This window comes from Cebidichthys violaceus, unplaced genomic scaffold (genome assembly GCF_023349555.1).
Source record: "Cebidichthys violaceus isolate CVI_PGR_0920_01 unplaced genomic scaffold, fCebVio1.0.p SCAF_24, whole genome shotgun sequence".
Taxonomy (NCBI): Eukaryota; Metazoa; Chordata; class Actinopteri; order Perciformes; family Stichaeidae; genus Cebidichthys; species Cebidichthys violaceus.
Window position 1 is genome coordinate 3,904,294 of NW_027176417.1, and position 71,784 is coordinate 3,976,077.

General features: G+C 42.5%; 1 protein-coding gene across 2 annotated transcripts; it reads right to left on the reverse strand.

The window, feature by feature from the left end:
• Positions 1 to 14,218: 14,218 nt before the first annotated feature.
• LOC137878852 (prospero homeobox protein 1-like) lies at positions 14,219 to 48,374 on the reverse strand. Of its 2 annotated transcripts, none has more exons than XM_068719293.1 (7): positions 47,898 to 48,374; positions 44,133 to 44,564; positions 43,413 to 44,027; positions 41,780 to 43,000; positions 36,846 to 36,953; positions 29,691 to 29,885; positions 14,219 to 16,121 (listed from the first exon to the last, which is right to left on the reverse strand). In XM_068719293.1, the coding sequence occupies exons 2-7, from the start codon at positions 44,499 to 44,501 to the stop codon at positions 15,936 to 15,938; spliced, it is 2,694 nt and encodes an 897-aa protein (XP_068575394.1). In that variant the 5' UTR covers positions 44,502 to 44,564; positions 47,898 to 48,374; the 3' UTR covers positions 14,219 to 15,935. The 2 variants fall into 2 exon arrangements, with proteins under 2 accessions (XP_068575394.1, XP_068575395.1); XM_068719294.1 differs by having other exon boundaries at positions 44,151 to 44,564; positions 47,898 to 48,373.
• Between the last annotated feature and the right edge of the window lie 23,410 nt (positions 48,375 to 71,784).

Below are 71,784 nucleotides of genomic sequence, written 5' to 3' on the forward strand. Positions count from 1 at the left end.
TAAACGAATGAATAAAGAGAATGAATGAAAAGCTGGTGGAAATAGCCAGGCTGTGTTTTTGGAGCTGTCATGCTTTATTAAATGATGTAATGTATCATTTGTTTCTTTCATTTTGCTGTCAATCAACAAGCCTCAGGAGTCAGAATGCATCAATCAGCTGCGTGATGATTTCAGCAGACACTGGCTCCTGGAAATGGCGTCTGCGGCTTCCCAAACAGCCACAGAACATAGCTGCTGGGATTGCGTGACAAAATACAGAAATAGCTTTTGCATCCGCTCACAGCTGATTGTGAATAACAGGACTGAGCTGCTTGCTGGCAGCTCCAGAGATGGATCTCTGCAGATCACCGAGGGCCCCTGGTGGTTCATAGCTTTAATCCTCTCTCTCTGTCTCATCAGCTGTAACGGCAGCACTGTAATCTGATTACAAAGAACAGTAACTGTACACCTTTCTGAAAAATACACAAACGATACAAACGGATAGATGATAGATAGTGAGATCTGTGAGTTTAGAGAATGAATGGTAATGCTGTAGAGTGACCATGATCATCACAGTCCCAGATTGCCTGGAGTAAATAGTTTAGGGGTAACTGTGTCAAAAGGTAACGCAGTAATTGTGTTACGTAATGACAAATGAAAGCAATGTAGCTCAGGGCATCGTAACAAACACTGCAACTGGGCTGCTCTTATAAGGACAAATAATAGTTGGACTGTGAGGACACCTGGTGGACGCTACCGGGACCTGCAAGCAGAGATAAATATATACATTTAGAATATAACAATAAGAGATTTAGCTTTTTTAAGATTATACTTATAGTGCATGATTCAAATTGTTTAACTTACTTTGCAGTCTTAGGGAAAAGGATCCAAATAGCAGTCTGACAAAAGACTTCAATTCTAGATATTTTTTTTTTTTTTGGATCAAGATGGATTGATAAGAAACATATTAAAATGTTTCTGACATTTAACTTAAAATCCCAGCTATGTTGATGGGGTTTCTATTGTTATGTATTGTGTCATGCACATGCAAGTGCACAGCCCACATGGACTTATTCAGCGCCAACATAACTCCTCACATCACATCGTCTTCGGTGCCAGAGATACAGTCAGCCACACTAAAGGTTTCCTTCCTAAAAAACAGTCAAGTCTCTTTGTTCTTTATTTCCTCTCATTCATCCAGAAGAACGCATCAGAAATGAAGCACATCTTACCAAAAACAGTATCTCTTCAATCATCACACAATGAGCAATAATGCATGAAACGGACTTCGTCTTGAGTCTCACCCAAAACACACAACAAAGCCTTTCTCTGAGCACAACTGATCTTTGACTTGTTGCTTCACTCTAGTTGTCTTTCTATCACACAATATGTTCATATTCAGGATTGTCTCAATCATCATCACACCATGTTTGCTTGTCATGAACAATTTGTGCTGAGTTTCATGATGAGTATTACGCTGCAATCTGCTTTGAAAAATAAATCAGACAAAGAAAGAAAATAATCTTTGCGGTCTTTCTGGTGAGCCGCTGTTCTGGCATCTGTTCCAGAGTGGATCCGTCTCACATGTTAAGTCATTCTACATTCATATTGTTGTTCATCCTTTTGATTTAATGTTTCGGCTTTCCTCTCAGCGGTGACTTGATATTCTCTGTTTTTTTTTTAGGGAGGTCTTGTACTTGGGTCGTTGAAATATCTCATCGTTAGCATATATGACGTATGTTTGAGCCCTCGTGCATCACTCTGTTGTACCTCTAGAGGGCGCCGGTGTTCTTAAAACAGGAGTTGGTTTAAAGCAGCGGGACAGACATGTGAGGTCAAGGATGAGGTCCTTCTCGTCTCTGCTATTCAATTGGAATGGAATTGTTAAGACACATCACTTTGAATAGATGTCTTCAAGCCTTTTGCTTGCAAAATATTAAGTGTTGTTTTGCTGAATCTCTCCGTAAAGAGATTTGTGTCTAAGGACACGTTTCTATTCATTTCAGTCCTTTCTGATTTGATTAGAAACATTGTCTGAAATGAGTAATATGTGTGTGAGCTGAAGTATATTCATCCTTGGATTGGCTTGTTGTTCTCTTCATTGGTCATTTTTTATGCACTCCAATACATATTTTATTATAAAAAATATTAAAAACTAGCCGGCATATTAAAAATAGAAACATTCAAATATACAAATTCCATTGCTCCTTGTCATTCTTCATATGAACATGATATATTTCTTTGTAATGAACTCTTCAGTATACAAACACCTCCAGCGATACACTCATGGGTAACTACGACACAACATTTTTGTAGATCATTTTCATTCGATTAGTTTATGAAAGATTGAAATGAAGTCTTCAGAAGTCTTGTGATATTTGGTTTAAAATGATAAACGACAATCAAAGCAGCAAATCCTCACATTTTAGAAGATTGAACCAGAGAATAAAAGCATTTCTTTTGCTTGAAAAAGTACTGAAACAACCAAACCGTTTATTGTTCCGTCAGTCAGTCGACTAATCGTGTCACCTCCACATTTGTGCGTCACGCTTGCTGTTTCCTGGATGTACATGTCTTCATGTAGAGAGAGATGTGAAGCCTGTGGTGTTAACACAGTGCTGAGTCTCACCGCTATCTTCAGACACGCTAAATCGACTCTGTGTGGTGCCGTGTGCTAGAAGCTTAAACTGATTGTTGGATTTGGGGATTGAAAGAAAAGCAGGCCGAATCACTCAGGTGATGACCCTGACTTCTTATCTCTCCTCCCTCCCTCCCTCCCTCCCTCCGTCCATTCAGCTCCCCCTCCAGATACACCCTATTTCATTTTTCATCATTTTCACCCCCCCCCCCCGCTCCGTCCGAGATGAAGATTTGGCTCTCGCTCATCCACCCGGCCCCCGCGTGACCGCGTAATTCAATTTTTCCAATCTTTCTAATCTAAAGATTTTGTTTTCATTTTTCTAATACCATCAAGGCAAAAGAGAAGGGGTGGGGGGACAGGATGTGGTGGAGGCTACACAGCTTGGGCACCATTTGTGAATATTACAACCTCGTTCTATTCCTTGTCTTGATTAATAAGAGACTTCTTTGAACCCGTCCCTCCCCCTCTCTTCATCTCTGGCTCTCTTCTCTCTTTGACATTTCTGCTATTCTCTTATTTATCCTTCCCTCTTTACTTTTCTCTTTCATCCGTCTTTCTTTTCTATCCCCCTTGAGTCAGGTCCCAAGTCCTAAATCATTACGATTATTTGTCTCTGGGAGGGGCAGCGGAGCGTATGGGGAAATGCTAAATCCATGATGGATTAGGACGTCCAGATTGTCGTTTTGAATTAAAGAAAATGATAAGGAAAGACATGTAAAAACAATCATAAGTAGATTTAGTTCTCAAGGAGAAACTGTTATAATGACAAGAGAGTGGGTGGGGGTGGAGCTGCATTCAATCAGTGAGCATCAGCTCGGCGTGTCCCCTTAAAACCTTCCCCTGGTAAAACGCAGCCGGGCTTAACCGGGACCTGCATCCATTCAATTTAGGCTCTCATCAGCGGCCATCTTGTTTGTCAGTTTGTGTTATTGCTCTCCTCCTTCAACCATCTGAAGAGCAGAGGAGCTTAAAAGCGGATTCTGCTGTGTGTCTACTGTATGGATGCGTGTTATGGTTGCAGACTTCATCTTCATGTTCTGTTAGTTTCATCTCTCATATATTGATTTACTAGTTCTCAAAATGAAATGGTTAAAGTTGTAAGACAATTGTTGGACAACACCGTGGTAGAGACCTGTCAATCACAAGGTAGCCCCGCCCTAAAGCACACCCTGCTTCATGGTCTGTTTGACTCTAAATGGACCATAATGTACTAAATGAACATCATGCTGTATTGAAGAAGACTTGAAACTAGAGATTGAGACCATAAACTCATGTTTACAATGTTTACTGAGGGAATAAATCAAGAGAGAAGTAGAGTCATCTTCTCATAGACTTCTATACAACCAGAGGAGTCGCCCCCTGATGGGCACTAGAGAGAATGCAGCTTTAATACTTCAGCTTTGACTGGAGGTTGCCGCCTGGTTTGGATCATTAACAGCTGGTGCCTTCGCTTCTTTAATCAGGTGCCATAAAGGGTGGGTACAAAATCACTTTATTAAAAGATTGACAGTCAGACCTTAAATGGCGGAAAACTCATTTGTGGTGATCAATGTAATAACCATAAAGTTAATATGGTACTCCAGGCCATCACTGAGAAGACTGATGAAGCTCATCCTCTTATTGTTCTTTTTTAAAGGGCAAAGAAGCGAGCGATGTTCTTCAAAAACACAAAATGACATAAAGCTGATAGAGATGACACTGCTACACTTCTACTTTTATTCCGACATTGTGCATCTACAGTTTCTGCTTTTATGAGGACTGTATTTGTCAACAACTTGATCCAGTCTAGCATTTCATTTCACTCTCTTTCCACTAGTCTACTGGAGTAATCTGAAGCGATCCTTAAAGCCATAGCAATATAATCTTCCAAATATGTTCATAACATTTCATTATCATCATATGTTTGGCTCCATTATCCTTATTTGGAGGCTTAGATTCTGCATTTATTTTGTCCGTCTATTCTGTCTCCCTCCCCGACCTTTCTCTCCATCTCATATGGACTTGTGCAAGAAGAGGCAGGGGGCAGTAAAAGAGTGTTCCATGTTAATATGCAGCACCGTGCGCCGCTGTATGACACAGTACAGCGATGCCCTGGCAGTGTAAGAGGCTTTGAGTAGACAAACCCTGCAGCGTATTGTTATGGATAAACAATGTCTAATTTATTAATTTGTGCTTTCATTTCAATAGACATCCTTGTTTTTTGTTCTCTGATTTTGTGACAAACTTGCTGGAAAGTGATAGAAATAAGATCCAGCAGTACGTAATGTAATGTGGGACATTTTACGGGGAACTTTCTGACATTTTAGAGCCCAAACAACTCGTTGCGAATGACTCATTTGCTTACCTTGCTGCTTCCATTATTGTCTTCTTTCTCCCGCTGAAGCCTGCAGCGTCTTTTGCTCAGAGACAGAGAATTCCTCAGTGTCTCACAACGTTGGCAGTAACTGTAAAAAGAATTGGTGCTAGAGGATGTTTGTGTATTATAAACTCACATGAGATACTTGGCATGCTGATTTCACATGCCACCCTGAGAGCTTAACCTTGTTTTAACCCCAATAAAACTCTGCTGTTCTCCTTCAGCCCCATTGTTTCAACTCAGACCTGCTTAGCTGCCAATTGACAGCTGTCCACAAGTGTCTTTGTGTGTGTGTGTGTGTGTGTGTGTGTGTGTGCGCGCTTCATTTTCCATATTCGGTACACCAGTAACATTCAGTCCCCCAGCTGACCTGCCGGTGAACCTTGACCGCTGCATGTTCAAAGGCACCGCACAAGCTTATTTGTAGTCTGTGTGTGTGTGTGTGTGTGTGTGTGTGTGTGGACAGACGAGCATGGGAGGCCTGAGATTCTTCCCCTCTGTTACTTCTTTAATGTCACTTATGAAGCGCTTCATATTTCTTTCTCCAAACGTCATGTCTTTCCTCCATGCTTACACACCGACATGTTTCCCTTTTCTTCCTCCAGTAAGCAACACTCTTTACTGTGTGCTCAGTGTGTCATGTAGTTATTTATAGTATGTGTTTGTGTTTCTGAAGAGGGCTCTTCTAGGAGCCCTATCCATTTCTTGATAAATGAAATTCCTTGTCCCACTCTGGGGTCTTAACAATAGGACGACGCAGACACTGAGCTTAGTCTCAGAACATTCAGACACACACACTCACACACCTGCTCCTCATGCCACCGTTTTGTCTTCAGTCACAAACATATTTCATGTTTAAGCAGTCTAAAGATGTCCTCTCCGCTAAACGTTGCTGTCAGTCCAACTGATGCAGAGGTATGAAGTAGAACGGAGCTGCCACCTGCATGGCTTTGAGTCCTTGTAGTTTCCTCTTGGAAATTCTGATGTTGTGATTATGAAATGTCACTATTTTCACAGATTCAGCCTGTCATAACTACTTTTGTTTCTATTGCAATAAAGACCATTTTATGAATAGATAATAAATAATAATAAATAGAGCTAAACCACACAACCAGAACAATAAATAGAATGGACTCGGGTCGTATAGTGGGAACACCCTGCTGTTTATTTGAATCAAACAAAACAAAATTGATTGAAATAGAATGGAGAGATTCATGATGATATGTTTTAAATGTTTCAACCCAAAGTCAGACAGAAGTTGAGACTGTGGGCTTTCACCTCATTTGAAACTGCATTTCTACAAATGCAAAACTACTCAAAGTGGCTCAATGCTCGTTACAAGTCGCTGTCCTGCATTCAAACGTTATTACATGAGAAGTTTTAGATTATTTGGGGGTTTACTGGATTTATTGCTTGTGCATTGTTAGCATTGCTAGCTGTGTGCTTGGTTGTGTTGCTACTTGCTTTGTCTAACTTGGTATTGTCTATTGTTACCTCGCTTATTGAGGAGCGGCAGTGTAGCTTTTGAAGTTGTTTGACCCAGAATACCTCAGAATTTCTGACACATAAATGGGTTCATATTTTACAACAATGCTTTGCTTTTGATTGGATTTCTTTTTTCTTCTATTGAAATATTGTTTTACCGTCCCCCAACACATGAACTGCTCCTGTTGTGATGCTTTCTTCACCCATGAAGGGAGGTGCTCCTTTTCTCTTGGTTCGTTCAGGGCCGTCGTAGAGGAGCTCTGATCTGGATTGGGTGGCTCGCTCAAGGACTCTGGATATTCAGTCAGTCTTTGTATCCAAGGACAGATCTTGCTGTTCTTTTCAGGTTCAAATACATCAGGCTTTTAGATTTAGGTGGAAGTTTACACACTTTTTCGCACTATACTTTTCAGGCATTTAAGCTCAATTATCTTTTATTTGATGAAATCCCTTAAATCCTTTTTGAAATACAGTTTCTTAATAAGCTAAACATATTCAACAAATATAGAAATGAATAAAATCAGACCTATCAACAAAACTCCTCCGTGGAATCTGACACTTTTTATGAAGTTCATGTCTATAAAGCATTACAGACTCATGTATAAATGTGTTATAATATGCTTATGGTCCTGTATAATTAAAGATATAAGCACTCATACATATTCATAATGCTTGATAACTATAATCATAACACAGAGCATTTTCTAATTAATTGCAAGATCTAATATAAAAAGAATTGCTGGTCACTCACTGACATATTTGCCGTTATTATACATTATAATGTTTTTATAATGGATTATAATCACTGTTATGTATAATTTGATTGTTACTCTAAGTGGTTAATATTTCAGTGAAATCACCAAATCTGCAAAAAACACAAAATGTGGTAATTTTACTGATCTTATAATCACGTTATAATGCATTATAACAGTGATTATAATGCAATCAAAAAAGACTTATAAAACACAATGATCCTCACTCAGTGAGTGAACAGAGATTATGAAGTATTATGCTACTTGAAGTCATTATGAAATGCTTTATAATGTGCTTATAACTATAATTACAGTTCTATAAACAGTTTAACTATGTTTATAATGCATTATATTAAACACAAAAGACAGTAACACATGAAAAGTGGAGAGGATGAAATACAAAGTAAGAAAGATGAGAGACAAAGAGAGGAGGAAACGTGTGAGTCGGAGCGGTGTCAGGAGGGGTAGGTGATGTGGATTAAAATGGAACGGCCCCGGGCTGCACTCCATTTTTGTCTGGTTAAAGGACAAAGTGAGAGGGGAAGTTAGTCCGTGTGTGTGTGTGTGTGTGTGTGTGTGTGTGTGTGTGTGTGTGTGTGTGCGCACAGATGAGTGTACGGTCTGTGTGTCACTTGATAGAACCCCTGTTATTCTTAAAAGGCTCTTATTGACGGACTAAATGCCCTTATCGGACATGAGACACGTGGCCGACACACTCCCCCAAGTGTATGTGTGTCCAAGCAAATGTTGAAAGTGTGTACATCTACAAGCATGCATGAATGTGTGTGTGAGCCCCCTGTATCCGCCCTGTGTGAGGCTGTATTGATCTCCACACCAGAAGTCTCCTCTCTCCGCTGGTTGAGTTCTACCATCACAGGGTGTCCTTTTGATGAATGCAAGTTTGAAAGCTTTGATTTTAGTCGTTAATGCACGGGCTACCAAAGTTTTATGACACCAGATACTGTCTAAAATCTACATCCGTGCCTATAATTGCATCTTTGTAGCCTCTCACTAAAGAGTCATCTTAAACTGGCGAGTAATATTTCAGCTATTGTCACTGCTTTGGTGTTTGACATTGTTTTAATGACTTTGTACGCCTATTGAGCAAAGCTTCTCAGGTAGCATTAATTGAAAAGCATTGACTGCAACAAAAGATGCCGGTGTCCTCAAAACATAATTTTTCAATGAATGAGCTCTTTGTAGGAAAGAGAAACAGGAAGCTTTGAATAAAACCATTCTCATCTCTTTTTTTGTAGTTGGCAGGGACTTTTGTTCATTAAATTAAACCAGGATTCATTGGTAATGTCTGACCAATTTTCTTCAGCTAATATAAACTGAATTTCTTTGGTAATTCAGTTTATATTCTGTAAATGCAAAAGTGTGAGTTTGGAGAATCAAGTTGAACGACATACTCTCTACAAATGGATATCGTCGTGTCTACATTGTCTACAGAGGGTGGAGCTAAGTGAACTGAAAACTGTGAAAGGGTTAAAACACAGATGACTCCCACACCGGACGGCGTGGCAGCGACCTGTCAATCACAAGGTAGCCTCGCCCTTCATATCCTTATTCATGGTCTGTTTGACTCTAAATGGATCATAATTTGCTAAATAAACATCATGCTGTATTGAAGAAGACTTGAAACTAGAGATTGAGACCATAAACTCATGTTTACAATGTTTACTGAGGGAATAAATTAAGAGAGAAGTAGAGTCATCTTCTCACAGACTTCTATAGAACCAGAGGAGTCGCCCCCTGATGGACACTAGAGAGAATGCAGCTTTAAGGAACTTCAGCATTGGCTTCACTTTTCAGAACTGGAGGTTGCCGCTCGATTCTAACAAAAGCACCTTCTGTATGTCACCGACTCTGCATCATGTGACAAGCATGTAGGGACATCTTTTTATCTGCTGCAACAAACTAATTCAAAACAGAACAGAGAAGGAGATGCTTTACAGCCATTAACACACTTCAAGCTGGATGTAAACTCTCCCACTAGGTGGCATGGTGAGGCACTTGGATGCTCCACTGCCGCTGCTTTTACTAATTATGTGATGTTAGGCCATTTGTCTCTATCACATGCAGTCTCTTTCTTTTCTGCTCTAGTGCCATTGGCCTCTTGGCTCCTGTGTTGCCGTCTTTTACCTCCACTCTTTTCCATTTTGTCTCTGGCTTCTCTATTCTTTCGTTGCCTCCTTTATTTCTTTCTCCCCTTCTCACCCCTTGTCCTTCCCCTTTGTGTGATGAAAAAGTGCAGTCTTGGCGTTTCAGTCTCATATCAAATGCTCATATGCGTAAAGGGAGAGAGAGACAAAGATGCCAGCCAGTGTTGCACTGTGTGTGTGTGTGTGTGTGTGTGTGTGTGTGTGTGTGTGTGTGTGTGTGTGTGTGTGTGTGTGTGTGTTTGCCAGGAGAACATTGCATTGAAGCACCAGTGAACATCTGGCCCATGTGCCAATGATTGGTTGGGGAAGTTCCTCAGGATATAACACTTGAAAATGTCTTGGCATGTTCGCGACAACAGCAGTGCAGTTTGCGCAGCGACTCTGTGCGTGTGTGTGTGTGTGTGTGTGTGTGTGTGTGTGTGTGTGTGATGACTGTATTTAATATGTGTGTGTGAACGTGCACTGGTAAGTGATTATATTTGTGATGCGTGTCTGTGAGGGATGATTGTATTAAATGTGTGAGGAATCTCTCATGTGTGAGTGAGTTTAAGGTGATTGTATTCTTCTGATTGTGTGTGTGTGTGTGTGTGTGTGTGTGTGTGTGTGTGTGTGTGTGTGTGTGTGTTGATTGTACAGTACTTGTGTGTTTGTGTTGGGAGCTTTTACTCTCCACCATTAGCTCTAAACCCTTTTTTTGAGCAGGCGGCTGATTCTTCCCTTGATTACTATTTAGACTTCTACTCGTTTACCGAGCGCCATCTCTCCTTTGTTTTATCTCTTGGTTTATACCTTCTGCTAGCTCGTTATTCCTCTTTCTCTGGAATGATTTCATTTTCTTTGTTGGTTCCTGACGGTGCTACTTCGGTTCAACCCGAGGCCAGCAGAAGTTTTTTTTTTTAACTTTTACCTGTTTTCTTGCTGTCTTCCAAAACCACCTTTCCTTTTGTTCTCTTCTGTTCTCCTGCACAGTGTCTCCTCTCCTTTGCGACTCTCACACCCTGCTCACCTCGTCCGCTCTGATAGGCCACGCATGCATGCTTCTGTACGCCGCTGATCACACATGTGTCTGTCGTGTGGGCGTGTGCCCGTAAAGGAGGCGGCGGCCCTCATCGGAGACGTCCGCCCGGTGGTGGCGGCGGGCGGCGGGCCGGGGAAGATGCGGCAGGGTTGTTAAAAGTGTTGTTAAGAGAGCGGCTGGCAGCTGTTCCTGACAGGTTGGGGATGGAAGGACAGATGGTGTTTGATTAGCGAACAGACCGCTGATGGAAGGAGGGATGGAGGGAGGAGGAAATTGATATCAGTTAGGAGGCAGGGAGAAAAGAAGATGAAAGGATGGATACTTTGACTTAAGGATAGATGGATGGATGATACATGCATTATAAAGAGGAAAAATAGTATGACTGAATGGATGGATAGATGATTGTTAAAACTGAAGAACAGATGCATAACTTTATGACACATAGAGATTGATGGAAGGATAGATAGTTGTCTTTATGGCTGAGAAATGAAGGATTTACTGTATAAGAGAATGAAATAGGTGGAATGGGAGCATGACCTGATGGAGAAACGAAGGGATGCAGAGCGTGCTGTGAGAAGGAAGTGAAAACGCTGTCGGGGCAGCTGCTCCAAACAACAATTAGCTTCATCCACCTGGGTGCCATCTTAAAGAACTGATGCAAATAAACCTGCAGCGCTGGCTGATTAAAGTCTGTTCAACAAGCTAGCAGTGATCGTTGCAGCCAGCGATGGTCCGATTCAATCAGTCGTTTATTTGAATGATGTGTAAAAGTTGATGTGTTAAAATTAGTGATAATTAGACCCGAGTTCAGGTCAGTCTGAGGTTCTACTGACACAGCTGGAAAACACAATGAAACTGATATCAAACAGCGATGAGAGACAGAATTATGAATTGTGCTATCGTGCAGCAGAAAGAAAGTCTAGACAAAGAAATGCACTTATCTCCTGGAAGTTTCAACTGCATACCTTTATTTACAGCTATTTGATGATGATGCACATCCTACATGTTTTCCATGCTTATAATTCACTCTCAAAGTCCAGTAGCCAGCAAACTGCAGCTAACAATCAGCTTCAGTAGCGATTCATCCAGTTGTTTCTGTAAAGTAGTGGAAAATTACATTAATTAAGTTAATGATACTGAAATGCTTGTTTTGCCACCAGTCCAGAACCAGCAGACTTTTCATGAACTATCACTAAAGGTAAAAGAACATTTGGCTCAAAAACTGTTTTAAAAGATGAATCCAAATGAAACGTTTCTGTTGATGGTAGTTTGAGCTCCACTAGACGGTACCGAAACCTTTGCTTCTATAAAATAAGTCTAATGTCAAGTTGCTAATGAGTTTACATTACATTACATTACCGTCATTTGGCAGACACTTTTATCCAAAGCGACTTACAATTCAGATTCTATCACACCGTAGGCACAGCTACGGGAGCAATCTGGGGTTAAGCGTCTTGCTCAAGGACACGTTGTCATGTGACTGGAGCCGGGGATTGAACCTGCTCTCCACTGAGCCACAGTCGCCCCCAGTTTACAACCGCCAAACAACACGACATAATTAAGATGTGCGAAACAAGAGAAACATCGTGTCAATAATGAAATATGTGCTTCCAGTAGTTTTGGATTTCAATTTTTGGACTTTATTTGTTTTGTCGTGATGTAAAACAGACAGAGGAAGAATTCAAACATGCAGATCGAAGTAGTAGATTTCACACAAGACGAAGCAAGAGAGGAATGTTGTCTCACACGGGAACAGACGCGTTCTCTCGACCCTCATGATCAATAATGCTTCTCTTCTTTTCACTGTCGTCAGTCGTTTGTTGAGTTGTTTGCCTGTCTCTGTTTTCTTCTTCATGCACTCTCAAACTCTTAATCTATTATATGTGAAGTTGCAAAGGCGAGGGTCATCTTCATCAACATAATGTATGCTTGGTTGTAGTGCATCTTGCACACAAAAATACCAGGAGAACAACAGCAAAAAGACATAAACATTATGAAAACCAATCAGCCAAGTAATATTTTTAAAATGTAGTCTTCGGTAATGAGGTAGCAATTACGACAGTGAAGTCGGGCTGTTTTTGCGATTATTGTCATTGTTGTAGCTACAGACATAAACTTCTGCCTCATCCTGGGCCATTGCCTTTTTCTACCAATATGGCAGTGGATGTGAATACCTCCACTGCCATCTCCCTCTCTCACACACACATTCACACGCGCCACAGTCCAATTTAGCAGCAGTCGACGCGGAGAAGACAGTTACAGCTATTAGGATTATGTCGAGGAGAGATTCTCCTCTATAATAAACTCTCTCCCTACTCCATAATAATAGCGGCCATTACCCAAGATGTATCACTGTCAATGCCATCTCGGCGGACAATAAGTGTGTTTGTGTCTGCGTAAGTGTGTTTGTGCATATGACGAGGTGATTGAGAATGAAACAATCAGCAGGCCAACACAAACACAGCTGTTTTATTGTTGCGCTGCTCAGATGTGCTTTCACAGGCAGACGGCGTGTGTGTGTGTGTGTGTGTGTGTGTGTGTGTGTGTGTGTGATCATATAGAGCAACGAGTGACCCCACCTCCTGTTCAGCCCCTCCTGTTCTAGTGAAAAGCTTTGGCAGTGTAAGCTAGCTGCACTAGATGATCATGATTCTCCCTTTTGTTTTCCTCAAAGCATTTAGAGAGTAACTTTATAGACCGTTAGCGTTTGATTGTTATTCTCTACCTGCAGTATTAGAGACTTCCTAAATGACTTAAAGAGGCACTCCAGCGATGTAGCGTCTCACTTGCAAGAGACAGAAAATGTTCAGAATCCAACTTACTCGATACCAATTTCAAAACTTCCTCTCAGTGTATCGGAGACCCTAATCCATCGTTTTGGTGGATTTTGTCCACAACAAAATTGCTGTGGACTCTTTTTTTCAATGCTTTTTGTAAACTGGATAATTACAGGGGCCGTGACTTTACATAGTTGTGCTTTTATCGTGCATTATTACATATCAATGCTGTGTAGAGATGTCTAATACACACATTGCTGCCATCTCCTGTATGTGAGAGAGAGAGAGAGAGAGAGAGAGAGAGAGAGAGAGAGAGAGAGAGAGAGAGAGAGAGAGAGAGAGAGAGAGAGAGAGAGAGGGGAGAAAAAAGAGAGACATTGAGTGCTGGCACTTTATCTCATGCTGGTGATGGTGGTTGGCATTGTGTGATGCCAGTTAGCATTGGGCGCCAACACACAGAGGGCATGGTGTGTGTGTGTGTGTTTGTGAGTGTTAGAGAGGTAAGTGGTGTGAGAGGAGGACAGAAATAAAACCTACGAGAAAGGAGGCGAGGTGGAGAGGAGACAGGAGAGGAAAAAAGTTGAGGACGGGGTGAGAGAGATGAGCAGAGGACATGTAGAGGAGGGAGAAGGATGGTAGGGCAACGAGGGCAGACGGGCCTTGTCCCTGTGCCTTTGTGTGTGTGTGTGTGTGTGTGTACGAGTGTGAGTCTGCACCTATGTCTTTTTGTGTGTGTGTGTGTGTCCCTGCATCTTTGTACTGGCTAATCTAGGCGTCAGCAGCTTTTTGAGGCTTTTGTGCTGACAATAATCACACAGCGCTCCTCTTTTCAATTCATCAGCAACAACAAGGGATCACATGTCCCCTATACACAACCCAGAGAGAGGGAGACCGAGCGAGGGAGTTAAAGTGGCCATCATGTTGCCTAGTTACCGCTCGGGTTGAAGGCGATTTTGTGTGTGTGTGGGCAGGTCAGCGGCCTCCACACCTCCGCTGAGCGCACGGCGAACAGAAACGCACAATCACACACTTCTTTTTTTTTTTTTTTCAAAGAATAATTTATTTCATGTTGCAGTGTGATGGATAAACAATAAGTAAAACCACTGGTCAAATCTGTAGCAAGCATTAATAATAATCATCATCAGAATAACATTAATAGGAATAATTATTTCAATTATAAATAATAACAATATCAGAGTAATTGTTACATCTATACAAGCTACAAATATCAGCATTTTGTCCTATGTCTTTTTTTCTGCTGTTAAAACCTTAAACACTTCACACATGACCCGGCCGGTGCAGCTGCTCCTCCTGGCCCCCCAGAGCAAAGAGGAAAATCTGTTTTTATAATGACATTTTGACGTCTCTGATTTTATGAACTCAATTTGAAGAACGGCTGATTGTACCACCGTGAGTCGCCTGTGTTTAAGTGTTAAAATCCTCAGTCAGCATGCAAAAGAGCGGTTAGCACCGCGGAGAATGATTTTTGTGTTTGCATCGTGTGGGAATGATGTGCAGCACACGAAACTGGAATTAATAGTTTGGTTCCTATTATTCATGATTCATTCCAACAAAGATTTACAAAACAGTAAATCCACTTTGCAGCAACACTGAAATCACAAATTGATGTAAATGTGATTTTTAGATTAGATGTTCTGAGAAACAAAATGGACAAATGAAGCATCCAACACAAAATATATAAAAAAAATGCCAAACTTGTTATAACAGTAACATGTCATCAGTGCTGTGTCCTAAATGTATCCAGCATCAGGGCTATATATTGAAAACACTATAAATAATAGTTTAATTGGACAAGATATAGTTTGTCGTGGACTGAAAAAATAATGAAATGCATGTTTTCGATGCTCTGGGTGCCTGAATGCAACATGAGCCAAGAGGGGCGGCCAGGGAAGGGTGGGGCAGGGAGAGCCACACAGTCAAAACAAACACCCAGTAAGTCTCAGTACAGGAAGAAGAGGTGGAGTAAAAAGAGGAGGGGACAAAAGAAGGGAAATAAACAACAACTAAGTTTATTTATGTCCAGTTTGTCTGGGTTCAGGTGAGGATTTGGGAATGCTACTGTGCTTTCCTACTCAAGACGTGTGTAAGTGTGTGTTTGTGTTTGTGTGTGCATGTGTGTCTATGCGAGTGACTGAGGGTTCATAGAAGAGTAAGCTTATACAAAGGAGAAAAAATACAGAAACATCACTTTTTTTTTTTCTTCAAAAAATGTCCATGTAACTTAAAAACATCCACAATAAAAAGATTTTATATATATTATCATCTTTATTTTTAGTTCGCTCCCGACCCCAAGTCACGGGCTGAGGATTGATCCATCATCTTCCTCATCTCTGCTCTCCTCCAAAGAAGGATGAAGAGCGAGCTTGGACGAGGCGGAGGAGAAAGAGAAGACGGAGGAGCTTTTCTGTAAGTGCAAGGACGTTCAATTCTCATTGTTTTTGCTTTAATTTATAAAAGTCTCACCATTTGACTCTGAGTTGGAGCCCTCTGCCTCATTCAGGAGGGATTTTTTTTTCTTTATAAAACATTTTGAGGGCAGTTTTGTCTTTTAAAAGTTGTGCTGACCAAAAACAACCATCAACAAACCTCTCCAGAAGCCTCCAAGTAGAACCACTTCAAGTCTCTGCATCGCGTTCTGAACGTCTTTATTTCTGAAGACCGGTCTAAGTCGCTCTCTCTTCCGGTCTTCTCTCGGCCCTTGGAGGTTTGTCCTGCTCGCCGTGTTTCCTTCCTCGCCCCAGTCAGTCGTGGAGGAGTTCTTGTAGACAGTTGGGGGATTTGAACACATCAGGGACGTCGCTGTCCAGTTTGCAGATCACCTTGTAGATGGCCTTCTTCCAGGACGGGTCTGCGTCCTTTCCAGCCACGATGGCGTTGAAGAATTCGCGAAGAGTCACCTGGGAAATCTCCAGAAATCGTTCAGGGACCTGAGGGGTGAAAAGGGAAAGGAGATAAAGAGGAAATCATGAGTTAAATATCCACTTTGATTGTCTGAACTGAAGAGCAACTTCCCTTCAATCACCTTCCTCTTTCTTGTCCTGAATTTAAAGCTACAATATCGTATTTATGCAAAAAAAATCTGAACTGTTACTTCTCTATGAGGTTGTATATGTTTGTTGATTGTAGAGCGTCTCATTCCAAAAGCATGCACAGTAATCTGCAGCTATTTATTAAGACACAATGACGCTCAACACTATAAGTACATTAACCTTTGTGGACAGGGGCTCTTAGGCCTTTTCATGTGTGCCACAACCATTCAAAGACAAAAGTCGATCAGTCGACTAAATGGTGGTTTTGATCTTGTCGATTAAGTTTCTTTAGTCATTTTTTAATGCTTTTTCATGCTGAATGACTTGTGATGACATATCTGATCTGATTTTAAAGTGGTGCTTCTTTGTTTCTTCACAATCGATTAAATCAAATGATGGTCACCAAAATCGTTTGAATAGTCAACAGCCCTAATTCTGTCAAAATACGTCCTCGTGTGTAAAATCACAGTTGACATCTTCAAATATAGACGGATTGCTTTTAGAAAAGTCATTCTGTGACTGAAACCGATCAAGGCTTTGGTTAAGTGTGTGTGTGTGTGTGTGTGTGTGTGTGTGTGTGTGTGTGTGTGTTTCAGGTGTCCATACGGTGTATTCCTATTCCTGTACCAAGTTCTTCCTCAGCTGTCAACTTCCTCTAAAAGTACTTCCCCTTTCTTAAAAGCCCCCAGCTGTGTGTGTGTGTGTGTGTGTGTGTGTGTGTGTGTGTGTGTGTGTGTGTGTGTGTGTGTGTGTGTGTGTGTGTGTGTGTGTGTGTGTGTGTGTGTGTGTGGTGTGTGTGGTGTCAAGAGTTCCTTATGCACATGCAGGCTCACGCATGTAATGACATATGACACACTCAGTCCTTGACAATGGCAGGTGAACAGTTGTCTGTGATCTGTCACTGTGTGTGTGTGTGTGTGTGTGTGTGTGTGTGTGTGTGTGTGTGTGTGTGTGTGTGTGTGTGTGTGTGGGGGGGGGGGGGGGGGGGGTTACTGAGTTTAAACAAGAACGAAGGGATTGCAGGGATCCAATTGTCCTTTCCACATGCAGGCATAAATATACTGTCATCACAAGGCTTTTTGTGTGTTTGTGTGTGTGGGTTTTAATGCTGTGTGTTTGACAGCTGAACAATGGCGCACACACATTTTTCATTCTTTTTTCTGCCCTTTCTCCCGGGGGCAAGATCATACAAAGACACTAAACAACCTCGCTCTCCCCCTCTCTCTCTTTTTTCTTCTTCTTTGTCTCTTTTTCTTGCATGCAGATGCACACACACACACACACACACACACACACAGAGGAGGCTGACTCTTCCAGACGAGGTGCATGCTCCTATAAACCCCAACAAACTCTCTCACACACACACACACACACACACACACACACACACACACACACACACACACACACACACACAGAGGAGGCTGACTCTTCCAGACGAGGTGCATGCTCCTATAAACCCCAACAAACTCTCTCTCACACACACACACACACACACACACACACACACACACACACACACACACACCTAGAGGACGACAGAGTGCCGTCTGGGTGTAACCCCGTCACGCGTGGCAGGACAAGCCAAGGTTAGCCGCCACCAGAACGGATGAATCACCCCTCACACACACACGCACACACACACACACACACACACACACACACACACACACACACAGCCTAAATGATTCCCTGGACTCTCATATACTCTGTCTCCCCTCACCTACCCTCTCTCTCTTTTTAGCCGGCCCCTTGAGACCACAGTTATTTCAATGAGGCCCTCTGTCACTGTCTTGCTATAGACACTACTGTACACACACACACACACACACACACACACACACACACACACACACACTTTCTTAAACACACACACACACCAAAGATTTAACTTTACAGGAGATACATGGTAGATTTTACACTGAAAAGTGCTGCTCATATTTTAGTATTTTCGGCTGTTATTCCACCGGAGTAATCGCTATAAAAAGCCAAAGAGGGGCGAGACGGTTGTAAACATGCCCGATCATCGAATCCGCTTTATTTGGAGTTGAAACTAAACTTGAGTGCTTTTAAATGTCAGTGATGATCCCTTGTTGCAAGTACGATAGGTCGAAGTCGAAGCAGGGATTCGGTCCACAAACTGTGATGAATGTTTTCAACAAACAAGATCGTCTGACTGCTTGTTTTTCTTCTTTTTAGTGATGCTGCTGCTGCGTTTGAGATCTCAGCCATTAACTTGGTGAGTACAATCTTATTATTAGAGATGGGAATGTTGGATCATTAAACCTCAGCAAGTGCCGTAACATTTTAAACCTTCTTGTTTTACCTCTGAACAAAAATACAGAAAGCCCCAAAGTCAAGCTGCTGTTGTTAATCGTTTCTGTGAATTTTCCCACTGGGACAAATAACAGTTCAAACCTGTGTTTGATCCTGAAGATGAATGTGCCTTTGAGGCGTCCTCTCCCTCCTGAATTACTTCCCTTCATCCTTTAGTTGTTCAAATGTGCTCTCATCTTAAAGAAATACTTTACCCATAAAACGATCATTTCTTTATCAATCGCTCACTTCCTGTTACCTTGAATTCTTGAAGAAAACTTGATTTTTCTCACATGCCTCAACGACTAGAGAAGAATCTGGAAAAAAAAAGTCTTGATGAATTGAAGTAAATTTGCAGCAAAACTATTTTAAAACCTCTGTTTACAAACTCTCACACACCTCGTGCAGCATAACCCAAAGTCGTGCTCACTACTTCCCAAACATGCATCTTCACTGATACCTGACGATTTAAAACGCTTAAAACTTAAATTTATCAAGACTTTTCTCCTTTTTTTCATTCTCTGGGGGAATGAGAGAAAAACTAAACTTTTTTCAAGAATTCAAAGAAACTCGGGGGTGAGTAATTGATAAGCAAATGGAATGTTTTCAGGCTTTGAAATAGAAGACAAATCCACTCCTTTTCTTATTTTTTCCATTGCTGATGTGAGTGTTCTTCACTTCGTAGTGTAAACTCGGTGAAACACTAACATCCAAGGCCTTAGCGACATCCCCTCGACTGCTTTTGCTATATGCTCGTCTCTCTGTTTTTTTGCTATTAAGATATCAATCGCGAGAGCTGTGAAACGAAAACCTCCACGCACAGTAGGACAGTAAGAGATTCAGTGACCTTGTCCTAGAGGATCCCCGGAGTGTTTTTGTGTTGCAGCGCTGGCACTGCCTTGTTCAGCGTGATGATCGCCGTGTTTTTCCAATGTTTCAGGAGGCCGTGCGTCATATCGCTGCAGCAGCGTAAAGGACTCAGAGTGCTGAAACGAGACCGCTGATCCACAAAGAGGTAGGGAAAACACAAACGAAATGAAGCAGGGAGGATATTGTGTGTCCGGTTGGGTATCAGCTCGACTGGACAAAGACACAAACACACATACAGACACACACTTGGGTCCAGATGCCCAGATTTGTCTGGCTATCGTAAATCAGTCCAATAAAGAGATCTAAATTAGGCCATCATCAATACAGATGGGCCTGTTTCCCCCGTGTGTGTGTGTGTGTGTGTGTGTGTGTGTGTGTGTGTGTGTGTGTGTGTGTGTGTGTGTGTGTGTGTGTGTGTGTGTGTGTGTGTGTGTGTGTGTCATTTTCTCCTGGCTTGGATCTTGATATGGTGTCTAGTTGCCAGGAGAGAGAGAGAGAGAGCGAGGAATGGGGAAAGTGGGAAAGAGAAAGAAAGATAAAGAGGAAGAAAGACACTTGGTTCCCAGTAAACATAATTCGCATGATTGCTCCGGTTTGTTGGGTAAATATTGGATGAAGGGAGGCTCAATTACTTTCTCCTCACACACGCACACACACACATGCACGCACGCGCACACACACACACACACACACACACACATGCGCAGAAGGACAAGAGCCTGTAAATTTCTACATCGCTGCCCAACAAAGAGGCCTACTGGGACGCCCTCCCTCCCTCCCTCTTTTCTCCTCATCTCCTTCCCTTTTCTCTCATCCTCACTCTTTCCCTTCATCGTCCTCCTCGTTGGCTCCTCTGTCCCTCATCTCTTCTTGGAAATGTAGTCGTATGAGAAATCACAAACTTACTGAGTGCTTATTATGCTTCACACACAAATTCATTACGCTCACTTTAAGATATTTGAAAAGTTGTCAATGTGGGAACAGAAGCGTTTGCTGCTTTAAAGAAATGTCACCAGCATTAAGACACTTTTACTGCTTGTTCCACTGTGTTGCTGTTGTCAAATGTGTGTGTTTGCTGCAGCTGTCTCAGTTGCATGTTAGCAATGTTAAGCCTTTGTTTTATTACGGGTGGAAAGTGATGGCACATTTCATCAAAGTGTATAAAGAACAAACATAAAGACGCATTTATCTCAAAACAGGAAGCTTCTCGCAAATGTGGACAATTTCAGTTTTGACAACAAAAAAACTGTTTTTAATGTATTGAACCACAAATACCATAACACGATTTAATTTAATGAATATAAATATGCTTAACTGCTGTATTTTGCTTACAAGTAGTGATTTAACAGAGTTTACTGTTTAAAAAGTTAAAAGTTTTGCTCCTTGCTGCTTGTGTGCACTAAACAGAGGAAGCAATGAAAACACAAAAGAGCGCCGCCTGCAGAAACTCAAACCATCACTATTTAACCTGAAACAGCACAGCGGTGAGCACTTAGCAACAGTGACGTCTGCTTTGCTAATTTAGTCATTTCTTACAGTGCAGACCAGGAGCACAAAAGGGCAGTGTTGCACTAAAACGTATTTTTAGAATACAGGAGAGCCCTTTCTAAGTAGGTTGCTTCTTTATGAATACACTGCCCTATTTTAACACATCCGAAATAGAATAAAACTTAACACAGACTTAAGTTACATGTGGAACATCAACCGTCATCACCCAGAAAATACTTTTCATCCAGAGTATCCTCAACTGTCTGCTCACACGTAAGAAGAATAGTTTGTGATGCTAATCATCATCTATAGATGATACAGATGTCTGTACCAACATTTCTAAAAGTGAAATCACCCAAGTATCAAAATAGTGACGCAAAATATGTCAAGTTTTTTTTATTGAAATTTCAAAACCCTGGCAGTTTTTTTCCTTGTTTTAAGGAAGCTATGAATTTACGACTCTGTAACTTGATCAAATGAAGAAGTGTTTCCAGTGTGACGTAACCAGAGTCATGGATTAATATTGGCAGTAAATTATATTTGTTGTTGATAAGCTCGGTATGAAGCGGCATGTTTTATAGTCAGACTTTATCCCCTCCTTTCCCTTCTTTGCACCCTTAAATCTTCTTCTTCCTTCACGTCTATCAGCCACCTCTTCTTCACCTTCCCTTCTTTTCTACCATCACAGTTACTCACCTTCTCTTATTTATCCTCCTCCCCTCCTCTCCCGTCTTGTGAATATAAGCCACTCCTCTGTCTCCTTAAGGATAAATGCCTTTTCTCAACATGATTGACTGATGGAGACGTCTGGGCTGTGTGTCCCCAGTTGACTCTACCTAGTCACCTCTCCCTGCGGCTTTCCACCTGCTTTTCCACTCTGTTTCCTTTCCGTCCTCACTGTCACCTCGCTGTCTTGCACGAAAGGAAACAGACGCGCGCACACACACACACACACACACACACACACACACACACACACACACACAGTAGGCTCTTAAGAAATCATTGTACAAACACCATATGTTTGATTCTCAAGGTGTACAAACAGAAAGGCTGTGTGTGTGTTGTTCCTTCTCTTCTACCTCCCTCCATTAACATCGGAGACGTTGACAATGTTTGCTCAAGTGTGTGTGCACACTGGTTTAGTGTGTTGTTAAGCGATTTTTCAGCTCACTTGTCCCTTTCAAACCATCTTTGGTTGCAAGATGTTGCTCTTTTCAATTTTCAGACACACACACACACACACACACACACACACACACACACACACACCGTGGCACTTGTGTGTTGCTGTTTATTCGCTCTGGTCTTGAGGTCCACTTTACTGTTGGTTAGTAGTATTTTTCTATCATCGAGACAACTGCTCCTTTTTCGTGTGTGTGAGTGTGTGTGTGTGTGTGTGTGTGTGTGGGGACAGGTCATTTTTGTGCCAACACACCAGCATCTGCTTCCTTTTTCCTCCTCTTCCCTCTCACTCTGCCTCTCTTTCCCTGCTATCAGGTCTGGCTTTCGTCACACACACAAACCCTGACAGGAAAATACGACGACACACACACACACACACACACACACACACACACACACACTTCCAGAGTAGAGAGTCCTTTCACTCTTTATCTTTTTCTTTTCATCATTTCTCCTTCAGAAATTCATACTTTGGTATTTTTAAGTCATTATTGTTTTCTCATTTGTGGATATTGACGTGATTGTTTGAGTGATCAAATAAATTAAGAAGGAATCTCTTCTACGGTACTTATCTGCTCTGGTCGCTCTCAGTGACTGAACACCTCATGTGGAATTTTCCATCTCTATTTGCATTCTGATCCGATTTAAATCTTTATTTATTTAGGACAGCAGACGGAGCATGTTAGAGCTGGCCTCCCGCTAACACAGATTCATATATTAAAAGAACACTCCTTAATTTGTGTCCAAAACAGTGTTGTTTTGGTTTGAAATGACACCCCGCCTCCTGCATGCGTTTGTGTTCTCCTCTTTCTATCTATCGGCTCCTTCAGCAACAGCTTCTTTTTCCTCTCCTGCTTCCACCCACGATATCTGATAATGTTAGTGAGACAGACTTTATAAGTGGTTTGCTTTTTCATGCGCAACTGTGGTGCAGGGCTGAGCTGCAGACTCAAGAGGACTTGACTCAACTTTACTCATTCAAGTCCTGAGGAACATCAAAATCAAAATAAATAGGTTGTTGACAGGCAGGCCTAGCATGGCCACCATCTTTGAATATTTAATAATGAGGCCAACAAAAGAACTTGTGAGTTGGACTTGCCCTCTGGCCTTTGACACGTGACTTTCCTCAAAAGTTGTTCAGGGAACCCTTTCCTTTTTGTGTCATTTTTCCAACAGGGAGTTCAGTTGTGTTCCTCTGCGTTCCTGCAGTGACCCGCTCTAAGAGTCGTTGACACAGTCACCCATAGTTGCACCAGGCAGATAGCAGCCGTTCCAAAGTGCAGCAGGAAATCCAGCGCTTTTGCAGGATAAACGTATAATTAAAGAAACATAAATTTAAGAGAAACAATCCCCAGCTCTCCATCATGGCCTCAGGATCATACATCCTTGGCCAGCTGCCATTTAAAGTGTGAAATGAAAGGTAAAAGTGGAGACTGGAGGTTCCTCCAGGACATCAGCAATATGTTTCCTTTCTCTGCTGCGCTTTCGTCAATCAGTCACTGATCTCACTGTCACCAGGACAATGGCAATAAAGTTTCTCTTTGTTCAGACTGCATGTGACTGAGAGGAAGGGTCTGCGTCCTGAGATTGCGTCTGTGTGTGTGTGTGTGTGTGTGTGTCTGTTCTCACTATCTCATGAGCCTGTGTGTTTCTTCTTCTTCTTGTGTGTGTCTTCGTATCTCCGCTCATTGCAGTTTGAGTGTGTCTGTTCATACACGTGCTGTGCTTCCCTGGATTAGTGTGTGTGTGTGTGTTCTGTGCTTCCTTGTGTGTGTGTGTGTGTGTGTGTGTGTGTGTGTGTGTGTGTGTGTGTGTGCGTGCAAGTGTGTGTCACCCATAGAGGACAATAGCCTGGGTCATCTGACTGAGAGGCTGCAGACCACTAGTATCACATGACGGAGGCTGAAGGCCACGTCTTTGTTACCAGGCCTATTGTTAAAGCTAAGGAGACAGCTGGGGAAGGGAATCACTGCATGCACACACACACACACACACACACACACACACACACACACACACTCATATTCACACACACACACGTACACACACATACAGGAAGACCAAGGCACTCATGCACGCGGACACACACACACGCATACACCGCCCCCTCGTGACTCCAATCAGGCTCAGTGACAAAGATGATGCCTTCTTCTTCTCAACTGGAATACTAAGACACACACACACACATTGCAAGCAGATAGCTATAATTATAGTGACAGAAACTGGCAGGTGGCATTGTCTGAACTACACTGCTCTCTGTCAAGCAGCAACAGAGAGGCAGAGACAGTGAGGAAGACTTAGTTACTTGGCGCTCATACTTGCTTAATGACATTGAGTGACAGCAACAAAGAGTGTGTTCACATAGATTATGGGCTTATGTGTGTGTGTGTGTGTGTGTGTGTGTGTGTGTGTGTGTGTGTGTGTGTGTGTGTGTGTGTGTGTGTGTTCAACCTTGTTTTCTAAAAATGTATGTTCATACTCCTGGCAACTAAGCATGAATAACTTTGTATGGTTCGGCCATTCAGAGCTGGAGGTTAAGGTCAGGGAGAGATCGACGTCTTGGTTAAACTTTAAAGAATATAATGCTGCTCTTAACATATCAGCAAACCCTGATCTTTTCTTAATCTTAACCAAGTGTTTCAGCAGCTAACAGTATGTTGTACGATGCCAAACCTACTCTCAAGTGTCAAAGGTTTAAGGTTTGTATGCCTGTCCGCTAGGGATGCCCCCTCCTCAGTCAACTGAGATTTCTTCATCTATTAGTCGTTTTTTTAAATGCTTTTTTGAATCGAGCTCTGGTCTAGTGGATTTATTTTTACTGTACAATTATAGTAGAAGTCATTATTTCTTCTCTGGTTGTTTTTAGGAACCCCTTAATTCGGATTCCCTTGATTCATTCAAATGATTTGTCTTTTACCCTCGTTTAATATTTTTCAGGGGGGGGATTTAATTCCTGGCATAGAAATAGTCAAATTAAAGATATTAAAAGCTGGTGTCTCTGGTTGTAAAACACTTCAAAAAGCACATGAACCCTGGTGTGTAAGATGTGGTAATTGCCCAAAGCTCTGTGCTCAGAATGAAGGAGAGATCAGAGTTGGAGAAAGAGGGAGGAGAGGACAGGTGTAGTCTTTGAAATATGTGTAAATGTGTGTGTGTGTTTGCCTTCTGGGTAGGTTACAAATAGAAGACATAAAAAGGTGGGGACAACAGAAAGACGGATGAGACACGAGGAGAAAATACGTAAGGCTAATGGCTTTAGACAGACGGATCTTTAATATGTTGGTTTGTGTTGATTGATTAATAACAAAATGATGAAAAACAGTCTGTCAGCCACTTCAGCACCAAGGCATTTATTTAAAGCTGCGGAGCGTTTTCTGTGCAAAGCGAGAATGTGACAGAAAGCCCACTTTGAGAATCGATTACTGAGAGTCGAACTCTGCCTCTTTTTCAATGGACTCGTATGAAGAGGAAGCGGAAAAGATGAGTGAATAGATGAATAAGGAGAGACAAAGGATGACAAAGAATCTAAAACGGCGGAGAAAGACACGAGAAGTTTAGCCTTTCATAAAGTGCACAGCTTATGAAACCAGATAGCCCTGAAATGTGAGTGTGTGACCACTCTGTGGCCTCCAGGTGTGTGTGTGTGTGTGTGTGTGTGTGTGTGTGTGTGTGTGCGCGCGCGCGTGTGCGTGCCGTTCAAAGTCAAAGGGCAGATTTTGGTAGCAGCCACACCCACCCTTCAAGGGAGGGTATCTCAGACGGACACAAGTGAGTATGTGTGTGTGTGTGTGTGTGTGTGTGTGTGTGTGTGTGTGTGTGTGTGTGTGTGTGTGTGTGTGTGTGTGTGTGTGTGTGTGTGTGTGAGAGAGAGGCGCAGCTGTGCCATCGTTTGGTGCTGACAGAGCCAGCAAGGATCCTTGAACTGGAAAGATGAGAATGTCCTCTAGAACGCTTCATAAAAACGTCTCATTGTCCCTTCTCAGCCGGCACACACACACACACACACACACACACACACACACACACACACACACACACACACAGACCAAAATATGACAACTTCATCTCTTTCTACACTCTCGGACACTATTCTTCCACATTATATTTAGTCGGTGTGTGGTAGTTCGGCAGAGTGTGCATGTGCTCTGGCATGTCTAAGTAACCCGGTGTACTGGAGGTGTACTTCAAACATTGCAGCAAAACTTTCTCACACACACACACACACACACACACACACACACACACACACACACACACACACACACACACACACAAGTTAAGAGTGCTATGCCCAATGCTGCTGGCAGACTCGTCAATCTGTTGTCAATAAAAAGAGGAAACGTTTCTCTTCCTCTTGGCAGAAGGTAGAAGCTGACACCTTTCCCCGAGTGTCCTGGCAAAGAAAATCTCTCCCTCTCTCTTTTTGTTTTCTCTCTTTTTTTTTTAATTGAAGATGAGTGTATTCCCCGTTTCCTTTCCCATTCTCCAGCCTCCTTTCCTTTCTTTGCCTTCCTCATTAGTTTGTGGGCAGAGCTGCAATTAGGACAAAATAGTTTCAGAGACGGGGGACGGGAGGGGAAGGAGGAGAGAGTAAGGATGGAGAGAGAGAGAGAGAGAGAGAGAGAGAGAGGTAAACAAGAAAGAGGAGTTAAAAGAATGTGGCTGGAGAGGGGAGGAGGAGGTAATTAATGAAGCTGCTATAATTACTGGGGCCTGTTTACGCCAACTCTGGAAGACAGCACACACACAAACTCACAACGAATTACACTCACCTTTCCACGGCAGTAATCTACAATGACTGTTTAAAATGCTGGCCGTGTACGTCGACTAATGACACAAGCTTTTTTTCAACCGATCAAACCTAAGAACACTTTCTTATTTCACCATGTTGACAAAGATTAAGTTTTGACCAGAAAAACATAAAAAATGCTAATTATTTAACCTTGCAAGGCCTTCTTTTGGCAGGTAATTTGACAAAGGGCAGATTTTTATGGAAGAAATAAAAGCTGTTGGGGCATAAAGATGAGAGGATGATGAGACGGATGAAGAGTGGAAAAAATGATGAAAGAGAGTTTTTGGAGAGAGGGAAGTGGAAAAGAGTTGGAAGTCAGGGGAGTTGAGGATAGAGTGAAGGGCGAAAGGAAAGGAAGGGAGAAGAAAAAGACAGCAGGGGACAGAGAGGAAGGAGAGGACAAAGCTAAATGAAAGAGGGATTAAAGAAGAAGAGGATAAGGAGAGGAGGTGACGGAGAGAACAATCGACAGAGGACAGATTCCGCAGGAAGGGTGGAAGGAAGGAAAGGGAGCAAGGAAAGAGCAAAAAGAGGAGGGAGGAGTTGAGGTGGGTGTGATGGGGGACAAACCAAGGTGGAACTCTGATGATGCTAAATTTGGCAAAAGGAGAAGACTTGTGTGTGTGTGTGTGTGTGTGTGTGTGTGTGTGTGTGTGTGTGTGTGTGTGTGTGTGTGTGTGTGTCGGGAGACTTGCTGAATCGGCCGGGGTTCCAGTTTCACGCCTCTGAGTTTGACAGAGGGGGAGAGAGAGGGAGAGAGAAGGGGGGGGAGAGAGGGTCCCTAGCCGGTAATGTTCCCTCAGGGCAGGCGGACGAAAGGATGAAGGGATGGAAGGAGGGAGGTGAAGGGACAGAAGGAGGGAGGCAGGAAAGGGGACATAGTACGGGAAGAAAATTTATACCTACCTTTGCAAACACACCATCATTTTCTAGGACAAAGGACGCACATGTTCTTTTACTGAAGTCCTTAGAAGCGTCCTTTACTGATACAATTATACATAGTGTATGTTCTACAAATCTTTATCTCTCTATTGATTCTAGTTCATCTCAGGACATGCAAATGTATTTTCGTGCTGCTGCTGATGTTGGTATTCTCTCTTTATTTGGATCTGTTCAGGTTAACCGCGTTCTGAATTTGGTCGATTTATTCTCAGGTCCGTGTCGGCCGAGGTTGTTAACAGGGAAGCCCTGTCGTTTTGGTCTTTGTCTACTAAGATCTCTTAAGTCAATTAGTCATTTTTTAACGCTTTCTTTATGTTGAATGACTTATCTCTGGTAAACACAATAGTGGTGCTTTTGTGTGATTCTTTGTGGATTTTGTGTTGATTCAATCGACTAACCACTTAGCCGACAAAGTCGTGTTTTCACGACTGACAATCCCTTTGGTCAAGGACGGCCCTAGTTTTACGTTCTCGTTTGGACCCAGTACCCTATTTGGGATCCTTGCAGACCACTACCTGAACCTATAGTTTCAAGTGTCGTGAAGCTGATTTTCATATTGTGCTGAAAAGAACTGAAACTAATGGATGGAAATACATTTCTAAAATGATGGCATGCTTTCAAGAATAGTTGCCGCTGATTTAAAGTATATGGATGTGTGGTTGAAACATGCAAAGCCAAAGTCACGCTTCTCAAACTCCCGACTTTTATATGGACCTTATCCTGTAGTCCCTAAAAATAACTCTACTGAAGGCCAAAATAAACACACACAAATGATTTGCATGTGTGTGTCTGTTGCCTGTGCAGCAGCCTCTTTACATACACACCTATGAAAAGCTACCTGACTCTTGTTATGCAAAGCATTTGCTGTTCGTTCCTCCAAAACAGAATACTTGGATAGCTTAAAGTCTGTGTGTGTGTGTGTGCGTTTGCAAATCTTACTCTTTATGCATTTAAGCTCCAACTAAGCTTCAGCGTTTCTCTCCTTAAGCAAAAAAAGAAAAGCGTGTGTGTCAGCGGCGAGGTGTGTGTGCTAATGGACATCTAAATGCTGCTGATGTTACGTTGAATAGTTTAAGGGCCCTCAGGTCCCCTTAGACCAATATTGGGAGAGAAAAAGTGAGGGAGGGAATGTGACTTCTACAAATCGCTTTGACAAGGACACCCGCGCCTCGAGCGGCGTCCTCTTTCGCCTCATCGAACACACACACACACACACACACACACACACACACACACACACACACACACACACACACACACACACACACATACTGCGACATCCACACCTCAGCAGAATCGTGAGGTGACTGTTGCGCTCTGAACAGCTGACTTGGTAGAGGACGTTTGTGAGAGTTGTGCTGAATCTAGTTTTAATTCAGTTTGAAAAGGGAACTGAGAAACAGTTCAAATCAATGGTATATTGAGCAAAATAAACTAAACTGATCCAACCCTTTATCCCAAATTATAGTGTTTTAAACTCGCATTGTCTCTCATGGCCATCAGGGGGCGACTCCTCTGGCTGCAAAAACAAGTCTGATCGCAAAAAAACGCAAAGCTGGAGGCTTCAAAACCAACTGGCTGACGTCACGTTCACTACGGCCACTTCTTTGATACAGTCGATAAGAAAAATGCTGCTTTTTAATTTTTGTATTTTACATATATTCCAAAAAGTTATAAAAGGGTTGATGGTAATTTATGCAAACATGTAGTAGAATTGAATAGATTAGAACAAACTGCTTCCACTCACACACACTTGCCATTGTTGTGTTTTATATTGTCGAGTTGTCTGCGTTGCTTCCCTCCAATCTCCAAACTCGTAGATTATCTGCCGGCATATTAACCAAACCACAAAGTCTCGCTCCGGCTCTGCTTACCTCAAAGTCGTTGGCCTTGTTGTAGTGCATGTTGAGCGCCCTGAAGAGTTCGGCGTCGCGGCTCACCACCAGCTCCTCTGAGGCGGTCACACCCTCGTTGATGGACTGCCGGGCGAACTTCTCCATCTGGATGTAGTAGAACTCCCTGAAGTTGCTGAACCACTTGATCAGCTGGGAGGTGATGCAGCGATTGAACTGTGGCAAATGAAAAGGATGTTTCATTACAGATGAAATTTAATTTCATGGTTTAATCATGCAAAGACTTAAATGGCTGTTTTGTGAAGTTTAAGGATTTGAAACATATTTTAAATGCTTTTTACTGTAGATGTATAATATACAGCATAATTGCATGTTGTATGGCATCTTAATTTGACTTGAACTGAGCCCTGTTTGACTGATTATGGCACATCTGCGCATGAATAGATTTTTTTTTTTACAGGGTGTATATTTCATGCAGTTACAGTTACACAAGTATTTTTGTTTCTTTAAACAAAACTGATCTGTAAATGTCTGAATAACTAGAAGAAGAGAGGACAATTATTGGGAAATTGAAGCTGTTTATACATGACGCATGTGTGTGTGAATGCACTGCGCAACAGAAACTGCAGTCCTCCAGTTAACTTAAACGAGCAACCTCACAGTTAAAAAGTAACTGAACTGTCTGAAGTAGTTCAATGAGTCCACCTCATTAGCCACTAACACACTGTCTGCACCTCCAGCAAGAGCTCGGCCCTGGAAACCTTCCAAATCAAACAAGAATGACCCAAATATTGTCTTATTGTTATGCCATCATGGGCTTTCAACATTAAACAACTGTCATCAAACAGCGCTCCTGCCCCGCAGCCTGAGCGCTGCACTGCAAACACGTTTTTAGCTTACAGGAGCTTTCTTTCCAAAAATATTCTTTTCAGAAAAAGACATTCCAGCAGTGAGTTATGTGAAACACGTTGGATCACACCACAAGTACAAAAATAAGTGCACGTAATGCAAGGAAATACTTTTAATCTCATGCAGTATTTTAACACACATACTACACTTTGTAGATACAAATGTAAACCAAACACATAGTGATTACTGCAGGTTGTGGGAAGTAATTTGAAGTCTCTCATATTTTGTGTAACATCTAGAATATAAGCACATATCTACTTGCCCGTTTGGAGCCCAGTGAAAGTGTGTGTGTGTGTGTGTGTGTGTGTGTGTGTGTGTGTGTGTGTGTGTGTGTGTGTGTGTGTGTGTGTGTGTGTGTGTGTGTGTGTGTGTGTGTGTGTGTGTGTGTGTGTGTGTGTTCGGTGAAGGGGAAAAAACGGCTTTGATACGGAGATTAAGCTCGGTATTGTTACAAGACATTGTCTCACAGGAACAAGCGATGAGCGAGAGAGAGATGAATGGAGGGAGGTAGCAGAGAGAGAGAGAGAGAGAGAGAGAGAGAGAGAGAATGACAGAGGGGGATAGAGATATTTTTCCAGGAGCGGTCAGAGGGGGTGACATAATGGAGCATAATTGGGAGGTGTGTGTGTGTGTGTGTGTGTGTGTGTGTGTGTGTGTGTGTGTGTGTGTGTGCGCAGCAGAAGGAAAGGGATTTACAAAGCATGGTGACAGGAGGGGAAAGTGTGTGTTTGGTGGGGGGTGTTTTGAGTGTTGCGTGAAATGAACGTGATAACTCGGCAATTAACACACAAATGTACACAGTTACACACACAGAACGACGTCATCTGTCTAATGTAAAATCACAAAACATCATGAAAACCTCTGATACGCAAACAGATGATCACACAATCTCACCAGATACCCTAAAAATTTGCCCATTTACAAATAAATAAAAAGACACATACCCAAGGCTGTTGTACCAATAGAAATATTTCTACACATTTCCTATATTAAATAAGAAATCAAAGAGAGATAATAATAATAATAATATCACACCAGCATCTTGCAGTGGCCTTTTCTGTCTTCTTTTCTCCCAGATCCCCACTGGTAAGCAAAGCAAACAATAATGTTTCACATGTTAAAGAGATAGTTTGGGTGATTTGAAGTGGTGTGTATGAGGTACTTGTACATAGTCAGTAGCTACAGTAGATGGTGGTCTATATTAGTACAACAAATCTATGGGTTTTAGACATTTGAAGATGTAATCCTTTCCACTTCTTTCAGATATAAACCAACACCACTACCTGACATAAGATGACGTCATGAGAATTCCATTTTAGTTTATGTGGGAAGTTATTTCTGTTGCAGTACCACAGTTGACCACAGGGACAAACTGGCTGCTCACTCTGCCTTACTGTACCGACTGGTCTGATGTCTTTTAGGTCTGTGTGTCGAAGTGATACTGAAGTGAACTAATGCAAATTGTAGCTGTTACACACTGTACAGGCTGCTGAATATCACCTTGTGAGTGCAGGTGTCGCCTAAAATGTGCATCTGTCAAGTGTGTCATTCTCAGCCTGATAATATTTCAGAAAGTGACTTCACATGTAGACACAAACACCCAACCATCCCACCACCACCTGCCCTCCCACCCACCCACTGTCCCGTCCATCACAATCAGCACAAACCAAAGAAAACAAGAGGCCAGAGACAAAAGACAGAAAGAGAATGGAGGTAGTTGGGGGGGGGGGGGGGGAATGCTGAGCACGAAAACGGGGAAAGAGAGAGTGTCAGAGAAAGTGTCCCCCCCCCCCCCTCCTTCCCTTGATGGCGGGTGTTGTCAGCCCCCCCAGGCCATGCTGGACACACACATCCTTTAAGAATCTGCCCACTTCAACCAGATTCGTCGTAGCTCGGCACATTTTATAGAGGACGACGTGAATGTGCACGATCAACATAAATCTACAAGTGTTAACACCGAAGGTTTCCTGTGGATCCTGGAAGAATCGCTGCTGCAGGAACTTTTTCAAATCATGTTTTGAGGCTTTTCTGCTTCACTAGACAGAACACAATGCGGGGAAGTTGTACGTGTGTGTGAAGTTTATGAGGCATCGTGTACCTGAAATACAGTAGTTCATGGTAGTTTTTGGTTTTGTGTGTTGTTACCGGAAGCAGTCGTGCTTTATTTTGTATGTGTCTATAAGAAACTAACCAAATGATTTAGTGTAAGTACATCACATTAGTAGGATTATAACCGTATTTACACCTTTATATAATTACATTGTCTTTTGTACTGTGAAGTTTTAAATGGCTTTTAATAAGCTCTATTATTTGACATTTAACACACACTCTGACAGATTATTCCCCCCAAAAAAAGAACAAAACAAACATTATTGCACGAACCGCAGTTACTGTAGACACTGTTGATCATTGCGATCTCTATTTTTATAATACTACAGCTACATCTTTTCACTTCATATTTTGGCTCCACATGGTAATTGTTGAGGTTCAGTTGTATCTGAATAAGTAGACTAACTGTTGCTGGTTCATGTCCTGGTGTTGCCAAAATTGGCTGTGCAGCTTTAATTGACAAGACGGGTGAGAGGCGGGCTGGACGCTAATTGATTCCTGCTGAGACGGCGGCATCGAGATGTCATTTCAGCCTCTCAAGGCAAGAAGAGTCTTCAGGGCTCTCGCTGATAAATGTGACACTGTTTCAGGCTCATGTGTGTCAGATTGTGTGAAAAAAAAAACCCTCAGCTGGCAGGGAACTTGTGAGAGTGTGTGTGAGTCGGAAGGAGCTCCCTGAGCCACTGAGCGTCTAATTAATCCTTACTCCTCCAGTCTTAACGAGGTCTTAATTACTCTCACTGACTCTCTGAAGATGACACGACAGAGACCTGATCGTCTCATGATAACATGTATGATTGTCTGGTCAGAAGGCAAGAGCTTTCACTACGCAATTAAGATCCCGTGTGTGTTTATGTGTATCCGCGTGCTTGCTCATCTGTGCTTAAAACAGTTGTCAGCTCAACCCACTTCCCACACCGAGCGAGGCGGCCATTGTGTGCGAGAGGCTCATCTTTAAGAACCAGTTTCCCATAGACAAAGTCCATTCAAGTCCAATTAGGGGAAGCCATTCAGGGCCCTAATTCCCTTACAGTGAATCTGCCTGATCCTCCTAACACATGCTACTTATTGTTCCCCGGGAAGGAGGGGGGAGGAGGGGGGAGGAGTAGGACTAAGAGAGAGGGTGAGAAAGAAAAAGAGAAAGAGACATTGACCCGGATTTTTGGAATATGGTAATGATGAATGTAATGAATGCAATGGGACAATGAAACAGGTCCACACACACACACAGACAGACAGCAACAGGGTGTGCTCTCTCACTCAGTCCTACACACACACACACACACACACACACACACACACACACACACACACACTCTACCAAAGCCTTGAAAAGAACAGCTTCCCTCATCACAAATAGGATTATCCATGATTCATTTTTTTATTAAGCAAAGTAATATCTGCAGAGTTCCTCCCACAGATAAAATTGATGGATTAACTGGGATTACGACTCAATTAAAACTAAATTTGAATGTAAACCATTTGCATAAAGTGTGAGTAATAATAAACTGGAAGTTTCTTAAGGATAAGACTCTAGAATAAATATATTCTTATTAAAAAATAAGAACTGATCCTACAGATATTGTTAGGCTGATATATCTTCTTCCTCTTATCTATAGACTTCTATTGTTTTCCAAAAACTATTAAAAACACATCAGTGAGCCGCACTGTTCATTACAACGAACACTGTAGTTTATTTTGAGTCAATACACCACCCTGCTGCTGTAAATAATAAAGTTATCCTTCCACATCTGAAAGTAGTCAAATTTTATCTTTTTATCTGCATTTCTCCAGCAAAAGGCATTCAAAGTATTGACATTAGGTCATTTTCATTGTTAGTGATGGAGCCTGCCATTCAAATGGATTCAAATAACCTTCTTACGCACGAGGGATTCACAGGAAATGATGCATGCATGTGAATCAGCGGTACAGTTTTTAGGTTTATCTAATTGCTGTATTAAATTACTGCTAATCTTAAGGATTATAACATTAAAGATGCATCGCCGCTGACTAAACTTGTAGATGTGTGAAGAAAAAGTGCAAAACTAATATAAGATATCTGCTTTTCTTTGTCAACAAAATAAAAAGCTCATGTTTTGTCGGGCAATGGATTCCAGTAGAAACACGTTTCCATTCCGATGAATCCCACCGTTTGAGCCTCTTCAGTCATTCTGTCCATCTGCTGAGCCAAGTTTCAGGCCAAAGCACCGCAAACCTCTCCTAATCTAAAGCCATGTTTGTGGAGATGAGGGAGATTAATTGAATATCATTTTGGAGATAAACATACAGATTGGAGATGAGATTAATATTTAAAGCTAATATCAATCTCCGAACTGAGCCTGTGCATTAACTCATCGGTCCTAATTCATCAATTTTCCAAATTAAAGCCCAAAGCCGCTGTTTGTTTGGCCACATAACTGTTAATCATGTTTACTCCGATAATTGAAAGTATGACTTAGACGTGATAAGTAAGCTGATTATGAAAGAGTTTAAAAACACTGTTAATCTTTGGAGATATTCTGTCATTTACAGTCTGTTCTGCTCAGAGATCAGCATCTCCTCCCCGGTAAACGGAGGTCTAACTCTGCACCATGATATCCATTTCTATCAGACTCGCATGCTCTGGGAGCAGGTAAGCTTAGCAACCTTGTGTTTGCCTAGCAACCCGGTGTCCCGGCGACCCTTGTTGCCATGGCAGCCGATGAGGATGTGGCACTGCCACGAGGAAGTGGTCACCGCAGATATGAGCCAACGGGCAGCTGGTCTGTGTGTGTGTGTGTGTGTGTGTGTGTGTGTGTGTGTGTGTGTGGCTGCTCATTTGAATACAGCGCCCTGAATCCGTGGAGGAGCCGTATGCTCCTTTGCAAAACACGTAGCAGCCTGTAAACACGGAACAATCAGCGCCTTTGTTTTAAAGCTGTTGTTCTGTTGTCATCCCTTTCATTTGTTTGTCAACCCCTCCCCTCGCTCCCTCTGTCATGTTTCTCAAAGCCCCCCCAACACGCAAATGCACACACACACACACACACACACACACACACACACACACACACACATACATCATTTCCATCGTCTCCTTTTTCCTTCCAACTACTTTGTTTATCTGACTTCATAATCTGCGTCGTCTGTCGAACTTTGATCGTTTATCTTGTTTCGGTGTTCAACTTTCAACAAGTTCAACTTCTCATTTTATGTTGGCGAGAGTGAGAGTGAAAGCGTTGCTGCGTGTGTGTGTGTGTGTGTGTGTGTGTGTGTGTGTGTGTGTTTTGGGTGAAAGGGAGATGGAGGTTGAGGTCGTGGTGTGTGTGTGTGTGTGTGTGTGTGTGTGTGAGAGAGGGAAAGTGGGCGTTAACAACCCCCCCCTCCAGCCCCAGACCGATTAAGGCCAGAAACTCTAATTATGCTACAAAGAAGTGACAGACTGGAGCACCCATCTGCCCTATAGGGTCTCTCACACACACACACACACACACACACACACACACACACACACACACACACACATATATATACAGAGTAACGGAATAACACACAAAACTGAATAATACCAGACCACAAAATGCATAAAAGTCACAGACTAGTGAGAAAGTTGATGAGTAATTAGATCAGAAAATCAACAAAGAAACCGTTATAACCGCATCTAAAATCCAAAATGCTTCACACAAAGACTCGTACCTGTTTACAACAGATCATCTGCGCCATCTGTCACTGATTTCTGAGCTCTGATTCTAAAGACGCCGTTGAATTCCCATCGTTGAATGTCCACTCTCTTCTCATATGAACCATTTCTTGTGGATTTTTATCTCAACCCGGCTCAATTACATGACCTGTAATATTTCTTACTTCAACAAAATCTTATCCCACAGATCTGTTTATCAACTGATGAGTGTGTTTCACTTCAGTTCATTGTGTGAGCGTCTACACGTTTAAACTGTCTTTCAGTGTTATAAAGCTCTGCTAAAAACGGCTTTCCCTCTACTCACTCTTAGGAAATAATTACATCGTATTCAGGATGAAAACAAAAAGAATCCGGAAAGTAAGAAGAAAAAGGCACAGAGGAGAGATTGAATATCGTAGAAGTAGGAGAGAACAGCGATGAAAGGTTGATACAAGAGAATAAAAAGGAGAGAAACACGAGGAAGTAGATCGAGGTCTTACCTTGACGTCTGAGAAGAATATTTTGAGCATGTTGGAGGAAGGGTAGCGGGTGTAGAAGAACATCAGCTTGGCCTTCTTCAGGTGGTTGGGAGACAAGCCCTCCTGAATCTGAATAACTTGTTAAGGCAACAAGCAGTTGTTTCACTTAAACCTCATGGGGAACAGCAGAGGGAGGTTTTAGCAGGACTTCAAGAAGAAGAGCTTCTCAAATGTTCTGTTTGCTCAGTCAGCTTCATCTCGACCATACAACCTGAGCACACATCTCCCTTGTACGGATCCATTTTGATTTTTTTTCAATATATTTATGTCATGAATACTTTCACACTGACCACAAATTTTATGTGGCAATTTTCGGAGCGTTTGCGGCGCGAGTACAGGCATCAACTAATCACGTTGTGTGGAACGTATTCAAAACTTGAAGGCTCTGTAGTTCAGCTCGGGCATCTGATCCTTGTTTCCTGACCTTTCACAATAAAAGCTCTTGACATGCTAAATTAACTCAGAGCATTTTGCTAAAAGGAAACTCAGTAAAATAGGTTACAGTATCTTCAGCAATACAACAGTTTACCTCAGACAAGTGGAAGTGGAACCAAATGGGAGCACCATTGTAGGCAGACAGAGAACTACAGAAACTATTATTTTATTCATGAATTATTAAGAAGCAGTAGCCAGTGCAAACGTGAGAGTGGTAGTGTGCTGAGAAGATGTTTGTAATCACAGAGCGGCTAGTGCCAGAGATGGAGGGATATTTTTTATTTTCTACTTGTCACACGGAGGAAGTGACCACTCCTCTGTTAGTGAATTAGAGACACAATAAGAGAGACTCAGTTCTCTGCTAGACGTTCCATTTTACACCCAAAGCAAAAGAACACGAGCACCTGCTGGCTTTGGATCAAATCCCACATTCACTCCTGCATCTCGCCGCCTCTGCAGCCGCGCCGTCGATCCCACTGTCTCAACGAGGAATATAATAATTGTGGAGGCCCTGGTTGCATGGGCGCAGTGTGTGTGTGTGTGAGTGTGTGAAGGTGTGTGTGATGATGTGTGTGTGTGTGTGTGTGTGTGTGTGTGTGACAACAGCTGTGCCCCACCACGCTGCCATTTCCCCACCACATTAACAGCCCTATAATCTATCAGAGAAGATGAGGCAATCAATGGAACCCCCTGCAAGGTCAATTAGCACACAGACAAACACACACACACACACACACATCCACATACAGAAACCCCAGGGGCCCTATATGGCTGGAAAGAGGGAGAGAGTGGCATCAGCAATCGGGAAAAGAGGGAGAGAACGGAAGTGTATAGAAAAAGAGAGAGGGAGCAGCTTCAGGGCAGGATGCAGAGGAGAACATTGAAATTTGAGTTTGCCAATTGTTTTATTTTATGTCCAAAACGCTTATCCAAAGATATTTAAGAAAGTGCAACTGTGCCTATTAGCTGGAGTGACCAGGTCTGTTTACCGTTGTCCTAAAACATAACTGTGCTGACAAAAAGGACACTTTAAAAAGTAACCAAGACAACAGATCTGATCCCGACACAAAAACATAATCTGTTACAAAACCCTGATGCCTCAATAAGTGAAGCGAGCCGTATTGTCATCCATCATTCATTTAGCAGCAGGTACGTCAACAACACCATCACCTAGTTAACATTCATACCAACCTGTCACTATCTCTGTGTCTAGTACACATAATACATAGTGTTCACTTTGACACACACACGCTAACGAAAGCACACAAACACACAGACATGACTCATAGTAAACTGATTGAGGCAGCAGCATAATGACAAAGAGAAAATGACGTGTGTGTGTGTGTGTGTGTGTGTGTGTGTGTGTGTGTGTGTGTGTGTGTGTGTGTGTGTGTGTGTGTGTGTGTGTGTGTGTGTGTGTGTGTGTGTGTAACGGTAGCTAAAGTGAGTCAGTGAATAAACAGCGCAGCTTCTTTTTCTTGCACTCCTCATCCTCCGTTTCTCCTGTGTGTGTTTTGTTCCTCCTGGTGCACATCTGTGTGTGTGTGTGTGTGTGTGTGTGTGTATGTGTGTGTTTTGTGCAGGGCTCACTGTATCAGCTGTAACTTGACCTTGCTGCCAGGTGTGAGTGTGTGTGTGTGTGTGTGTGTGTGTGTGTGTGTGTGTGTGTGTGTGTGTGTGGTGTGTGTGTGTGAGAGAGGGGGGGGGGGATAAATTCATAAATGAATGGAGGACATCTGCTCAGCTCTGTACAAAGGATTAAAGATACACAGACCTGAGAGAGTGTGTGTGTGTGACTGTTTGTGTGACTGTTTGTGTGACTGTTTGTGTGACTGTTTGTGAGTTCCTCTGAGATGAACTGTGATCGATGTAAAAACACCTTCAAAGTAGCAGGACAGGAAACAACAAGCACAATGTGGCCTTTTGGAGAAAATAGTTCTCAAGAGCTAGCTAGAGTGTTGGAATTGTACAATATAACATTCAATATATCATATAACAATGTGATAAATGCATTAGTCTGTGTGGCTGCTGTGTCTGAATGGTTTTGTGCGTTTTAGCGCATTTGCACAATAAATGTTGGCAGTAAAACTTTGTTAAATTATTTAAATAAGCTTCCATATAATTCAAAATATCAGTTACCTTAACTGAATGGTTACACACACACACATGTACAAATACAATTAATTTAAGATGACAGTAAGGGGTGCAACTCGGTCATCTTTTCAATTAATGGAGTAATAATTTTAGTCCATAAAATATAAAAAAAATAGTCAAACACAATTTGCCAGAGCTCAAGTTTACCACTTAATATTATTAGTATTCTCGGGCCAACAGTCCAAAAGGAAAAGTTATTCCATTTACAAAGAAATCAGAGAAAAGAAGCAAATCCTAAAATCTGACTTTTTTGTTTGATGAATAACTTAAATAACTCCATTGATTATCAAAATTGTTGTCAGTTAATTTTCTGTCCATCAAAATCATTTCAGGACTAGCAGTATAATTGTAATTTGTTCAGAAGGTATTATATAATAATATTTTAATGAATAAATTGAAAACGATAAATTTTTTATGAAAGTGAATTAACTCAAGCTGGAGTATTGCTGTTATTAAAATGAAAAAAAAACACCAAACAATTTTAGCCGTGTTTACCTACAAAATGACAAAGAGAGGGTTGAAGGGTGGTCAATATCTTTGAAATACTAATGTACAATTTCAAAGACTTTTTTCTTCTTCTAAATGAATGGAAAAGCATTTTGGAATGAAACGGCTCAGCAGGATCAAGAGACGTGTCAAATATTTCTCTTTTTAATTAAAGCAACATCTAAATTGGCTTTGAAGACGACACTGTGATCACATCCTCATCGCAGCTGCAAGGAGTTCCTATTTGTCAGGTTCAAAGTCTTATTTTTCTTTTCACTTTGTTCTTCAAGCGTGCACGTGTGTCTCTGTGCGTGTGTGTGTGTGTGTGTGTGTGTGTGTGTGTGCGCGCGCGCACATGTGTCTGTTTGTGTGCAAGTGTGAGCCAAAGTGTGTGCATTGTGTAGTTGCCGGGAGAAGCCCTCTCCATATGAAAGGTTAGGGACGAAAAGATAAACAGCTACCTGCAAACACCTGTCCACATGCACACGCTATGAAATGTGCATGTGCGCGCTGTGTGTGTGTGCGCTTTAAAAGGTAGCAAAACACACACAGCTGCCGAGCAACTGCGAGCGAAGGCCAACAAATGAAAGCGAGTGGGAGAGATGGACAACCACAGGGAGGGAGACAAGCAGCTAAAAACTGTTAACAGGAAACCAACGTGGACATTTTAGATACTACACTTCTCCTTATGTGTGCCCACACACACACACATTTGGAAAGCTTCCATCAATAAGGCCAAGCGTTCACCTGTTCCTCTCCCATGCTCTTTGAAATATGATTAGCTTTGAGCTCCTATGAACAAGGTCTTACCACACACACACACACACACACACACACACACACACACACACACACACACACACACACACACACACACACACACTTGAACACAGTGAAATATGATTTGCTTTGAGCGTTTATGTACAAAGTCTTTGTGATGAAAGAGAACCTAACAGCACAAGTGTCTCAGACAGCGTGTGTGTGTGTGTGTGTGTGTGTGTGTGTGTGTGTGTGTGTGTGTGTGTGTGTGTGTGTGTGTGTGTGTGTGTGTTGAAGAGCTCACTAGCCTTTCTCAGCACCTTTAAACAACACAACCTGCTGCAAAGACTTAAAAGAGCTTGAGAGAGCAGCGCGCGACCTGTTTAATCTTCCCCCTCTCGCAAGACCCATCGCGGCCCGTTTCATCTCCCCCACTCAGCGAGGGAACAAGACGGTCAGACCAGGAACCAATTAACGCCAATTAATAAATATTAAAGACTTTGTTTGACTACTGCCTGCTGCCTCTAAGATAAAATCATAGCCGATTTAAACTCTTTCCAAGAGCACAAACTAAAATGTAAGGACGTTCTTTCTGCTTCCAATAATTATAATATATGTCATAGTGTTGAACATGCTCAGCCTCACTAATACCAATGTGTCCCAATTACAAACTGCGTTCTTATTCCATATGTAAAGCTGGATTTAATTAGGTATAGATCAGAACAGTCGCATTAACCCACATCAGGACATATAGCAACGTTAAGAGTCATGATATTCTGCATATTTCAAGTTCTATTGTCCAGCTCTACTGGCAGTTATTATTTAGAAATCTTAAGTATATTTTTCTTGTTAGTATTATTGAAATAATGTAGTTGTAGTCATGCATAGCAGCCCGATTAGAATTACTATTTAGTACGGAGTTTAAAAATCTTAATTCTAATCTTAACCCGAACCTAACACAAGACTAAACAGATTTAAAGCGCGCACACACACACACACACACACACACACACACACACACACACACACACACACACACATCTGTACGGTGATAAGGATACGGTGCTGCCTGAGTAAGCCGACATGTCGGCCATGTCTTGCAGGTCCCCACACTCGGACTTGATGAGGGACAGGGACAGAGCCTCCGGCCCATGCTGGCCCGGTGAGCTCTGCCTGTGGTGGTGGTGGTGGTGGTGGTGGTGACTGAGATGGCCCCCTCCGAGGGATGCCATTTTGGTTCTGAGGCTGACAGCTTCCCGGGTCATGTCCATAGAATCGGGGGAGGACCGATGATGGTCCTTGGGCCCTGGAGGGTAGCCGGCTCCACCTCCGTGTGAAAGGGGGCTCTGAAAGGGGTAACCCATGAGGGGGAGAGGGAACGGGTGGCGAAAGGATGGAGGGCTAAACCCGAGCGAGGCCGTGAGAGGAGAGGGGTGGAGGGAGGGGTGGTGAGGAGGAGGAGGAAGAGAGAGGTTAGTGTTCTCTCCACCACCTCCTCCGCCGCTCTTGCGCACCACCAGTGGCAGTGCCTCTGTTTGGTCGTTGGGCGTCGGCACACCGCTCAGTCTGCCACTCAAACCACCGAATGAATCCAGCGGGCTCGGGACGATTACATCGCCGAAGCAATGCAGCCGCTGGGTGGAGGAGTGGTAGTTGGGGGTCGGGCTGCCGTCGCCGTTCATACTGAGGGCCAGGGCGCCTCCGCCAAAGCGCGAGTCCGGGGTGAGGGAGGGGAGGGGGCCGAAAGGAGGAGGACAAGACGAGGACGAGTTGGAGGAAGAGGAGGGTGCCGCTGGTGTGCTGCTGTGGCAGCCGTGGTGGTGACTGACGGCCTGCTTGGGTGAGGAGAAGCCCTTGACGACGGTGTCGACGACCTGCGACACAGCGCAGTTGAGTTCCTGCTTCAGCGTCTCTGCCAACTGCCTTCCTCCTCCTCTTTCTCTCCTCTTCATCACCCTCTCTACATTCCTCTCCACCACCTCCCTGCCGTCCACATCGTCCTCCATTTCTCCGTCTATCAGGGCCTGTTCTCGGAGGAGGGCTCGGGCCCGGTCCAGGAACAGGCCTGGGTCCAGCTCAGACAGGTCGTCGTTGCTACGCCGCCCTCTGTCTCTGTGCCTCTCCTCCAGGCCATCGGAGCGGATGCTGTCCTCGGACAAGTTGCCGTCCTCCTCTCTTTCTCCACCCCGGTCGGCCTCTCCGCCTTCGCCGTTGTCTTCCTCTTCCTCGGTCTCCGAGTCGTAGATCTGGTAGAACTTCTCTTGCAGTTGACGCAGCTGTTTCTGAACAACAGAGGACAGAGACTGTTAAAGAAGATGTCTTCTGAACCTAAATGTCACCTGTTACCATACATGTACTGAAAGAGAAATGATAATGGTACAGTAAGTCTCAGGTTATATGAAACCCACAGACATGAAAGCCTTCTCTATCAGCTCTCACATCTCTCTAGGAACAGATTCAAGGAAAAGGATCTCATCTAGGTATTCCTTGAATCTGTGCCACTTTGAAAAGTTGGCCTTCTTTTCCTGAAATCCTGGGTTCCTATTATTTTACAGTGCCTTATGTTGCTAATTAAAACATCAACTCGGCAACTCCCATTTTAAATTGAAAATATGAGCCAGGTGCGGCTGTTTTTGGTGCATTTTAGCTGCAAATGTCTGGAAAGGTCTGTTCTTAATGTCTTCTTCTACCAACCTGCATGTCCTCCAGCTGCAGCTTGAGCTGCCGTCTCTCTTCCTGTCTCTGCTCCTGCCTGGAACACACTAGCTGGGTGAAGCTGTGTTGCTGCTGCGGCAGACGCTGCTTTCTCTTATTCTCCCTGTAAACCTCGCCGACCACACCGCCCCGCGAGCCTGGGGAGCTCAGGAGGGAAGAAGGGCCGTCGCTCCGGCTGTGGTTGTGGCTGCTGGTGTTGTGGCTGTTGCCGTCTCTTCGGTGGTCATTACTGCCGTTGCTGTTGTTGCTGCAATTCTCGTTTTCGCGGTTGCTTTCTTGGTTGTGGTCGCCGTTGGGCCGGACCAGTGGCGAGTGACTCATGCCGCGGATGATGTTTTCCACGCGGGCGCGCTTGGCGCGAAGGTGCTCGTCCGACAGCCTGTCCAAGTCGAAGGTGGAGAGTGAGAGGGGCTGAGCGTGGGAGTTGAGGCTTGAAGGAGGCGGTGGTCGCCCGAAGGAGGAGGAGGAAGGTGGAGGGGCAAGAGGAGGCCCAGGAGAGAGGCAGTCGGACGGGCTGTCCCGGTCGCGGGAGGAGTTGCTGCAGGCGTCCTCGGCGTGGATCTCTGAGCCTCCACTGGACAGAGCTCCACTCCCCTGTGATGGAGGACAGGAGGACTGAATTAATAATGAATTAAACATATTATTTAATCATTGAATGAGGATTGAGGACTAGTAATGGACTTAACATATCACCACTACCTGTGGGTTTGTGTATACCTGGAAGCCTGAGTCGCTCCCTCCATTCTTCCCCATGTTATTCTTCAGCAGCTGAGAGATGATGGTAGCACCAGGGAAAGGCATTATGGCGTCTTCGTACGAGTTGGCCCTCTTCAGCAACTTCCTCAAAACATTGGACTTCTCTCCGTCACCTTTGGCGCCGCCATGTCCGTGACTGACCAGCGAGCAGTCTCCGTCCTGATCGGGGCCGTGTGATTGGTTCATGCTGTCAAACAGGGTCTCCCTGGCGTGGCTGAATAACGCACTAGCCACAGTTCTTTTCACCCCGATGTCGACACGTCGGCGCTTGGTCTGTCTGGTTAGGAGAGTGGTGCTGTCATGATCAGGCATCACGCAGGGGAGCTAAACGGACATGACCAGGGGTCCTCTCAGACACGCAGGATGGGAAGTTTCCTGGTCAACCACAAACACAAATGATTTCAATCATTTAATATCACCTGGAAAGTAGCATTTAGATAGTTTTCATGTCCCAAATTACATCTTTATAAATTGGCAAAATCGTGCATAAAGTGATAATTTTTCAGTCAGAGAGAAACCCAATCATTAAAATTGGTATCTATATTTCATGTCCTAAAATTAGTCTGCCCAGAAATAAATATTTTAAATATATATAGTGAATTCTGAGTTAAACTAGCGCAAAACATAAAATATGAATTAAAATCCACTGTCTATAGTGTTTTTTAAAAATGTCAGAATTATTTCTTACAATAAAATCTCCACATGTAAAAAAACATTAGATGACTACCGATAACGTGCTTGTTTTCTACCATTTTAACTATCAAACACAGTAGACTTTAATTAATATATAAATCACAAAAATGTCAAGCAACTCAACAACAACATATCTGACTGGAGCGAATGAGGCAGCCTCGTTTATCCATCACCAAATTCTTAAAACTACACACAGCGCATTGCTAGACCAAAAGCCACGGGAACCACTGTGAGGAAGAAGCACTCTTTAAAATAGTTCAAGGAGATATTCCCACAGAGCAGTAACACCTGCCTTTTAATAACCAAAATCATTTCCCATTTCCTCCTTGTCCCCTGAGAGGCAACCTTGATTTCTGCATCTTGTGAGGAATCTCTCTCTCTCTTATTGTCAGAGGAATTTCACTCCACTCTGAAGAAAATGTGTGTGAATTTCATTTGTTCAACATTTCCACTTGATTTTAAAGAAATAGGTACTTAACTGACATTTCTAATATCTAATATGAATATTTTATTTCAACAAGAAAATGTATATTCTTATAAATGCTACCACTTGGTTTTTTTTTTTACCAAGTTCTCCACATAGCGCACATCCAAAGCTTGGTTATTTTTTCTGTCATGAGTGAATATATTGTCTATTATTTGGTAAGTGTAGAAAGGTACACCTATAGTGGACAAAAGAACTCCAGAAAGTGCAGGATAACCTAACCTTAACTACCTAAAACTGAATTCTTAAAGAAACAAAAGTCTCAAGTCAAAGCTGAATTTACTGCGCGGGCTGCTTTCATGATTCATTTAGAGATCAAGCTTTTAAAAAGCAAATTCAAAACCCTCTAAAAAGGGTCACCAAAAATAAGCCGTGGCCATTTTAAGAGTTGGAAGTGAATATCTGCTTGCTCTTGTGCCCTAACACGCATGCATACCGCCAGCGCTTTCCATGTTACATGTTTGCATCTGTTTTGCAAGTGATTTCAGGGTCAGGTCTAGGGAAATATTTCAAAGCTGCTTCCTACAACAGTTTGGCAGAGCCGTGCCTGTGTTCCTAAGAGTCAAGCAGTTTTAATTCCACTGTTAAAATGCGTTCACGTAAAAACTGCACTGACAACGTGCTCAAGCGCACAGACGGACTGAATCGGGGACACGAGTAATATGTGTTTGCCAAAAGCCCACAGCCGCCGAGAAAGCAGACACTGCTGTGTTCCTGCAGGGCCATTACCAAATGAATTAGTTTCCAAACAGGAGGAGGGTTCGTTTGAATGTGACTCCGAGTGTCAGCGTTGGAGACGAGCTGTGTTCAGAAAAAACACTCAGCTCCTCAACACGGTGGCCGGCAGTGACCCAGATACACTCACACATGCAGTACATGCATACTCTCTGTTTTTGCGTGATTGGTTCCTCTGGGCAGAGGTCTGGCACACACACACACACACACACACACACACACACACACACACACACACACACACACACACACACAGAGGGGGAGGTAGAGAGAGAGTGAGAGACAGTTCAGATTAGAGGGTCCAAAGAGCTTGAAGACTTGGTTGTATTGAAATGTGTGTCTAAGGTCAAATTAAGGGTGCATCATTGCAAAATGTTTCCTATCAGCATCAGTAAAACACAAGATGCATTCACCACCACTGTGAACATACTGGACTCATAAATACTCCTGTAATACCACGCAGCTACGCAAGGTGTTTAAATAGACAAGAAGTTCAGCAACTGTTGCATTCATGTTTAAAGGTGAGCACTGAAAGGGGATGTGAGAGTGTGTGTGTGTGTGTGTGTGTGTGTGTGTGTGTGTGTGTGTGTGTGTGTGTGTGTGTGTGTGTGTGTGTGTGTGTGTGGTTTCTGTATCTTAACAGAAACTGTAGTTTTAATCTGCACTTGAAGAGCAGGAATAACTTTGCTCTGCAATTGAGAACTGAAATGGGAAGTAGAGTAACTGTAACTGTCTTATTTCCATATAGAGAGAATACAAGCGTGTGAAAAGTCACTTTCACCAAGACTATGATCTCAAAATGACAACAATTTAAAACAAGGATAACATGATTTTCAGGAATAAAACTTTTTGTAATGGGTTGTCATAATTTGCACACCTTGTACTTCCCTCTGCAGTTCTAAGAGGAACCAAATAGCGAGGTTATTACTGATCGCTTCAGTGTGAAGCTGTCCCGAGTCTGACAGAGAACAAGCGGAGACTTTTACGCACGGCGCTATGGACGGCACATATAGAGAGATGTTTGTCGCAGTCCAACCAACAATTAGTCCGCGATAATAACACCACGGGTGTTATTGCGGGAGGAGAAATCCACTGGCACCCGCTGCAAACATATCCGTGTATTCTTTTATTATAAAGTTGTATTGAAGTAGTGACGAGCTGTGCCAATAGAGAGAGAGAAACACACTTGTGTATTAAACGGTCTGCTCTTGTTTCCGCTCTATGGAAACGAGGCTGAATGTTAAATTACAGATCAATAAAATCAAACTCCGAAGAAAGAGGATGTCGCTCCTCGTTTGCTTTAAAGCGAGAATCAGAATAGAAGAAGAAGGTTTTAAAACACATTTCAATATTGACTGACTTGTTAATCATCTGCCAATAAAAAAACACGAAATCCAAAAGCAGCGGCAGGTGCGTAAATCCAAGCGAGTTGAACTCAATACCCACAAACTGGCAACCAAAGTTAAGCAGCGAGCAGTGAACAAAAGCTCATTTTAATTTTATAACAAACTTCCCAGGGAGAATTGACTTCACGCAGTCTCGTCTCGTTTAAGCACAAGCAGACTGAAGCGCTTAAAGTCAACATTAGAAGAAACTGTTTCGGAAAATAGTCCAAAATGCATCTAAACCCTCTGGATCCGCGATGCGAGGATGGACCGTCTGCTCGAACTAACAGTGGAAGTTAAGTTCCAGCGAACACGGTCGGACAAATCACACACACTCATACGCACACATACAATATATGAGCCCACGAGCGACAATCATAATGGTAATAAATAATACGTGTTTCCACTTACTTCTCTCTCTCTCGAGTGTTTCTCCAAGTCGGTCCGTCGAAGAAAGGGCGAACACGAGAGACAGATCCGCACTCGTCGTTGAGATCAATGCCGTAATTTACTACTGCAAAGTGGAGACGTATGCAGAGCGTGCGCGCGCGCAGGCTTGAGTGTGTGTGCGGGAGGGAGCGAGAGAGACACACAGAGAGAGAGAGAGACACTCATCGGAAAAGTGTGTGTGTGTGTGTGAGAGAGAGAGAGAGAGAGAGAGAGAGAGAGAGAGAGAGAGAGAGAGAGAGAGAGAGAGAGAGAGAGAGAGAGAGAGAGAGAGAGAGAGAGAGAGAGACTGCTCTTGTGCGCCGCTCTCCTCCCGGGACGGGAAGTGTTCAGTATCAAGCGCACCCGGTCCGTCCGGCACTGATCAGCTCGTCGCGAATCCTGAGTCTCCCTCTGACCGACAGCAAGACTCTCAATAAGACACAAGAAGAGACGCGCGTGAAGGATACGCGAAGACGCTGCGTCACTGGCCCCGGAGTGAGGTAACGACTCCCCCTGACCAATAAGGAAGAGGAACCGGGGACGCTGGATTTTATTTATAAGGAGCCCCCCGAAAACAGCGCGCAGCCAGAGCGGAGTGAGAGAGGGAGGAGAGAGGAGCAGAGAGCATGACGCGGAGGGTAAACTGAAAGTCAGGTTCACCAACCTTTCTCCTTTACGGAGAAGCTGCAGACATATTTAGAGAATCAATTCATTGTTTAACTTTAACCGGACTTTAAGTGCATCAGTTTCCCTCTTTTGTGTTCAAACTTTGAATTCCTTTTTTTATTTTATTTCTCGTCATGACCGAAGGGAGGTCAAACCCCAGTTAGTGATACAAATACATTCTCAGTAAATCAAAGCAGTAAATGTAACACGTGGACTCCAGACTTGTGCCATTAAATAAAAATAACTTTAGAATGTCAGTTATGATTGAAGAGCCACGGTCAGCGATAGGTTTTATTGTGTGCATGTGTTTACTCTGTTACAACAGTATTTATGTGCACGTGCACTGTAAGCACTCAGCTCTACGGTTATTACGTTTTTTAATAAACACAGGCTAAATAAAATGTACGTGTTTCTTTTCTTTTCTCCTCACTTTCACCCTGTTTAAGCCCACGACTATAAACATAGACACACGTTTGTCTTCATGCAGCTGTAACTGCCTGTGCGTAATTGGAAACAACCGCGCGCCTCTACGCGGAGCTCCATGTCAATCAAAGAAAGTTCCCCAAAACGCAGAAAAGTAACCCGATACTTCTTGATGGGAAACTCGACTCTTCTCCAGAGATCGGAGGTCAGGCCACCACTGGAGCTGATAGTCCGGGTTTTGCTCATGGACACTTCAGCACAGCGGAGGCTTGCTTCGAGCTGGGAGGATCTCTCCGTTTTCCACCGATCCAGACCGCAGTCCGTCCTTCTGAAGAGACCGAGAGGTGCGAATTAAACAAAATCACAGGAATATTTCTAGTTGAAGCGAATTTAAAATTACAACACGCTGAGGCCTTTTGACAAACAGGCTTCCTAAAGATCCAGCGATGAATCCTGCACCGAATTTTGATTTATTGCATAAGAATATCAGCGTTCTTTGTCACATTTTATATAAAAGACTCTTAATTACAGTTGGGGCTAATTAAATTAAATTGTTAAGACTTTGCATTTTGTGTTGCGTCTTTATGCTGAGTTAACACGCACGTTCCTGCAGTATCGAGGCTCACTGATGAGTCTGATTCACCGTTCTGAGTGCGCAGCTAGAAAAAAAAAGACCGAATTATTGCAGACTGGTCCTGTAGGACGTATCACGTTTAAATCCACTGGAGCTCAACAGACGAGTCAAATCTGAATCACAAAAACAGAAGAAAAAAAATGGATGAAGCGAATTAGTTTATTTTTATTTTTCAGGGAAGTCAATCCGAGTAAAACAGTTAAAACAAGACAGAGTGCAGATTGTGTCTGTGCTCATACACAATTCTGTTTATGAGCATTAAACGTATGAGGCAGATTACCTCTCAAGAGAACCTCACGGAACTAAAGAAAAAAACAATGAGTGAGAAAAATGGAACTATAATGTCGAGATTTTTGTTTTGATTTTTAAAAGCCGTTTATGTCAAATTAGATTAGAGATGAACTGGATTAAAGCAGAGTTCTACAGCATGCAGAGGTATGCCAGTGTGCCTCGTGCCTGTGTGGGCCACCTCATAAAAAACACGTATTTCCTATAAATACTGCGCGTTTGTAATTCACAGTTATTGAGATGAAACTATTTTCTTGAAGCCCGGTGTTCCTGCGGATTCAGACGAGGTCATTCAACATGGAAACGGAATTTCCGCATTATTATTCAATATGAAATATCAGCGGACCCTTTCTAACAAACCAGCAGTATAAGAGCTGTGCATGGCAGTGCCACTTATCCAGCAGCTCTCCTCTTAACTTAATTACGCACGGGAATAATCGGCATTTACACGAAGTTACACAATTATTTAGCCTACTCGTCAGCTGTGACGTGCGGCTTCATTTGTAGAAAAGATAAATATTAAAGCCCAGAAATGAAAATGAATATTTCCCCCGAGGAGACAGATGTGTGTTCCGTGTTTCACAGGTTGTCCTCGCATGCAGAGGCAAACAGGCCCAGTTTTCTGATGATCCCTTGCCAATTATTTGGCACAGACATGGCAGCTTAACTCCACAACAATGCAACACACAAACTTTTGTTTCCACTTAAACAACGAGCTGTACAAGATGTGACCTATTTCAACGACGGGTGATGCCGTGTTCTTGTTTAGTAACTTTTGAAATGAATGTGAATATTTCTCTCTTTATATATCCGATCCGCGTGCAGCCGAGGAGTGCGCAGCTGGATGAGCAGAAAATGCGCACGTTTAGAGAAGACTATAAGTATCGCTCCCAAGCTTTTGGAAAAATATGTATTTATAAAAATAAATCCCAGTATTCTAACTGTGAGGCCAAATAAAGGAGGGGGCGGTGTGCTGTATGGATGTCGAGAAGAATGGTCTTATCCGTGGGAGGAGGAGGGCACCATTTTGCTTATGAAAATGTTCAGAATGACACAGTTAGAAAAATAAAATGTCAATTTACAGGAAAAAGGCAAAAGGATGCTATAAAATAACAGCTAGATTATGACCAATGCAGGCTGAGAAACGACCTCTAAAGAAAGTCTAGATCATCTTGTCTCATCATTATGTGCTTTCAGTGTTGAACATATTTGTTGCTGCAGCTGTTTTCATGATCATGAGTAGAAAATAAATGTAGGCTATTAATGTTTAACTCATTGATCTCCCTGCATGTGTTTACATGCCTGATGTGGCGATGACCCTTCACTAGTGTTTGTGTGTGAGTGATGGTGAGAGTGTGTGTTACTCTGTGAGAGAGCGAGAGAGAGAAAGTCAACACACACACACACACACACACACACACACACACACACACACACACACACACACACACACACACACAGGAGGTGGAAACTGTGTGTGTTTGGTCATGACCAGTCACCCTGAACGGTCCCTACAGTTTACTGAACACCGACATCAGTGACCTCACAACCCAAATACCAACAGTGAGTTTATTTTTGCTGCTAATATCAAAGGAATTAACCAAAGAGTCAAATTTACAATCCAGAGAAAAAACACGATAGCACCCAAAAGCCCACAGTGACATCTGAGGTAGCTTCTTCCTTCTTATGGATTAATGTGATGTGACGACTAACAACCTGTTACTGCATGGACTCCAGGCAGTAACACCGTGTGAACAGACATTTGAGACAAATATTGCACATAAGAATGAGTCATGAGTCGTTGACCACAGGTTTAGTTTAAGTCTTAAACTGTTTTATTCCAGTTCCACTTTTCTGTTTCAACCAAAGACCGAAGAAGACACGCACATCGCATCAACGACGTCAGCTCTACTTCTCTTAAGGATTGTTCCGACACAAAGGGTGATTGTTTTTCTCGATTAATCGAATAGTTGTCTGAGTCTATGAGCTTTTAGAAAATGGTGAGAAATGTAGATCAGTGCCCAAGATGACATCCTCAAATGTCCTGTTTGGTCCACAACTAAAAGACATTCAGTTTACTGTCACAGAAAAAGGAAGAAACCAGAAAACATTCACATTTAAGGAGCTGGAATCAGAGAATTGTTGTAGATTAATTTAAAAGTTGACAACTAATTGATTCATTTTTTTCATCTCTAGTTAGTTTGGCTCTATTGTGTGTCTGTGCGTCCACAGCATCTGTATCAGCCTGTTATCAACAGAAAACTTCTTCTCACTGGACTAAAGTAGACTCAACTATCTGCTGTTAGCGATGCTACATCTTGAGGGATCATCTAGTGGCTTCAGGTAATGTTACTAAAAACAGCATATTCTTCCTCATAATGGCTCAATGTCATGAAAAGTTCACTTTGCTAAAAGGTTGGCACGTCGCATATGGACGCCTTACACGTGAACGCACACATGCACACACACACACCGAGATGTGTGTTTTATCTCTGCGGATCATCATCGCGCTGCAAAGGGAGACAAAAAGGGAATAATGAAAATAGAAAGGCAGAGAGAGGGAATAATGACAGGCCTGCCACTGATGGAGGTCTGGAGGTAAAGACAGATGGATGCAGAGGTTTCTCTTTCTGTCTTTTTCTCCATCTCTCCGCTGTTTTTCTCTCGCTCTCTTTTTCTCCCCCTTTCTCCTCTTTCTCTTTTTCGTCTGCTCCCTTTCCATCAAGATGCCATTATTCAGGACATTAGCGAAGAAGAGCTAAAAGCTCTCACTGTCGAGGAGGGTCCCAGGGTCCTTTCTGAGAGCTGTGACGCAAATACACACACACACACACACACACACACACACACACACACACTTTGACTACAGAAGTACCGTGTAGTATAGGTGAAGAGGTAAGAGGTGGTGAAAAGGTCTTATTGCAGACATTACGGGATCTCTGCTCCTCTACTCTCCTCTGTGACCAAAAACATGGACATTAGCTGACACAAAGAAAAATGAACATGCTCAATAAAGCACATTTTGACACGCATCATCTTCTCTCTTTGCTTTCTCATAATGCCTTGAATAATGCTGAAAATTGAGGCATATTGTGTGGATAAATTAGGTAAGGGCATTGATGTGTGCATGAGCTCCGGATAATGTGCGCTATACGTTATCATAAATGTTTTTAAGAATCTCTTAATCGTGGATTACACTAGTTAGTGCCTGACTGCCTGAAGTGTGTCTTCACAAGTTATGTTCACATGAAACTACTTTACATCTGCAGTTACATTACATCTGCTACTTTAGTTCAGGCAGGTGTGGAGGTGTCACTTTGTAGAACTAAACATGCAGTTGCAGCAGCAGTCATTCTATTAGTTTAAGTTAAAGGAGATGTAGCAGTGGTGATGTCATAGTTGTTTGGAAAGAGATGTGGTCGAAATAACATCTGGATCAGCTATAGTACAAGATGTGGTAGTAATAATGATAACATCTGTATCAGCTATAGTAGTACATGTGGTAGTAATAATAACATCTGGTTCAACTATAGTAGTACATGTGGTAGTAATAATAACATCTGGATCAGCTATAGTACAAGATGTGGTAGTAATAATGATAACATCTGTATCAGCTATAGTAGAAGATGTGGTAGTAATAATAACATCTGTATCAGCTATAGTAGAAGATGTGGTAGTAATAATAATAACATCTGTATCAGCTTTAGTAGTACATGTGGTAGTAATAATAACATCTGTATCAGCTATAGTAGTACATGTGGTAGTAATAATAACATCTGGATCAGCTATAGTACAAGATGTGGTAGTAATAATGATAACATCTGTATCAGCTATAGTAGAAAATGTGGTAGTAATAATAACATCTGTATCAGCTTTAGTAGTACATGTGGTAGTAATAATAACATCTGGATCAGCTATAGTACAAGATGTGGTAGTAATAATGATAACATCTGGATCAGCTATAGTAGAAGATGTGGTAGTAATAATAACATCTGTATCAGCTATAGTTCAAGATGTGGTAGTAATAATAACATCTGTATCAGCTTTAGTAGATGTGGTAGTAATAATAACATCTGTATCAGCTATAGTACAAGATGTGGTAGTAATAATAATAACATCTGTATCAGCTTTAGTAGTACATGTGGTAGTAATAATAACATCTGTATCAGCTATAGTAGTACATGTGGTAGTAATAATAACATCTGGATCAGCTATAGTAGAAGATGTGGTAGTAATAATAATAACATCTGTATCAGCTTTAGTAGTACATGTGGTAGTAATAATAACATCTGTATCAGCTATAGTAGTACATGTGGTAGTAATAATAACATCTGGATCAGCTATAGTAGTACATGTGGTAGAAATAATAACATCTGGATCAGCTATAATACAAGATGTGGTAGTAATAATAACATCTGGATCAGCTATAGTAGTACATGTGGTAGAAATAATAATAACATCTGGATCAGCTATAGTAGTACATGTGGTAGTAATAATAACATCTGGATCAGCTATAGTAGTACATGTGGTAGAAATAATAACATCTGGATCAGCTATAATACAAGATGTGGTAGTAATAATAACATCTGGATCAGCTATAGTAGTACATGTGGTAGAAATAATAATAACATCTGGATCAGCTATAGTAGTACATGTGGTAGTAATAATAACATCTGGATCAGCTATAGTAGTACATGTGGTAGTAATAATAACATCTGGATCAGCTATAGTAGTACATGTGGTAGAAATAATAATAACATCTGGATCAGCTATAGTAGTACATGTGGTAGTAATAATAACATCTGGATCAGCTATAGTAGTACATGTGGTAGAAATAATAACATCTGGATCAGCTATAATACAAGATGTGGTAGTAATAATAACATCTGGATCAGCTATAGTAGTACATGTGGTAGAAATAATAATAACATCTGGATCAGCTATAGTAGTACATGTGGTAGTAATAATAACATCTGGATCAGCTATAGTAGTACATGTGGTAGTAATAATAACATCTGGATCAGCTATAGTAGTACATGTGGCAGACTGTTATAGCTGTACTTGTGGGGGCAGTTGTCGCAGTCTGTTTGATTTAGTTGTCAGATATAATTGCTCTTTAATCACCAAATCAGTGTACTTCAGTACACTGGATACTGCTGCACAAGTCAGAGGCCTGTGAAAGTTCATGTCTGCCATTCATTTTCAAACTTGGCTCTTTAACTTTTCCTAATTATTCCATTTCCTGAGCTCAGGGACTTTGAGGATTTTCATAATTCATCACCCTCCTTTTCCCTTTTCTTTTTTCCCCTCCCATCACAATTACTGTAGTACAAAACCATCAAAATTATTCATCTGTTCCCTTTTTTTCAATTTACCATTCTTTCTTTCAGTTCCTGTAATTCATGTGTGTTTTTCTTTCTCTTTATCAGTCCTATGGAGCTCTACACTGCTCATGTATTTATTCATGCTTTTCTGCCTCTGATGGGCGACATGGACAGAGCTGAATAGAGGCAGTGTGTGTGTGTGTGTGTGTGTGTGTGTGTGTCTGTGTGTGTGTGTGTGTGTGTGTGTGTGTGTGTGTCTGTGTGTGTGTCTGTGTCTGTGTGTGTGTGTGTGTGTGTGTGTGTCTGTGTGTGTATGCGTGTAACTCCGCTGTAGACCTCCTCCATTGTGCTGATTCTGAGAGAAGGTCTTAATCTAGCCATTGCCATTACCGCTGCTGAGACCTCCAGCCTCCACCTCCCCTCTTGCCCTGATGTTGTGCCCAGCCACGGAGGCCCTTTAGTGGGCCGACTAGCAAGCCAGATCAGGGTCTTGGGTCTCCCGCTTGGCATGGATCCCTGGTCCTCATCCTCCACTAGCGACGCCCCCTGCAACCCCACAATGAAGCCTCCGTCCTGGCCTGACTTGGCCCCCAAAGCCGCCTTGCTGGCTCTGGGCCTGGATGGATGGAGAGGGGGAAGAAAGCCTGTAGCTGGATGTGCAGTGGAGTGAGGAGAGGTGGAGAGGCTAACAATGCTATCAGAGAGCTGGCGTCCATCTCTCAAACGCACACACACAAGCACATACTGCTGTGCTTGTCTTTATTTATCACAGCTCTTCACACACAGACGACAACAAAGGAAGAAAGGGAGTGAGCAGAATAGAGAGGGTCAGAAACAGAAAGGGAAAGAGGAGAAAAGAGAGGAGAGGGGCAGAGAAAAAGAGAGGAACGGAGCTGAAGAGCTGTTTAAAACATGCAGAGGGGAAAACAAATGGTAAAGGCAAATATGCAGAAGAGAGTGAGAGGAATTTAAAGAAATATAATGAGTGATTAACAAAGAAAGAGAGTAGTAGAGATGGAGACTTTGGGAGGAGTAGAGGGACACAATGTGAATAAAAGAGGGAAAAAGGCAGCAGTGTTTTCCACCAGTCTGTTGGCCGAAGCCTCTGTGACATTGTCAGGCCTCCTGGATCCCCATGGAAACAAAAATCAACATGTTTGCTTGAAATGCTTTCATTAACACCTTGTAGCCGAGCCAAAAAAAAAAGCCCAACAAGGGACGAGGAGATGCCGAATAAAAATCCCATCACAAATAATGCAAACAAACAAAGGATAAAAAGAGCAAAAACAAACTTGGTAAAAGCGTTTTCTCTCTCTTTTTTGACATCTACTCATTGACCCGTGTCGTTTTGTACACAGTGTGATCGGCAGACTTTCAGGACGTTTTAGAGTAGCCATCACTTTGGGGATCAAGCTATGCTCAGTGTAATAATGTTGCCATATTTGCATGGGGTATTATAATGATAGCCTTTGGCACATTAGAATAAGCTTCGGACTGGGAAAGTAGATTAAACAAACATTTGTTTCATTTATGAAAAATCACAAAAGATAAAAATGAATTAACCTTATTTTTTCATCCGATAAACAACCAACTTTTAGTAATATAGTAAATAATGTAGAGTTCAAATTTTCATTTGTAACTTAATGTAATACAATTAATACAATAGAGTCTGAAAACTGCAAAAAAGCCTCTTTAAGTATTGAACCCCTCCCCGTGCTTCCCCCGACAGACTGGAAACAAGCAAAGAGAAAGTAGGACATCTCTGTGTGTGTGTGTGTGTGTGTGTGTGTGTGTGTGTGTGTGTGTGTGTGTGTGTGTGTGTCTCTCCAGTCAGCCCGACTCTCTCTCACACACACACACACACACACACACACACACACACACACACACACACACACACACACACACACACACACACAGCTCTGGCATAACGACAATCAATTAAAGCTTCCTCTTCTTCTCTCCTTTAATTGAAATTGAATTAGAGAGTTTTACCTCCCGCCCCTTTAACTGAGCACGTAAAGAAACGCCTGGGGCTGATCTAAAGCCGAGCCGTGCTCCCATTTCACCAGAGAAGGAGTTAAAGGTAGAAAACACGGCAAGTAATAAGGTTGTTAGGGTATTAAACTCAGAGACGTTCACATGAGCTAAAGTAACAGGGTAATTAAATGGTAAAGCTCAGTCTAGCTGAAGTAAACATGTCTAGAAGGAACATATTTAAGATCACGATCACATAATTACCAACAAATCACTACAGTATTTTTATATTCAATGTTTTATTCTACTGGAGAAACAATTATTTCCCTATTTAATGTGTCAGTGTAATATTTATACCTTTATTTTATTCGATTACATTCTAGATTGTTTGATACAGTTCCTCTTGTGATATTATAGCATTTTAATGCTCACAATTATGCTAATATATTAGCTACGGTGGAGCTGTGTATGTGGAGTGCAAGCTGGTTTTCTCTCACTACTTTTCTATTAACATATTTATATGATAATTATATGATTCTGATGCAAGATATTCATTGCACTTTAAAGGTGCATTGTGTAAGATCTAGCCACGGGCCACAAACTAACAGGGGGCAGCATTTCACCTCTACTAACGAGTCCATACAATCCAAACCTACAGTCATCAGTCACAGAAATAAAAAAGCCAACTACTGGCCAACAGCAGGGCAAGAATACACAACATCTAACCAAACTGCTAAAACTCTGAAACTCTGAGTTCTGGTATTAGAATCTGAATTGAGACAGACTGGTGCATCCCTGAATAACACTTAGTGTCACTTTAATTATAAGTAAATGAAACCAGGGTCAAAACGATTAACTGCTTTGATCTCACAACAGTGATGTTGGTACTGCTTTACTTTTCTTCTGCATTTGGAACTTATTTCCTGTTTTCCCATGAAGTTATTTCGATATTGCCTTAAAAGATGAGCAAAAAAACCTCACTGAAGGCTATACTTGTCTCCCGAATCGCTTCGGCAAGAGTTTGATTGACGGATGGTTCATCCAATCAACCTGCCAACTATTTTTGAAAGTGCCTGCCCTTTTCCAAACAGTTTCCAGTGACGGTTCTGTGCGTCAAACCGCCTGCTGCGCCAGGCTATGAAGTTCTACCAGTACTTTGTGTGAAGACCTGCTGATAGTTTCGTAGTGGGATTCTTAAAGTAGTCTCCACAGCAACATATTTCTCCATGCAGTGGAAAAAGTACAGTAGATATGTGTTGTACAGGTTAAAAGTTATGCAGAGATGTAAGCAAAGTTGAAATGGAGGTATAGAATCTGAAATAAACACGTTAGGAAAGGAGACAGAGTGAGCAGGAAAAAGAACTAAGGGTTGATAGAGATAGAAACTCCTGACACTGAGTGCCGGCATAAAGAGAGACAGACTCCTGTGCCAAGCTGTGATTTCCCAGTAAGATTTAGCTCTTCATCTGCAGATGAACCCAACCCGTCAGCAGAACAAAGCCACTCGTCCAGCGTCCATTTTTCATCTCTCTTCTTTTTTTCAACATGCAAGAGAGCTCCCTCTCCCTCTTTCCCTCTTTCTCTCTGACGCAGTGGGATAACCCTCACCCTCACAACCTCGCACCTCCCCTACCGCTTCACACACACACACACACACACACACACACACACACACACACACACACACACCTACACACACAGTCTTTGCCAGATACTGATGGACATGCAAGAGTGCAGCACGGACACAACAAAGGCATTTATTTAGTGACAGTTTGTTGTTGTTTCCAGTCATTGGCTCGCTTTTTCGCCATTTTCCCTCTCGTCGGAATTATTTTGAGAACAGTTTAGACTTAAGTTTGGAGAGTACCTCCCCCCCTCTCACCCCCCTCCTGCCTGGACCTTGGTCCACCCCTCTCCCCGGTGCAGGTCAAGAGGCGGTGTGCTGACTCCGCCACCTGCTGTCTGATAGCATATAAACAAACCAAACACTTATTTCCTCCTGAGCCGTACCCAGCAATCACAGCACCAGTAAAACCTCACACTCCATTTACCTTCAGCGCAGGTGACTGCCTGGGCACTGTGTGTGTGTTTGTGTGTGTGATTGTGTGTGTGTGTGTGTGTGGGGGGGGGGGGGGGGGGGGGGAGTGAGAAAGAGTTATAGTGGGGCTTAGAAGACTTTTGGATTTTGAAGGAAGTGGAAAAAATACAGCAAAAGCTAGAAAGAGAACAGGAACAAATAAGGAAATGGAGAGTGCACATTTTGAAGAATCACTTTAGAAAAGCTAAATGGAAATGTCAACATTTGATTCAAATTGAGTAAAAACATTTTTTTGTTGACAAAGAGCTGATGCACTAAATGAGATATGGAAACGCCTTTGCCAAATAAATTCTGACATTTAACTCACATGACTGGTTGGCTGTTTGTGCTGTTGTTGTCTTCTGGTATATATATATATTTAAATTGTACATGAAACATGGCCAACACTAGCTGACATAAAAGGACAATTAAAACTTCCCAAATTCAAGCAAATTCCTGACGACCTCTCTCCATTTTTCTATCGTAGATGGCGATACATGTATAAGAAGAACGAAGGCGACTTGTTCACCGCTTACTGACAGATTACAGCCATGTGCAGTTTATAGCGAGTTTATTCACTGCAAATCAGTTGATGGAAACACGGCTTTTCAAACATTCGCTTAAAAGTTGCTTGACTATTGAATAGAAACACAGCTGATGATATTTTTAAGAATAGTATTGGCAACAGAGCCCGGACCTCAACCCTATTCAACACCTTTGGGATGAGCTAGAACGCCAAATGTGAGCGAGGCCTTTTCTACGGGAGCACATCGACACACAGGTTCCAAAACATTGTGGAAAACCTGAAACCGGAAGAGTGGAGGCTGTTAAAGCAGCTGATTAACGTTTAGAATGAGATGCTCAACAATCACACGTGGGTGCAATGTCCACATACTTCTGTCCATAAAACACACAGAGAGAGAGAGAGAGAGAGAGAGAGAGAGAGAGAGAGAGAGAGAGAGAGAGAGAGAGAGAAAACCACATCCAGATATGGGAGATGGCGCTGTTTTACGGCGTCATCACAGAGATGGCTTGACCTGCCGCTCACCCCTCCATCTTGTTTGTGTACTGGTTTATTTGTTGGAAACAACAACAACAACAACCAGCCTCTGTAATTATTCCTTAGTGCTGCTTCACTCACTGTAATTATACACCCATACGGTGTGTGTGCTTTGCGCATGTACGCGTGTGAGATAGTAGACGGGAATATGAAATACGTGTTGATCTGTGTATACGGTTGTGTTTGTCCCCGTGTGTGTGTGTGTGTGTGTGTGTGTGTGTGTGTGTGTGTGTGTGTGTGTGTGTGTGTGTGTGTGTGAGAGAGAGAGACAGATGAAGAGAGAGAGAGGGGGATGAAGGGACAACAAGCTGAGGTCTTTGTTGCTAAATGGCAGTGATTCACCATCAGGCCACCCATTTAGTTTAAGTGTGCTGCTCATTTGCCTGTGTGTGTGTGTGTGTGTGTGTGTGTGTGTGTGTGTGTGTGTGTGTGTGTGTGTGTGTGTGCGTGTGTGTGTGTATGTGTGTATGTGTGTGTGTGTGTGTGTGTGGCTACGAAAAGAGGGAGCGAGTGTGTAAAATTAAGATGAGAGGCTGTAACAGACATAGAGGAAGAGAGGAAGCGAGACAATGCAATGGTAAGTGTGTGTGTGTGTGTGTGTGTGTGTGTGTGGGCACTCAATCTTTCTGCCCTCTCAGTGTCACCAACAACTGACACTACACTAAACTGTGTGTGTTAATGTGTGTGTCCCTCCCTGTAAGTGTGCATTAACATGTGTGTGCATCTGTATTTGTTGTCTCCTGTGTGTGTGTGTGTGTGTGTGTGTGTGTGTGTGTGTGTGTGTGTGTGTGTGTGCACAAGGGGCCTTTGTAAGTGATAGTTAGCTTGCGCCCTCTCCTTGTGGCTCCTCTCATGCAGAAATATTTGAATTTTTGGTTCGTCGGATTTTCAATCTGGCACATAACCACTCTCGTTGAGAATGTTTAAACTCAACCTCTGGGCTCTTTCGGGAAACGTTTTGGTGTTTTTCCGTAATTTCGCTTGAATTGAAGGTTTTCCTGGTTCTGTTTTAAGGGTTGCAGTGGAACCACGTCTCTTCTCACAGCTCATTTAAAATCAGACTCAGCGGGGGATTCACAATTATGATCATTTCAAACACCAGCAATCTTATATAGATTCACAGGTTTTGGTTACTTTTTTACCATTTAGTATCAACAACTGTTTTGTGTTTATTGCTACATATAGTTTCTAACGATACCAGATGATGACATTAACGGCTGTGTTGACTCAGAAGTTGCCCTGAATGTAATGCAATATGTTTTGAGGGAGTAGTTCCTGTCAGGGACTTCCATTTCTTCCTGTGGGGGTCAGCTGTTTACCAGGAAATAGAGGGTCATATAAAATGACAGTGATATGAAAACACCCAGGCATGACATAATAACAAAAAATATTCAACCAAAACAAACTTCCTTTCAGATTCATGTTCAAGTGTTTTTAAAGTGTTGATATCTCCGACTGTACTGACTTTGTGTATTTAACACCAAATTCTAAAGGACCATGGTGTGAGTACTTTCTTATCTTACCTCAGGTAAGTTGTGCTGAGGCGTTTCCTTGGCCCCTCCAGCTGAGTTTTATCCATTATTAATGTCTGAACATGGTCTCTAAGGATCTGCCATCCATTATTAATGCCTGACAATCTCTCTCCTTCTCTCCCAGGATCTCCTTCTGTCTCATTCCTCACCGTCCCTCCTTCGACCTATCTGTCCCAACTTCCCTCCGATCAACCGTCTGGAGAAAAGCTAATAACAGGTGTGTCTTCCTCCCTCTTCATATCATCTCCTCCTCCTCTTCCTCCTGTTGTCCCATCTTCAATCTGTCCGCGATTTCCTCTGGGTCACCAGGGGTTTTCACAAGGTGTTAAACGCGGCAAGTGTGTGTGTGTGCGCGTGAGTGTGTGTGCCACCTGGGATAAGGTGGCAACCTGCTAAACATGTGTGCGTTTGTATTAATGATGTATGAAGACTTGTCTTACTCCTTGAGACAATTAACTTATGTGTGTGTGTGTGTGTGTGTGTGTGTGTGTGTGTGTGTGTGTGTGTGTGTGTATATAAACACACACACACACAACACCAACTCACACATCATCTGTCATGTGTGGTTGTTCACACCTGCCATTGTAGTACTTTTAGGCCACATCTGTCCAAGACACAGACTTCATTTCAACACTTTATCCAGGTGTTTTGCATGTATCGTTTTGAGATCGGTGGGATGTTTCTAAAATGCAAAATACATCAATTACTTTAAAAGTGTTGTGTTAATTCTGAACATGATGTGATGTTCTGTTGAATTTGAGCCCTGGCTATTTTGAGAGTTTGGGCTATTTTGCTTCGACAGCATGTTTTTTTTCAGAATATTGGAAAGAAAATATACAAAACAAACATTCAGATCTTTTATTTCCCACTTTGTCTATTTGCATCTGTATATTTTCAAAAATGCACCAAAAATGTTGCATATTTGAACATGACATGTCTTGTCCATATATCATTCATAGCCTGGTCACTAGAACAGTTTAGACCTAAAACATGGTGAAGATAGATTTTATGATTTATGAAGTGATAATAAGAGATATCCTAAATTCCCTCTGTCAAAACATTTGACTCTTATGCATCAACAAAATGAAACTCCTCTTAAAGTATCATGAATTATGAATGAATCACCCAAACAATGTAAAAGAGACAGGCTTACGCTGCTACAAGAAAAGTACATTTGTTGAAAATAAATACAAAATCAGAGAATAGAATTAGAAGGAAAATGAAGTGCTCTGAGGAGAGACAGAGGATGTGTGTGTGTGTGAGTGAGAGTGTGTGTGAGAGTGCGTGTGGGTGTATGGCAGGAACAGACGGTGCTGTGGCCTTTTGCTGGCAAGTGAGTGTACTCAGGTGCAAGGATGTGTGTGTGTGTGTGTGTGTGGTGACAGTTATTCTTTCCTCAGGTGCATCTAGGAAGGGAGTGCTGGGTGTTGTCTTTTGGCAGGATCTGTGTGTGTGTGTGTGTGTGTGTGTGTGTGTGTGTGTGTGTGTGTGTGTGTGTGTGTGTGTGTGTGTGTGTGTGTGTGTGTGCTCTCCTGGATCATCTTCCAGCGAGACGAGAGTCTGTAATTACTGTTGTAGGAAGACTCTTGCCAGCCACAGAAGAATCAGGCATTCATCTTACTTTATAACACACACTCTCGTACACGCTCACACTCACACTCACAATGATCTACCTGTGAAGTATAAACTGCCAATTACAGACTCCCCGCTGCCTATTAAACACAATTTCTCTACACAGCATCTTAAACCTCACTGTCTTTACTTTGGCTGCTAATAGTTGTTGTCTTTAGATGCTTGCATAGTTTGTCCATAACAGTATAGCGATATTGGAAAGGTATCGCTTTTAATTAGATCTGTAGGCTGAGTTGGGATCCTGCAGCAGCAGGAGGTTTTTAGCTCTGCCGTACAGCTAGTAACTCTCCACAAAGTGACTCTTTGTGACATCTTTCTCCAGCCACCAGGAACCCTGGTGCTGGTAATCTTCCTGTGAGCCGGATGCTGGTGATACTCCTCCACCACTGAACCTCTCTCGCTTCTTCACAGATTCTTGTAATGAAACACAGTTCTTCGGTTTTAATTAGCACTCAATCTGCTTTCGTATTCCGGTGAACTTCATAAATGCCACATATTCAACAAATAACAATTAGACTTAATTAAGATGATTAAAAACTCCCATCTAATCCGTCTACTCACAGTGTTCATATTTTACACTGTACGAGTGTGTGTGTGTGTGTGTGTGTGTGTGTGTGTGTGCGCTTCTCCTCTTCACGCTTGACGAATCAAGATCACCGTATAATGACTGCATAACGAGCATGTCCTCAAGATACACAGACACGCACCCACACACACGCATTCATACTCACAAACAAACACGTCCTTAAGACAGACGAAGCTCATCAATAGCCGTTAATTAAATTCTTGTGCGTATTAATGAAAGACTTAGAGTCGCTGTTTACGGTGCTCTCTAAGTGTGCGCGTGTTCTCTGCTTGTTTGTTTGCTTTAATGAAAAGATTTCACCTTGCAACAGTATTGGTTTTGGGAAGTGCTTCTTTTTTTTTTGTGTGCAAGTGTGTGTGTAATGCGCACACCTTACGCATTACGTGTGTAATATACAGTATATATATATATATACAGCGAGAAAGTCCGCTGAGGGCAGGTTGGAGGGAGGATTGATGCGTCCAACAAACACAGGACTTTCACTCAGGAGACCGCTGTTTGTGCTTGTGTGAAACATTGACCTTTTTTTTACCGTAGTTTTGTTCGGTAAGTTATGTAGTCGTGCGTAACAAACACGGGTATTTTACCTACCAAATGTAGTTATTGCAATCCAAACCTAACCAAGTAGTTTAATTGCGTAAGTGTAAACCTAAAAACAAAGTAAGTACGTTGGAAAACCAGCGTCACAGAGCAGCTAGTGCGGCTGTTTGAGTCTGTGAGCATCAAACATGCTCATCTAGTTTTCACCATTATATTGAGACTGCAGCAATGATCCCATGAAACCCAAACTAACAGCATGACTAGATACTACTAGAGCTTAGAAATAAAGAATGTTTTTGTAATTTGGATGACCTGATATTTGAAATCAAGCATACATAAATATGGATATTACCTCTTTATATTTGTTTGAAGGCCCAGTCAATACTGAAACACCAAGGCCAAGTTAATGTGAAGTATTTGAAAAGAGCCACTGATGAAACATTCTGGTTGTGAATACGGATCACGACCCTTCGCTTCATGTTGATTCCCCATCCTTCAAAAACATCCAATCCAATCTACCGTGACTGTGGATGTATACGCCTTTCAGGCAGCAAAACGCCTGTAATAACCATATCTTTGATTGTGGAGTGAAGTACTGTCGACGCGTTCTCTTTGTAATGGAGTTTGGTGACCTGTTAATAATATTTGCAGAGTAGAAATGATGCAAAGAGGCGGTTCGGAAACGGATGTGGCAATTCTTTTTTGTAATCCCCTCATCTCTTTCTCCCTCGCCTCATCCTATCTTATCCCTCCGTATCTCTTCTTTCACCAGCCGACACCATCTGTTCCTCTTCAGCCGAGAAGGAGCTCACTTTGCTCTCTGGCTCTTTTCTCTTCTCTCTTTTAAACTCATTCTCGAACATTGGCCCCGTGCCCTTAGCTCTGAATTATTAGATAGTGAGAGCTTTTCTTTAAATCCTCATCCTCGCTGGCCTCGCAAGGGCTTTATCGTAACCTACATGACAGTCTGACAGGATAACATTTGACTCAGAATCATAGTTGCAGAGACATTTAAAAATTCATAGCATGATTTTTAACCAATCAAAATAAGCAAAAGTGCGTAAAATAACTATGATCCTTCATTTCTCTTGTCGTATCCTCATTTCCTCGGCTCTGTCTTTGCTCCTCCAGATTAACTCCCTCCTCCTCCCCCTTCTAATATTCCCTGCCTTCCCCTCCGATTCCCTTCCACCCTGCTCCATCTCGGGGGCATATGTCAAGAGGAAGCAAGCATCTGCTCCTTGAGAGGGATTTTGTGTCCGCCGCGCTGCCGTTCTGTGCCAGAAGTCCGTCAGTCGCACGGCGGCAGTATGGCCATGTACTGCCTGGCGAGGAAGTGGGACATGGACCTGGGAGGGAGGCTCTGCTTGATTTCATTTGGGTGTCTGTATCTTGGTGTGAGTTTCTCAGCAGATTTCTGAATCTATATTAGAGAACAACCGAGCTGCACCTGGTGTTGAAAGAAATCAGCATGAAGGACGGCTGAAGACAAGACACGAAAATGAAACGGGGAATAAAAGCAGGGGGAATAAAAGATGCCAGTGGAAGTGCTTGTTGGTTATAAACCAGCATATGAAGACTCTTAAGAGAAAGCCATGTGAAGCATCGTGTTGAAGAAGCAAGTGGGAGGGACTTGAGAGACTTAAGATAAGCTGATAGTTCCTTTTCCACCTCATTGCTATTGTTACTAATCCACACATCATTACCAAAATCAATATTCTGGCATGATGACCGTGACTTCACTGCATTTCTCTTGGGTTACCTCTAATCCATGCTTTATGTCGAAATGTTTCTGCACCTATTTGTCTAATTTATTATATAAAGCTCTGTTTTTCCTCGTGTGTGCCGGATCTCGTCCATTGAGGCACCGGGTTGATCTTCGAGTCATCTGAGTTTGTGTCCCTCAGATGAATGTGCACAATGCATGAGCAGAATCAATCAGAGTCAGAACTATTAGGAAGTGCAGTGCTTCATCCAGAACAGGGGCTTTTTTTTTTCGGGGACATGAACTGTCATTGTATAATTGACATTCTGCTGTGGTTCCTCTGGCCAAAGTGCATGCTCAGTTCATGAGCTCCTTCACTGTTTCTCTGCTTCTTCTCCAGTAGAAAAGCAGCCATGTGGCCGTTCCTTGATCTTACCAATTCTTCCTGTTGAGTTGCAGAAATGAGGGCGACCTGTGTTTGATCTCACATCTCCTTATGCCCCCCCCCCCCCCCCCCCCCCGCTTACAAATATGTCTCCCACCCCAGTTAAGCGAAATCCATATACACAGTCTACAAAAACAGAGTAATACAAGTGTTTGTGTACTCGCCTTGACGTGTGGTTCTGTGCATCACAATGTCAGTGTCCTCACCATAGCTAACTGTGAAAGACACACACCGGCTGTGGCCATGAGCGCCTACTGAACTGCCAATACATCGACACACACACACACACACACACACACACACACACACCAAAACCAAGAGACAGGAGCATATAGGCAGTGATACATGTATGCACATGTACACATCCTGAACCCACGTCACACACAGGGGCAAAGACAAAGGGCTTCTAGAGACCGGCTTGAAGAAGGTCACACAGCTTTCATTCCCATCACTGTCTCGATGCATCTCTCTCCTGGCTCATGTTTTTGAGTGGAAGGAAAGTCTGGCTTATTGTAATGAGATGTCAGTCAGGCCAATGCAAAGTGCGCTGAGGTTTTTGTTCCATGTTATTATTCATTTGCTTCTTTCCTGCATGTGCGTATCCCTCTTCAACATTTCGTGTGATGGAGGGCAGGGTCGTGTTTCACAAACGATCGCCCCTTGTAGGTAGATTTGTGATGGTGCTGGAGCGTGCTCATTAGTCTCAACATTTCATGTCTCAGATTACAGATTTGCATGGAGACTTCTCCATGTTCTGCTCGAATTAGCTTTCTTTTATGTAAAACTTACCCTTTCTGTCTTTTATGTTTACCTGCGTAGTCGGGCTTATCAACAGCCAACAACCTTATGACCTCTTTCTCTTACCAAATTGTATTTAAAGTTCTCTGTTAGAATTATTTACCAGTTTTCAGAGAATGGTAATGTTTGCTGCTGCAAGGAGACACTATTCACTTCAGTTTACACCTACCAAGGTCCCCTTAAGCGTATGCTTATAATAAGAACAAAAAGAAAAATGTGGGGAAAATGCAAATGATGCAACACAGTCTCTTAGGTATTAAAAAACAATAAATGGTTAAACTTCAGTGTCTTGACTGCCAATGGTATATTAAAAATCTGACTTTTACCTTGATTTTTGCGTTTTTTTTATTACATTTTATTCTGTTTTTATTCAATTTAACACTGATGAATATATAGGTTTCATAAAAATAAAAAACAAAAACAATGAACCCTGAGCATATTCAAATTACACATACAGCCACACACAAATGACATGCACTTTTAAGGCCTCTTTGCTCTCCAATTTAGTGCAAGAATAAACAAGAGCGAGGGAAAAGAAAAGAGTAAATGTGTCATTAATAAAAAAGGAAGACGAGCTAATTGTGTTGCATGCTCTGGAAAAATCAAAAATCCATTAGAGAGGGGGAAGAGGACACTGAACATGGCTTTTTGAAAAGCAGATGATGTTTCACAAAAGAAGAAATCCAAAAGCGCTTTTACCTTTAATTTAGTCCTATATCCTCGATTTAAGATGGTCTTTATGTGCACGTCTGTTTGTGTGTGTGTGTTATTGTTGTACAGTGCTTAATGCATGCCAATGAGTCACGCAAGAGGCAACTTTATCTAATTTCCATAAATGGCCATACAGTTCACGAAGGTCACACACACACACACACACACACACACACACGTCCCCATGAGAGAGAGCATAAGGAGACGGTAATTGTGAGAAATTAGAAGAAATGATGGAAGGGCCTGTTGGAAGTAGAGAGGAATGAGAGAGACAGAATGGACTCTGGGGTGAAACAATTAGCTCTGTCATTTAATGCTCGCTCTGCTTTATCAGCTCAGAAAGGTCAGTGCACTTCTGCAAAGGAGAAGTCCTGTTCCTACGAGGTCTGGAGAGGGACAACACATCCTGAAGATTATGTTCTCACTAATACGGTAGAGATGGTAAAAGCTAGGTGAGTTCAGTCAGGGGTTAGATTTTTTTACTTTTACTCTGCTGCAGAAGTACAAAATACAAAAAAACATATTTTTCATAATCATGACGTCTCTGTCTCATATTTCTGATGTAACAGGTGATACTTTAAAAATGAATATCTAACAAAGTAGGAGAAAAGAATATCTTGATAATTAGTAATAAATAATCAGTCAACATGATGTCCGTGACCCGGAGTGGGTCGAGAAGATGTCATCATGGTGCGGTCTTGGTGACGACTGTTACATGACTAGAAATGAATATAGGAGCTCCTCTCTATGTTAGGGATGGCTTTCTGTTTGAGTTACAGTGTTCGCAGTAGCTGTTGCATATTGTGAATACAGTTTTGTAACACCCTGACCCCAGGTTGAGAGGAACTGCCCTGGACTCCGCTGTCCACTTGTCCAGCTTTTCTTCCATTTTTCAGTCATGAGCTGCTGTTTGTGTTTTTACATGGCTATCAGTTTGAAAAAAACAAATGGTGGTTGCATGGTGCTGCATTCAAGGACCTCCTCCTCAGGTGCGACCACACAGACAGGCTGGATATTTTGAGCAATTAAATACATTTTGAATTGGCTCATTGACTTTCTATGTGTGTGACCTACACGTACAGGTGCTCTTCGCATTGCTTTGATGTCATCACAAAGATCTTTCTATTTCCCCTCTTATTGTAAGGGAGGTAATTTTGTCTCTTTAAAGCCTTCACCATCCGTTTTTGATTCAGCCTTCTTTTTTTATACTTTGTTTTTGATCCCAGCATGAAACCTGGTTAGAGGGGTGTCAGGGTTGGGTCATTACTCTGTGTGTGTGTGTGTGTGTGTGTGTGTGTGTGTGTGTGTGTGTGTGTGTGTGTGTGTGCTCTTAAATGTGTGCACGTGTGTGTGTGATGTTGGCATTACCCGTTGTCTCTTTGAGGCCATCTGGAGTCGGCACATGTGGGAAAACCTAGTGTTAGCTCTGAATGTGAATGTGTCGGCGTGTGTGTATGTCACTTTGACATGCCAACACATTTATAATAGATAACATTTTAAAATTCAACTCCAAAGAGAAAGAGACGACAACAAAAATGAGTTGAAGATGCTAATTGTAATCCTTCATACGTCTTTTCTTTTTCTAAAAATATCTTCTAGTAACACAGTTGTACTAACAGGGATCATGCAGGGACACACACATTGTGGTTTAGCAGATGGGATTAAAGTAGTGTGTGTGTGTGTGTGTGTGTGTATGTGTGTGTGTGTGTGTGTGTGTGTGTGTGTGTGTGTGTGTGTGTGTGTGTGTGTGTGTGTGTGTGTGCGCGCAAGCAGAAAACCGTTGATTCGTGTTGATTCCTGAGCTGTCAGCCTAAACTGTCTGACTCACTACTTAATAACGTCCCACTTCTTCCCCAGGTGTGTTCACCTGCACATCCTTGTATTGAGGATGTTAGAGTTGGAATAATGACTGGAACAGAGTCAGAGATGGTTGGAAACACCTCACTGTTAAGGTTAGCAGTTGGTAGATCAGTGAAAGCATCAGAAAGAATCTTTGACTGACTTATTCTGTAGGTTTACGCAGAATGAATTAAAGAGTGGTTTATTTAGGTGTGAAGCTGGCTGCCAAAAGGGGGGTGAATAATAGATGTGAGGGAACAGGGGACACAAAGTGGAGAGCAGGAAAGGAGGGATGGATGGATGACAGGGATGATCATGTGCCCCTCCTGTTCTCACATCTGTATTATCGTGCATAGAAGGACGTAACTAACCGACATCAAGTTGGCAAGAAAATGTTTTTATTTTTTATTATTTTTTAGCTACTGTTGAAACAATTCCTTAGACTGTTGATGATTTTTTTGGAGCATAAAGACTTTAAAAAGTATGAAATACACAGTACATATTATCATATTTGAGTTTCAAAACAATGAGTGCAAATCGCAGCCTCCCCTTTTATGTTCCCTTTAAAGCATGCACATGCACAAAGGAGCTGCACCCTTTATTCTAACCACATGGGGACTTCAGCTCACAGCTCTATTTACATGGATATGACAACAAGAAGAATTTTTAATCGCGTTGCTCCTCAACGCCCTCACTCTGCTGTTGTCTGTCCATCCTCATCATGTTTCCCCATATTCAGCCTAGATTTGGTATTTTGGAATACAAAAGGTCTGTGGGTGGAGTCAGTTGTCTGAGGAAGTCCTTACATGGACTTGTGAATTATTACCAACACCAACACCTCATTGTAGCGAACCTCCTCGTATTTAGTCGTGAACATGACAGGAATGCACACAGGCAGAAACACAAACAACCTTCTGACTGTGATCCGGAGAACAACGTTCCGCTCTGCACAGTGATCGCTCTCCCTCGTTCACCTTTTCTCTCCCCGTCTTTTTATCTTTCTCTTTCATCCCTCGCTCGGTCCCGTCAGGCCGAGGACCTGAGCAGCTGAGCTCTGCCTCCCCGATTCCAGTTGGACACAAACACAAAATAATTTGCATTCATGCCTGCACACATGACCACACACACACACACACACACACACACACAACATTTCATACATTGCCTCCGATTAATTTTCTTTTTCATTTGTTTGAATCAAGACCCTTAAGAGTGCACACAAACGCTGACCTTGAGACACAGAAGATTAGACACTTGAACTCCAGCTGAAGAGAGACGCATCCTCCGAGTGGAGGAACCTTGTGGAGAAGCGACAACACACTTTTCTAAGAGATGGGAGGCAGGCACTTGAGGGAAAATTAAATCTCTCCAAGGATGCTGTCGGGCATTGAGAAAAGATTGGCGTTTTGTGTCTTAATACGCGTACACTGAACTGCCTCGGTTCGCTCATCGTCAATGTTTTACATGTTTTTGTTCATTTAAACGGCTTTGAATGCAGTTCCAAAGGTGGAAAAACTAGCACAAGATTTTTGTCTACGACCTCAGATGAGAAAGTTTGAATTTAATTTCTTTTTAAATTAATCTTTTCTTCAGTTGAAGAGATGAAGAGGTAATAAGAGGAAGAGGAAATAC

Coding starts and splice junctions, on each gene's coding strand:
- LOC137878852 (XM_068719293.1), bottom strand. CDS start 44,501: ATGCCTGATCATGACAGCACCACTCTCCTAACCAGACAGACCAAGCGC. Junction 36,954..41,779: donor CGGCTTACTCAGGCAGCACC/GTATCCTTATCA, acceptor CAAGTTATTCAG/ATTCAGGAGGGCTTGTCTCC. Junction 16,122..29,690: donor ACAAGGCCAACGACTTTGAG/GTAAGCAGAGCC, acceptor TTCACCCCTCAG/GTCCCTGAACGATTTCTGGA.